This window comes from Gossypium arboreum, chromosome 9, assembly GCF_025698485.1.
Source record: "Gossypium arboreum isolate Shixiya-1 chromosome 9, ASM2569848v2, whole genome shotgun sequence".
Classification (NCBI taxonomy): domain Eukaryota; kingdom Viridiplantae; phylum Streptophyta; class Magnoliopsida; order Malvales; family Malvaceae; genus Gossypium; species Gossypium arboreum.
Window position 1 is genome coordinate 7,804,994 of NC_069078.1, and position 72,089 is coordinate 7,877,082.

At 32.6% G+C, this 72,089-nt stretch overlaps 3 protein-coding genes and 1 long non-coding RNA gene across 7 annotated transcripts; 3 read left to right on the forward strand and 1 right to left on the reverse strand.

Moving 5' to 3' along the window:
• Nucleotides 1-22,436: 22,436 nt before the first annotated feature.
• On the forward strand, nt 22,437-26,555 carry LOC108455627 (uncharacterized). Of its 3 annotated transcripts, none has more exons than XR_008270980.1 (5): nt 22,437-22,585; nt 22,698-22,874; nt 23,744-24,799; nt 25,123-25,240; nt 26,357-26,555. XR_008270980.1 is itself a non-coding variant. In XM_017754168.2 (4 exons), the coding sequence occupies exons 2-4, from the start codon at nt 22,701-22,703 to the stop codon at nt 25,150-25,152; spliced, it is 1,260 nt and encodes a 419-aa protein (XP_017609657.2). In that variant the 5' UTR covers nt 22,437-22,585; nt 22,698-22,700; the 3' UTR covers nt 25,153-25,394. The 3 variants fall into 3 exon arrangements, 1 of the variants encoding a protein (XP_017609657.2); XR_008270979.1 differs by having other exon boundaries at nt 26,372-26,555; XM_017754168.2 differs by lacking the exon at nt 26,357-26,555 and having other exon boundaries at nt 25,123-25,394.
• Nucleotides 26,556-29,873: 3,318 nt separating this feature from the next.
• On the forward strand, nt 29,874-30,648 carry LOC108456195 (uncharacterized). The gene has a single exon (XM_017754793.2). The coding sequence runs from the start codon at nt 30,014-30,016 to the stop codon at nt 30,584-30,586; it is 573 nt and encodes a 190-aa protein (XP_017610282.2). The 5' UTR covers nt 29,874-30,013; the 3' UTR covers nt 30,587-30,648.
• A 6,676-nt stretch (nt 30,649-37,324) lies between these two features.
• LOC108454766 (type IV inositol polyphosphate 5-phosphatase 7-like) lies at nt 37,325-40,366 on the forward strand. Of its 2 annotated transcripts, none has more exons than XM_017753334.2 (7): nt 37,325-37,956; nt 38,031-38,106; nt 38,190-38,300; nt 38,405-39,028; nt 39,260-39,526; nt 39,617-39,806; nt 39,887-40,366. In XM_017753334.2, exons 1-7 carry the CDS (start codon nt 37,848-37,850, stop codon nt 39,995-39,997), a joined length of 1,488 nt encoding a protein of 495 aa, XP_017608823.1. In that variant the 5' UTR covers nt 37,325-37,847; the 3' UTR covers nt 39,998-40,366. The 2 variants fall into 2 exon arrangements, with proteins under 2 accessions (XP_017608823.1, XP_017608824.1); XM_017753335.2 differs by having other exon boundaries at nt 39,902-40,366.
• On the reverse strand, nt 38,041-41,587 carry LOC108454767 (uncharacterized). Its single transcript, XR_001866767.2, has 4 exons — nt 41,391-41,587; nt 40,893-40,953; nt 38,422-38,580; nt 38,041-38,341 (listed from the first exon to the last, which is right to left on the reverse strand). It is a non-coding gene; the product is annotated as an uncharacterized LOC108454767 (long non-coding RNA).
• Between the last annotated feature and the right edge of the window lie 30,502 nt (nt 41,588-72,089).

Genomic DNA, 72,089 nt, shown 5'->3' on the forward strand with positions numbered 1-72,089 from the left:
TGTAACTAAGTGTTTGATCTGTCAACAAGTAAAAGTGAACATCAAGTACCTTGAGGATTACTTCAACCGTAATGGTGCCCGAGTGGAAATGGGACAAGATTACCATGGATTTTGTAACCGGTTTGCCTTTAACTCCTAAAAGAAGGATCTTTGTTTGGGTAGTGGTTGATAGATTAACAAAGTCACCCACTTTATACCGATGACGCACCGATTACTCACTTGATAAATTAGCGAATTATATATTGCTGAAATTGTGAAGTTGCACGAGTACCTATGTCTATAATATCGATAGAGATCCAAGATTTACCTCGAGATTTTGGAAAAAGTTACAAGAAGCTTTGGGTACAAAATTGAACTTTAGTACCGCATTTCATCCACAAACAGATGGTCAAACGGAAAGAGTAATCCAGGTACTCGAAGATATGCTTAGATGCTGTGTTTTAGAATTTGGAGGTAGTTGGGAGAAATATCTATCTTTGATTGAGTTTGCCTACAATAACAGTTATCAATCAAGTATACAAATGGCACCGTACGAAGCCTTATATGGTCGTAAGTGTCGGACTCCTTTATATTGGACCGAGCTTAGTGAGAAACAGATTCACGGAGTTGATCTAGTTAAAGAAACCGAAGAGAAAATAAAAGTAATTCGGGATTGCTTGAAAGCTGCTTCAGATCGACAAAAGTCATATGCAGATTTAAAAAGAAAAGAGATTGAATTTCAAGTGGGTGATAAAGTGTTCTTGAAGGTGTCACCATGGAAAAAGATTTTGAGATTTAGTCGAAAAGGCAAGTTGAGTCCGCGTTTTATTGGGCCGCTGAGATTCTTGAGAGAATTGGACCATGGCATATCGGTTGGCCTTACCGGCAGAGTTAGAAAAGATTCATAACGTGTTTCATGTATCAATGTTGCGACGTTATCGTTCGATCCTTCACATGTGATTTCCCAATGAAATTGAGATTCGATCGGATATGACCTATGAGGAGGAACCAATAAAGATTTTGGCTCGAGAAGTTAAACAGTTAAGAAACAAAAGTATAGCCTTAGTGAAAGTATTGTGGCACAGACATGGGATAGAAGAGGCTACGTGGGAACCTGAGGAAGCTATGAGGAAACAAGACCCAAACCTCTTTACGGTAAGATTTTCGGGACGAAAATCTCTAAAGGGGGAGAATTGTGACAACCCGAATTAGGGCCTAATCGGAATAGTGGTTTCGTGACCACAAATCCGAGATAGAAATAATTGTTTTATAAATATTTTGGGGTTTATGATATGATTGCATGATTGTGTGAAAATTTCGTGATGAAATTCTATGCCTAAAGTGTTTAAATTGAAAGTAGGGACTAAATCGAATAAGTTGCAAAATTTGCATACTAGAAATTTTAGTATGAAATTGTTTTGAAATATTTATTAGGAGGTCTTAAATAGCAATTCTACCAATTTTAAGTTCATGGACAAATTTAGGACATGGAAGGAATTTTGGAAAGTTTAGTAGTAAGGGTATTTTAGTCATTTTGATATTAAATGAAATAAAATGGGAAAAATGACACAAAATAGTCATCTTCCCATTTAGTTGCTGCCGAAACTTCACTCTCTCCATAGCTAGGATTCTTCAACTTTCAAGCTCCATAGTAAGTGATTCTAAGCCCGTTTTAATGTTCTTTACGTTTTGGAATCCGGAAGCTCGATTAAGTTTATGCTAGTAATAATTTAAACTAGGGTTCATATTTGGAAAAATACCCATAGGTGAAATTTGTGTATTTTGATGTTTTATGATAGAATATGAGGTTTTAAATTGTGTTAAATAATTTGTGCTACTCGGTTTTAAGTGAAAACGAGTAAAAGCAGCATAATCGGTAAAAATACCTAATGTTCATAACTATATGATAGAGTGGAATTTGATGTTGTTGTAGAAGAGAAAATGTTCAGCATATCATAAAACATAAGAATAAGGGCTGAAATTAAATTCCGAGCCTAGGGGCAAAATTGTAATTTTGTAAAAGTTAGGGGCAAAATGTAATTTTTCTACAATGTGATTTTTGGATTGAAATAAATAGTATGAGTATTAAATGAGCTAAATGTGTTATTATAGATCAAGAAAGGCTGAACCCGACCTCGAACGGGGAAAGAAAAAGTTTTGGACTAAATTGCAAAATTTCCATATTTTGCACCAAGGTAAGTTGTATGTAAATATTACAATAATTTCATGTACATTCTTATATTTCAGCCTATTATATAAATATACTAGCTGATGTTAAAATATAAATTGACTATGGGAAAAATGGAAATAAATCTGAGAGAGAGATTAGGTTGAACATTCGAGAGATCGAATGAAATAGAGGAGCGTAGCTAGGTCACATGTATGATGCTGAGTGCACATCATGTGTACAAGAAAGCTACGAGACACCCTGTAGTAGCTAGGTCACATGCGTGATACGAGATGTATCCCATGTAGACAAGAGAGCTACGTGAAAGATAAATGTAGCTAGGTCGCATGCGTGATTCCAAGTGAAGGACACCATGTAGACAAGAGAGCTACGTGAAAGATAAATGTAGCTAGGTCGCATGCGTGATTCCAAGTGAAGGACACCATGTAGACAAGAGAGCTACTGAGACAAATCGGCTAGGTCGCATGAGTGGTACTAAGTGTTCCCCATGTGTACAAGAGAGCCGAACTAAATGAAGTATGATGGTGGGGTTGTGTCTTTGAAACCGTTAAATATCGAGGATTGATCCGAATTGTTCAACGGGATGGTTTTGTGGTGACATTGTGGTTTGGACCTACACTTATAGTGAATGAAATGTGGTGAAAATGAATTGTGGCATATACATATATACGATAAAATGAGGTTAGCATAAAGAATGTGTGAAAGAGTGAAATTAGTATTAAAACTGTTTTAGATGGCAGCAGTGACGTGATTTTGAAAAATCACCAAAAATAGGAGGAATATAATTAGAGGTTGAATGAGATGTGAAATTAAAGCTTAATGAGTCTACTTTCATATAAAAGAAGCAGGGCAAGCAAAGGAATTCTATATTTTGAGATATTTACAATTGTAACTGACTTGCTCAGGATGAATACGTGATCCCCTGTTTCCACTTTGAAAAATCATTAAAAATTGTACAAAGCAAACTAAGAAATATAGTTTACATGCCTAAATTCCTTATTGAGACTAGTTTTAAATACAACAGACTTCAGGGTTGTTTGAGTTATGTACTGAGAGAAATTCAATTCGTAGTGGACAGAGGTCAGGCCAGTCGAGCTGTGTAACAGGGGAAACTTTAACTAATAAACTGTACTAATCTGCTGAACCAAAATTATAAAAAAATTTAGCAAGAAGCTTTATGAGTCTAGATTCAGGAAATTTTACGGATATGAATTTCGAGTTTTGTAACTCGAGTTATGATTTATTTAGTGAATATGACACAGCAGAGACAGCTTAATCGAAGTGGAATAAGTAGTGAAGTTAAAGTAGACATACTTGAATTGTTGTGTAAACATGTTAGATTCTTAAATTAGTATTTACATACTACTTACTAAGCTATAAGCTTACTTCGTTTTCTCTCTTTTGTCTTATAGTGTTCTCCAGCTTGCTCAGGAGTCAAGGATCGTGAAGATCTACCCGCACTATCATACTTTGGGGTATTTGAACTAAATGTTTTGAATTATGGCATGTATAGTAGGCAAAAATTATTTTGTTATGTGTCATATTTGTCTAGGTTTAAAATATTAGTTACAAGATTTCGACCAGTTACTTTGTACAAGCCATAAAAGTTGGCTAATATTGTTCAAGATATATGTTATCGATGCATTATCAAATGGGATGACATATTTCTATCTTGGTATATGTTATGTTCGGTAATACCTTGTATCTGTTAAATGACGATAGCAGGTAAGGGTGTTACAAACCGTAATAGTGAAGACCCTCTTAATCCCCCAATCTTGAAGACATTTTTCAATGGCTTGACCTATGCTTTCACCTCTATAAGCGGATATTGGGAAAAAAATTATAATCTTTTTTTGCAACCTCCACTCATCATCCACCCAATGTGCTGTTAAAACCATGTAAGATATCCCCTGCAATAAAGTCCAAGTGTCTGTCGTCAAACAAACTCTACTTATATCTTTTTCAAAACAATTCTTCATTACACGTTTCATAGAGTTAAATAAATCAAGACAATCCTTTCTAATTGTCCAATGAGATGGAAGACTAAACTGTGGGCATGCTATAGAAAGAAAGTATTTGAAACCCTCTCCCACGACAATTTTAAAAGGTAGTTCGTCCACAATTATCATACAAACCAATGCTTTTCTAACAGCAACTTTATCAAACATCCAAGTTGATAAATCCGTTGTTTCTTGGCTAACCTTCACAAATACTAATTCTGATTACTTCGGATCAGAAGTATTACCTTGAGGTCTTTTTAGGCATGTTTTCAAATGGTTATTTAAATTCGTTGTAGAACTCGAAGTTGATTCCACGGTGTAAATAACATCACATGCATTGCACCTTGCTCTCTTCTCCCCCTCTTCAGTCACAAATTTGGTGAAATGGTTCCAACAAGCTGCCCTTAGAGTAATCTTTTTTCAAACATTTTCCTTGGTTGTTGTTTGATCATCTCTACTTGGGGAAGAATTTTGTTAATGATAAAACGTAATTTATACATATTTTTACCCCATGCTTAACACATTTTATAGATGATTTCTCCTTAGATTTGGTGAATTCAATGCTTCTAATCCTTTAATTTCATGTTTTATACTTAGGTGAGCATAGGAGAGCAAAAGGATAGAGAAACGAGCCAAAAACAGAGAAAACGGGCCAACGTGGAAAATCAGCACGGCCTAGAGTTCACCACACGGGTAGACCACACGCCTGTGTAGGTTTAACAGGCTCTAGCACGGTTTGAACCTCTTCACACTGGTTGACTACACAGCCGTGTCCCTTTGGCAAGGTCGAAGCACGATTTACACGTGTAGATCACATGCCCATGCCCATTTAACAGCCTTGACCACGGCCTTAAGTAATTACACACGGGAGTGTCCCTGCCGAGCCTAAGTTTAGTCCAATTTGAAAAAGGTCAATTTTGAGGGCTCTTAGGCATTCCAAAGACTATTTAAACACCTGAGAAGGCACTTAGAAGGGGGACACAGAGGAGGAAGCAGGGAATTGCTCCAGAAAAGCCGATTGATCCATCTCAGAAGCCGGATTCATCATCAAACTGAAGATCTCCCTTCAAATTCTCTCAGGAGTTTTGGGTTTTCTTATGTTTTGTTATCTTTATTCTTTTGAGATGTTTTCTTTCATTAGTATGAACTAAAACCCCTAAATACCTAAGGGGAATGAAACCTAAGACGAATCTTGTTATTATTATCTAAATTTTATGATAAATATTTGACTTGTTCTTAATTATGTGTTCTTAATCCTTGTTTTGATATTCCAGGATATTGATTCAAGTTAAGCTCTTCTTCAGAGGAGGAATAGACCCTGTCTAAGAGTAAATTTGTCATAATTAAGCAGAGTTGATTGCACGCCTAGAGATAGGGTGATAAGATTTTGCCGGATTAGGGTGAAACCTAATAAAAGAATCCATAGATCGAGTTAATGCAATTCTAGGGTGTTAATTAGAAAGAGATTTCAATTATTCAACCTAGGGTTAGACGTTGTTAGTCTTGAAAGAGATAATAATATAACTTAGGGATTCCTACGGATCAAGTCAAATAAATAAATCGTCTGATTTAGAGTCAAATAACAAGTGAAGTCTAGGTGGATTTTTCCTTAGGTATTATCTTAATCAATCGAATTTTTCCAAAAGAATTTTCCTAAATTTTCTTTTTGTGCATTATTCGTTAGTAATTAGTTTAGATAACCAAACCTCTTAATTTTTAGGCTAGATAATAAAAAGGAAGTAAATACTAGTACTCGTAGTTCCTTTGGGTTCGACAATCCGGTCTTGCTGAACTATACTACTGTTCGATAGGTACACTTGCCTTAATCATGATAATAAGTTAGTCTCAAGAACGTTTCATTTATAAATCTTTAAAACCTGTTACAAATATCACGCATCAGTGAACTTTGAGTTGAACCATCTGGCTTTGGATCACTCATCTACAGGTAAACATTTGTTGCAATCACTAACCATGACCAATAATTGATTTAAAATCAAACTTAATAAATCGGTTAAATTAAAAATTAATTAATATAATAGCACAATAGCATAAATTAAACAAAACAAAAAAAAAAGAATAAGATGAAAATTTTAGTTAAAATTGGGTCTTGTTACTTTTAGAAAAGTTTGAATAAAAATACTAAGCTTTTAATTATGCTTTAATTCATTTTCGAAAATATAAAATATAATATTTGTCAGTTTCATTATCAACTTTGACATTAACTGCCAACTTAAATATGAGCATTTAAAAATATTCACTAAATTATATGTGAATAGAAAGAACCATGTTAGATCAAAGTTAAAATTTAATGCCAAAACTAATAGCTATACGATGAAATGACTTGATTGAACCAATAATTTAATTTAAGGATTCAATTGAAATATTTTAAAATTTAAGAACTAAATTAAAATTTAACTCGTGACTTGTAATTAACCCTAAATGAATTTATGCTACATGAAAGGAAAATTGAAGCTTAGTTTTCTTGAGATCTAACCTGCCAAAAAGATTTATTATTAAAAGATTTGGGTGTGTGTATCTATTAAACTACAGTTTAAACTTTAAAAGTTAGTTAACATGGTATTTAAAAAGTTTAGTTGAGAGTTATTTTATTTACAATATTAATTAATATTTTATTTATAATTTAAATATGATAATCTAATATTTTCTTCATCATTTAATGTTATTTTATCGAATTGTATTAGAAAAATTCTTTATTGCTATTACTATTAATATTACATTATTACTATTAAATATGGTAATCCAATATTTTATTCATCATTTTATGCATTTTTTCTCTATTAATATTACATTATTACTAATATTATATGAGGTCGTGCTTATTGCTTAGTTATTAATAATAAAAAAGAATTTTACATCTTCCAAAACAAAAATAATAATTTTTTAATTATTTTTATTATTGGTAAAAAAATCAATTATTTTAACAGTGTAATTAAATGTTTCATTTGACTGGGGAGTGGGGAGGTATCATTTTTAATTATTTTAAAGCCAAAAATGACTTTACCAAGAGATTCCAACAGTTGCACTTAAAAAAGTTAAATTCTTTCATTTTAAAAAAATAACCATATGATGATTGTGCTGTGCCCCATTCTACAATAGCAAACAAGTAAGTGGGGAAGGAAAATGGAGCGAAAATCATTCAATAGAGCGAAACATATGCAAATAGAGCGAAAATCATTCAATAATTCAAAAATGTTTCAAGACAAACCTTAAAGATGCAAAAATTTTGAGCTTAAAATGGAAGAGAACAGAGTGCCTTGGTCAAAAGGAACAACAACTCGATTTGGAGGTAAGGATTTTGAGTTGAAGGTTTGAATGAACTAATAATTAAGAAGAAGAAGAAGAAGAAGAAGAAGAAGAAGAAGGAAGAATGGTTTATTTTAGGATTTTTTGAGAAAAATATATTTTAAGGTTTGAATTGAATGGAAATGGAGAGAACAAAGAAGAAGAAAAATAATTTGGGTTTGGACAATGGAATTTGCTGCCTGTTAGGGCTTGGGGTTTTATTTGAGGAGGAATTGGGATTTGGGAAAATAAATCTTTGGGCTGACCGGCTTGGGGAAATGGGATAAAATAAAATGTTTGGGTTTGGGAGAAATTGGGTTAAAGTAATTAAGTAAAAGCCTAATAATTTAAAAATTTTAAAAAATATAGTTTATATTCGACTTATTCGAATTATTCGAGTTATTCGAATTCGAAAATTCAACTCGACTTGAACTCGAAATTCTAAAAAAATTTCGAGTTGATTCAATTAGCTTGATTAACTCGATTCGAATAATTCAAAATTAGAATTTTTTTTCTATTTTTTTGAATTGAATCGAATTTTACTCACCCCTTATATGACCATAACGAAAGCCCTCGTCGAAACTTTGAGCCAATTGCCACAGCTCTATGGTACCCAGCCATTGTCAGAAAGATGTATTCGTCTAACTTTCCATGTCACTCTCAAGTCGAGTCATCCTTTGCAAGAAAATGTGTGACTCTAACTCGTGCACTGTGTATGTATTAAGAAAATATAAGTTACAGTCTCGCCCTAAAACATTAGGTTATATATTGAAAGGATAAGATTATTCTTTACCCATTCTCACAACTTGTCTCCGCCAGTCTGTATTCTTATAATCTCGGTGAAAGTTAGCTACAATGTGCCGGATGCAGTAAACAGATCTCCATGGCACACCGAAACGCTTAATGGCGGCAATTAATCCTTTCCCTCTATCGGAGATGATGCAAATATTATCATTACTAATAACATACCTTCATAGGTATGCAAGGAAGAATTCTCACGACTCTATGTTCTCCTTATCTACGATGGCAAATGCAACCGGGAGCATGTTCTTGTTGCCGTCTTGAGCAATCACAAGAAGGAAGATCTGTGTATATTTACTGTACAGCCATGTCACATCTACTTGCACAAACGACTTACAGTGGGGAAATGCAAACACGCATGGATCAAACATCCAGAACATCCGTTGGAAAATTATTTTTTTCGATTGTAATTAGCCATCTGGACCGTAATAAGGTCATGTTTGAAACTCAATGATAGTCCTTGGCATGTACTCCCGCATAGCAGCTATCCATCCTTGTAACTAATTGTATGATGCATCAAAATATCTATACAATTGCTATCCATGCCTTCTGGTATGATACTCAATACTGGAATTATTTCTGCATTTTGGCAATCAGTATCAAAACATTGATGGTCGGCATGTCTTTCACTATGGGCATGAGACACGTACAGATAGTTTTGGAATCAAGTTTTTGATAGTCTTCTGTCATACGTGTTGCAGTGTATGTGTGAGACCCAAGAAAATTTCGTATCTCCCACATCTGTGACTTCTGGATAAATGCAACTCGTATCTGCCAATTGTAGCCTTCCACTGACCTCCAACACTCCCCAATATATAATGTCAGTTTAGACACGGTGATTTGTAGTCCACTGATATATTTATGCTATATAGCTTAATAGCAAATAAGCACTTTGTAATACCCCAAACTCGACCAAGATGTTATGCCCGAATATGGAGATGTCACAAGGAATGAGATTCGAAAACGAGTTTATCAAGTTAACCTGTTCTAGTTAATTAGCTTTTATCTTAATTCGAAGTAAAACGCAAGTTCTTCGTTATGTCTAAAATCGCATCTTTTTAGCTGAAGCTTTGGAAAACACTTATTTTAGGAAATCTTTCGATCTTAGTGAAAATCGAGTTTGACCATACCTCGCCGTAATAAAATTGTAAATCAAGTCTTAAAAACCAAAATTTAAAGCCAAACAGTCTAAAGTCCAACAATTACATTAAAACCCCAATTAAGTAATAAAATTTGAAAGTTAACGGAAAGCATTCTAAAATTTATGTGTGGCCACCATCGAGTCTTTTGCTACATTGATCCACCAAGTCTGGGGATTACTTGTACAGATTAAATAAAAAAAGGGTGAGTTTTTTCAAACTCAGTGCGTAACCCCTATAGAAAACATGCACACAGTTAAACATCAGAAATCAATCATATACAGTTTAGGGCTTGAGCCCATTACAAATTCCGTTTGGGCCTAAACCCATTTAGATACAGTCTCAGTTATAAATTAGGGCCCTGGCCCATCTCAGATACAGTATGCAGAAACAAAAATCAAAATCCTACCCACCAGCCTCTACACACTATCTTCGTCCGTCTTTACACACCATGTGGGGTTAAAAACACTCACCCATCCTTACACACCATGCTGTACCAAAATGCGAGACATAATTAGAATATTGTAGCTGATCCGCTAGATAACAGGCTTAAGAGCTTTTCAGAGCACTTCTTCCAAATATCATTATCCCACCCCGATGCAATGCAACATGCAATAAGTGTCATGCTATTATGTAATTAACAGTCCATACATTCGAATAAATAGTTAAGCTCAGTACAGAAATCAGACAGACAGATTACACATATAAGAGTCTAAGTAGTGCTTACCGACCCTACAGTAGGTCCACAGCTGATTTGGGCGACCTGTGCAACCTTAGAGAACTTTTCAGAAAAATGGGCTCACACGCCCGTATGGCCCATGCGGCTCAAATTGGCCTTGGCCATGTAGATCACACGGCGTGGCCCAGAATCCCATACACCCTGTGACTACCCGTGTGGACTCACATACCCTTGTGGCTCACACAACCCAATTCAGTCAAGCTCGTGTGTCGCACACGGCCTATTTGGCCATTACACGGTCGTGTCATGCGCGTACGACCTAGGTCGTTGATCACATGGTCGTGTCCCTCCACACAGCCTACCACACAGGCGACCACACGTCTGTGTGGCATCGACAGAACGTTTTTTCAGCTTTCACTGAATCTCATTTTTCGCGTTATCGAGTACACACATGGTTTCGTTTGAAGCTAAATCAAACTTTGAGCACTCCAGAACCTAAATATTGTCCATTCCAACACTACAATCAATCTTATTTTGTGATTAATCAAAATCCCGAAACCACATTACTCAACCATAAAGCGATGAACATTTACAGCAAAGCTTCGGATCGATTTGCTATGAAATAGTACGAAGAGAGCCTTAAACCTCACGATTTGCTGCTGTCAAAACCCGAAAATTAGTCCAACAAAAAAGATGACAACATCTAAAAATAATTCCAACGTTATTTCCCTTACGTCACATGTGACTTACGTTACATAGGAATGGACGAGGCAAACACAAAAACGAAAGAAGGAGAAAAAAAGAACCAAAAGAGAATCAAAATCAAATTCGACAGAAAAAGGAGAAAGGGACGTCAAAAGCTGAAGAGAATAGTTCTCTTTTCTTTTATTCCAAAAAGGAAAATATGATCAGATTTTGGATATATCCCCCAACATTCCCTAAAGCGCTCCTAAAATCTCTTCACTTGACTCCCCACTATACACCACTACTCAGACTCCTTGTTATCTTAAATTCTTACCCAAAGCTGGCAGCAAAATTAATTCCCTCACTCACGCAAGGACTCAAACACAGAACCTCCAACACTTCAACACTCTACTTAACCATTGACCAGCAAGCCCATTTTGATAATATTTTACAAACAATTAAATAAAAGTCTGCTGACCAAAGATAGGACTTTATTCATTTTAAAAAAAAAAGACAAAATTTTACCCAAGATAAGGCTTGAACTTGAGACCTCTCATTCACACCAAAAACACTTAACCACTGAAGTAGATACACAATTTGTGTCCCAATTTCACAAAACCAAAATAATAATATTGGGGCGTTACGCACTCTTCCTTTCTTTCGAATCTCTAGCCCATGAACAACTCTTCAGGATCGAAATCTACAGCCAGCCGGTGAGCAGGTAGTATTTCAGGGTCCTCCGAGAATTCGACTGCATGTACCGCATCGGGGGTCTATCCGAGACATGTGTGCCCCAGGATTATTATGTATCATAATACAATGAATCTGGTTCCCAACTAAAGACGCGTTAACGTTTCCATCATCATTCATGCATTTATCGTCAATATCATCTGGGACCTCATCCACGTCGGGATCACTATCACTATCGACCTCGTGATTAGAAGGATCACTACTATGTATATATCATCACCAACCACATCAGTCTCGGGTGCAACATTAAGATCAATGTCAATCCCATGTATAGGTGATTGACTATCAATGTACGATATCGAAACCACCATACACAGCTCTTGAACTCCATGTCTTGAGCTCCATGTTCTTCACCTAATGGAGTGGGGTCTTCAGTTGGCTTCACACCAGCTAACTCAGCAAACAACTAAATCGGTGCATTTTGGTTGCTTCGAGTCCCACAATAAAGAGCAACCATTGTCTCTACATCTTCATCATCTACAAGTTCCATTTCTGTGAATTTTATGGGATCCGTCGAAACTGGAAACTTGTAGAAAAGTTTCGAGATCCTTTTCCCACAACGTTTATAATTTTTTCACTAATTCTTTCTTTCATATCATCAAACAAGATATTTCTATTAAATATTATTGCTACTTGTTTGCGACATTCAAATATACATCCCATGGTTGTTGTCAAAATTTCTCCATCGAAATAAACGTATACGAAAAACTGATTCTCCATCTTCAATACTAGATCTGTTAAAAAAAATTCAAAATTCTCAAAACATTTTCGAATAGCAAAAAAGTTACATAAAGTTTTTAATGTAAATTTTTTCATTCAGGAGCTAACAAAATTAATAACCTAACAAAATAACTTTCAAATAATAAAATTACTAACAAACTCTACATTCTATTTAAAAAGAAATAAACTAAAATATCTTATCCTTCTTTTTGTTTTCCTTTTTTTTTTCTTCTCCCTATCTTCTTACTTTTGTTTTACTAAATTTTGTGTATATCTTTTGCCCATTTCATTTTCGGGGGAGTATATATAGGGGAAAAATTAAGCACCAGTGGTGCCTATCAGATAGGCGTAACCAGTGGCGCCTACTAGATAGACTCCACTAGTTGCGCCTACCAGATAGGCACTACCTACCCCATACCGGGAAAAAAATACAAGCTGTGGCGCCTATGAGAAAGGCGCCACCAATAAAATAATATTTTAAAAAACAAAAAAATATTTTAATATAAAAAAAAGTGGTTGCGCCTGTCAGACAAGCGTGATCCAAAAAAACATACCAATTTTGTATATAATCCAGCTGACAACCTATTTCCGTATTTAATTTTTTTAATTATTTAGGTAAATTAACCATTTTCATATGATAATGGAGCTATTGTGACATTACCAATACTATGTGTCATGATCTTATAGTGTCACTTATCCTAAACTTAACACTTTTCCAAAATTAACTTTTAATGTCACGTGTGTTGCACATGATTTTATACATTTTTAATTCATTAAATAATATATTTTTAATTTCAAATATATATTTGTGCTAATTAAATGATGATTAGTTTAATTTATACTAAATGTCAATTAGTTTTGAAAAATAATTGAGAGAATAAAATAATGTTTTTAAAATAATGAAACTATTATAAAATAAAGAGAGATGGAGAGAATAAAGAACAAAAAAATATGAAACCAACAGAGAATGTACTTTATTGATTTTATTGATCAAAAGGAGTGATTACAATGCTTTATCAAAGTCTTTATTTATAGGCATAAAAAGTATAAAAGAAGTCCAGATCTAATTCTAATAACTATTAGAATTTAAAGTATATTAAAATTTTATCTTGATAATGATGGACATCCATTTAATAAGATATTCATAACACTCCCCATTGGATGTCCATTGGTAGATAATGTGCCTCATTAAAACCTTATTAGAAAAAACCCTGTAGGATAAAAACCTAATGAATAAAAATAGTACACAATTTATAATACACATAATATGCTGCCTCATTAAAAACCTTATCAGGAAAATCCAATGGGATAAAACTTCGGTTAAGGGAAAAAGAATGCAACGCGTATTTACTCCCCCTCATGTTCTACGTATTCAATCTTGAATACTAGTTTTTCAAATGACTATTTGAATGTATTTGATAAGCATTTATATTATCATTCTTTTAAAAGTCATGAGTGAGAGAAATTTGGGGGAAATATATTTTGATCTCTTCAGGAGATTCAATAATAATCATAACAAACTTTAATTATGATTCTTTTATAAAAACACAAATAGGTATTTTGGATAATATTATAATCCTCCTTCAACTACTATTCACTAAGTCAAATTTACCACATATGTTCAAATTATTTCAATTCATATAAATGAAAATTTCTCGAGAATTTCAATATGCTTCTAGCATCCTAAATCCTTCAAGGATTTTAATATAAATATTACTATATAGTGATTCATAAAAGGTTGTAACAATAACCATTAGACGTAAGTTAAATCTTTTATAAATTGTCAATTTAATAATATATCTAAAGGTTATTACATCCACCATAAAAGAATATTATATCTTTTCACAATAAATGCCAAGACTTAGAGAAAAACTTCAATTTTTTATTCCGCTTTTGTAAAACTACTTCAATTGCATGTCACTGGCTTTATACCTTTAGATATTTAGACTACTAGTCCAAAAACTCCACGAATTTAATTGTACTTGAGTTACGTCTTTCTATTTTGATAAATTATTCCATATCTATATTTCTCAATAGATTTATTCAAGATCTTTTATTTCATTATTTCAATAATAATATTGCATGCAAAATCATTGTCGACCACTTATTATTAGATTTTACATTTTCTTGAATTGACATAACTTATCGAGATCTCTTATTTTCATTATTTTAAAATTCAGTTTCAGGTACTTGAATCTCTTCTAGAGTTTTACATATTAGTTATGTCTTGGGTCTCTTCTAGAGCACCTGCCTCCACTATATGACCATTTAGAAGAATTTTCATTTTTGGAACCAATCAATCTATTATTTATTCTAATTGATTATCCTACTAGGACTTTGATTCAAATTAAAATATTAGATGGCATATAACAGTTGGTTATTCTCATTAAGTTTGTAAATACATCTAACAGTTAACTTATAATGAATTATTCTTATTGAACTTCTGGTTCAAATTACTCTCCCCCTAACTCATTACAAGTTATTATTTCTCCTCCCTAATGTCGAGAAAACTATGGAATCAAAATTGTAATCACAAATCATGTCATAATTGAATCTCAAATACATTCAAAACATCTAATAACATAAAGAAACTTGTAATTAATATATATTCTCAACTTTTTTTGAGGATTCACTCATCATTGTGCGTTGTGGTAGAGCAATTGAAACATATACGCATATAAAAAAAATTTTAAGATGAGAAATATTTAGCTTTTGATCAAAAACCAATTGTAATGGGGAGTATTTATAACTTATTGATTTGATGCATAAAACACGTAAATCAACATAATCTCATGTTGAAATAGGAAGTTCAGTGCTCATAAGTAATGGTTTAGATATTAATCAGAGGTGTTCAATCAATAATTTCTTTAAACCATTATGCGCAAACTTTTACAAAAGTTTTTCAAACTCAATCAATAAAAGATTGAAATATAAACTCATTAGTATTAGCAAGATGAATTGTCTTAATTGCATGATTTGGAATTAATTATTTAAACAAACAATCTTGCAAACGACAGGTTGCAAATTGATAAAACATATGTGATTATTTAATAGATGCATCTACCAAAATCGCATAATATCAAAACCATCCACATGGTGGATGAATGGGGCCCATATTCGTTTAAGAAATGCAAGATATTAAATCTTAACTTTAGTTAGTGAGTTTCTAATAATCAATTTTCATTGAGAACAAGCAACATATGAGAATTCTTTTAAATTAAAGAATCTCCTGGTTCTTTAATGAATGTCCATATGAATTCTTAGTTAATTTTCACATCATATATGATCCAGGATGGTCTAATTAGTTACGCCAAGCAGTAAATGCATTTGTATCAATAAACTTCTAGTTTACTTTAACATGTGTTTCAATTGTACTAAATTGTAACAAATTAATAATTTTACTATTATTCTTTTAATTTGTATCAACATATGTGCTATTGTGACATTTACTACTGAAAAACTTTTAATAATGCCACTAAGTCAACAAAATAAATATAATTTTCAAACAATTATATGCAATATTCGCTTCAAGGAATATGCCAAAATCTTCAAATATCTAAAATTTTTTTTGCAACTTCAGGTGCATCCAACCATAATGAGCTTTAGATAGAATTTTCATATTTTATTACTCATAAATAGATCTTTTACAATCAAATATTTTCCTTCCAACCCTTAATGGGGATGATGACAAAAGATCACAAAAGTTTATAAAATAAATATAAATTAATAACCCAATCCTTTCTTTTCATTCTTTCAAAATAAATATTTATAGCAATAGTGATTCGTATGAAATATAATATTTTCCTCATTCACAATCTTAATATAAGATCCATTATAAATATTTTTAAAACCAATGGATTAATGATCACAATATATTAATATATTAGCTATTCGAGAGCTTTTAACTAAGTTTGTACTATCAAATATTGGAATAATATTTGTTTTTTAATAAATAAGATAAATATTTTCTATCTATAATGATAGAATTTATTACTACATTCTCATATCCTTCCTCAAAGAATATTAACAAAAACAAAATATTTGGGCATATGCAACATGTGGCCAATAATCTTTCATATCACATTGATAACATAAGTTATATTTACCCTTTAAATTGTTATTTTGAAAACTCTCATTGTTCTCTTATTTATTACTATGTTCTCACTTTTAGTGGTCCATGATTATATCTTTTATTTTCTTTATGTTTGCATTCACTTCAGGGAATGCAATAAATCTAGTAGGATAGACTTCTAAATGCCTCTATTGATTATTTATTTCATCATTACCATCGCAAAACATGCATGGATTTCAAATCAAAATCTATCTATTCATGTTGCCATGATTAGTCTCCAATCACATCCTCAATTACAACAACAATCATGATCTCTATATTTTCATTTTTCATAATTGTTATATACTGCTACATTCACTTCAGGGAATGAAGCAAAACTAATGGAAATAATTTCATAGTTTGTCATTAGTAACTTATTATTTTGCTTAGCCACTAAAAGGTATGAGATCGTTCGAAAATATTGTTAAAGTCATTTTCACAATATTGCTACTACAGGAGCACATTAAATATTTCAATCATATAGTGTAATGTATTCATTCGAGAATATATATAATACAAATACATGAGTATCTCATGTTATTTATATATATGGTTTTAATGTAAATTCAACATATATCTTCTTGATATGAAAACAATATTATATTTTACAAAATTTTACATTACAAGGAGCTAAAATATAAGCTCTTAAAGAGCTTTTACAGTTTGATGCAATATTAACTTTTTAGGAGCATATAATCATTTAAGTATAACCTTAATGAATACTTAATTTATTTTAAATAAAATTTTATTTATTCATATAAAAAATGAATAGGTATAAATAAAACATATATTAAACGCAACAAATAATAAATTCACATCACTAATAAATCATTGTGGTTAGATAATATATATTTTTATATATCATACCACAACAACATACAGAATATTATAATGTCAAATTAAAATAATTTTACAACTATAAAAGTTTAAACATAAACATTTTCTAACCTCCACCTCTTATGACATAATTTCATCTCAAATTCTACAATGATATGAAATTATCACGACATGATGAATATCCCAAAGTTCATGACGGTAAATATCTTTACTCACATTCCGCAATAATCATATATCTTTATAAAAATCAAAATTAAACCAATCAATTCTATTAAAAATGAAAAATATTTATCTTCACATAAAAATCTCAATAACTAAATGCGTGAAGGGTTTTATAAATACATAGAGATATGAATAGTAAATTATATAAATTGAACTTTTTAATAGAAATCAAATCAATTTTCAAAAGAAGTTGATTAGATTGACTTATGTTACCATGGATGAGAAGTAGTGATTATAAACATTCTTTGTAATGAAGATAAACAAATCATCCCCAAGCAAATATAAAAAAGCAAACTTTGAGAGTGAATTTTACTTCTCGATTTCATATAGATAACGGTATCAAATCTTTCACCATCTTTAAGAAAAAAAAGTAAAATAAGTTAATCAAAACAATGATAACGTGTAATGAAAGAAGAATGAAAAATAATAATCAAATATGGAACATTAAAAAAAAAAAGAAACTTCTTGTAAAAACATTGCATCTTGCCATCAAAGATATTGAAAATCATGAAGGATAAATTTGATCATCGATAAAAGGAGCTATCACTTTGAGCAAGATCATGCTGATAACGTGTTATAAAATAAGGAGAGATGGAGAGAATAAAGAACAAAGAAAATATGAAAGCAATAGAGAATGTACTTTATTGATCAAAATCGGTGATTACAATGCTTCATCAGAGTCTCTATTTATAGGCATAAAAAGTATAAAAGAAGTAGAGATCTAATTCTAATAACTATTAGAATTTAAAGTATATTAAAACTTTATCTTGATCATGATGAACATCCACTTAATAAGATATTCATAATGAAATTAAATTTACATTTTAAAATAATTATAATTTAATAGAAGTTGTGATAATTGTTACACATTTAAAATATTAGTTAAAAATATGTTAATTTTAAAATAGAGTTATTACTTGAATAGAACTGTAAACATAAAATATAGGAAAAGTTGCGATAATTATAATTTAAATTACAATTATAATTTAAATTACAATTATTAGTGAAAAAAAGTTTGATGTAAAATATGATTTGATATTGCTTCATCAAAGAACCATTGCTTTAATGCTTCTTTCTTTTCTATATAACCCTAACATATTATTGCTAATAATCTTCATTTTTTACCAGTATTTTTTCTTAGATACTACTTGATTAAATATACCTAACTACTAAATGCCATTTATAAAACTAAAGTTAAATTTTAATTGGTATATAACTCTAGTAACACCCTTTACCCGACCCAATCATCAAGTTCGAGTTACAAGATGCTACATTCATTGTCGAAACATTTATAGACAATCATACATCATTCGATCATTTAAACATATAAAAAAGATTTAATCACATTCATAACATATCACATAATCATTTCTGGGTCTCATACAAGCTTACAAAAGCTCTTTTGCTAACCCAAACATGAATCAGGACCAAAATGTAAAGTTTTTTTAAAAGTCTTAGGTTGATGTTGCGACGTCACCAACTCAATGAGACACCTTGTGATGACATGTATATCCATGTCATGACATTGCAACGTCAGAGACTCATGGTCGCGATGTTGACCCTCTATTTGGCAAAATAAATATCTGGTACCTAATTCAATTAACTTTAAATCATTTCCAAATTATTTCATTCAACCTTTCACAAGAATGAAACCATTTAACCAAGCCAATGACAACCATTTCAAGTATATAACCATTCTATACCATACAATCTATCGTTCAACATTTAGGTACAATTATATCCATTCTATCTATCCAAGCCAAAATGTTGTCATCACCAACTCAAGCATGTTGATATTACACCAATTGAAAACTACTCATTCAAGAGAATGACATGAATTAATTAAAACACATACTAAGTTATATGTCATGCTTAACATTTACCTCACCGTTCCCAAATTATTAATCAATTTAACTAACTCAAATAGTCTAATTGATAGCTTTAACATGCCAAACCATTCAAAAGAAAAATCATCATTCAATAACATCAAACTTAACCAAAATATGCATGATTAGGTTCCATACCAAAGTTATATTCAAAATCAATGATTACCACCATTAACATAAAACTACCAATTCGCAAAATAGTAATTTACACACTAGGAACCCTTAAGTACATGCCACATGGTCTAAACTCAAAATGAACATATAACTAATGTCTTATGATAGTGTGTGCTCTTCCGCTGATCCGATTCAGCAGTTCCGTAATGTGAAAATCTACAGGAAAGGAAAAACAACCAGAGTAAGCATTAAGAATACTTAGTAAGTTCAAATGGAATTACTAAACTTACCTTGACCATTAAAGGCATAATTTAAACTAATCAATTTGGCATTCACAAAGCTATTTTTTGGCACATGATGGTATACCTAAACATATAACAACATTGCCAATCAAATAGGTTAGTCATATTCCCAAGTCATAAATAATATCAATTCTTTAATGGAATCACATAACAATTCACATATCTAACATCAACAAAGATCATTTCATTTCCAATTCACATTTATGTTTTCATTTCCAATCAATTGAATATTGCTCGATAGAACTATAGTAAAATAGACTTGGATACACGGGAATAAGTTTCTCACACAAGTTGACATTATATCGAGGTTACCTGTCTAGGCTAAACCTATAACTAGTATAACTCGAGAATCTGAAATAAATGCTAGACCTCGTAATAACATGTAAATCCCATGCCTAATCAAATACGTATATAACCCTAATGGCATGCCATATGTATCCTAACATTTTACTATGTTCACATGGGCACCATTTCTGTATACATATATTATTACCAATATATGAACATGATTTCATATTTATAACACCCTTAAACCCGACCCGATCGTCAGGTCTAAGCTACAGAGTGTGACATTCATTGCTGGAGCAATTATATTCACAACTATTAGTTTAATACAAAATACAACTAAATTCAAATAATTACAAGCATTAAAAACAACATTTAATAGTTACCAAATCTTATACGAGCTTACGAAAGCTCAAAAACCAACCCGAGAATGAATAAGGATCAAAATGTGAGGGTTTCAACTTGCAGGACCGACGTTGCGATGTGAGGGTGTCTCTTGTCGCAACATGACAATCTGTTTAGCCTCGTCGTGATGACGGGGTTCCTCGTCACAACGTGACAAACAGTCCAACCTTATTCCAGTGAAAACTTTACGACGTCGCGACGTCACCCACTATTTTTGCAAAAAAAAAAAGAAAAATCAAAACCTACCATTTCATACCAACCAATGTCAACAACAATACAACCTTAAAAATGACCAAATAAACTGTTTTTATGCAATTGCAACATGTCCAAACATATCTATAACACCTTCTAAAAATCAATTCCATAACTTTGACTAATATACATAACATCATACATTACATATTAATAAACTATAGACATTATAACTTGACTATGCTTATTTTACCTATACATATCACAAACATATACATAATATACCCAAAGTGACTTTACCTACCAACACCATTAGTTGACATCTTTTGCCAAACAAAACCCTTACAAGACACATTAGGTACATGCCAAACCTAACTAGAATAAGAGGCACAAACTCTATAGAGTTAGAAATCTTGACATGATGCTGAAATGGGTTCCAAGAACATGGATTTGAACCTATCCTGTACACGGGAAATAAAGTTGTATGATGGTATATCACTCAGTAGTATTCCTATAAGTCAGAAACATTATAAAGAGATGGTATAATTCGCAATACATAGAATCGTCATCTAAAAATTTGGTTACTTATAACTCAAGCATGAAACATCATTCTATATACATTTCTAATTCGTAAAATCTCAAACCATGTTACCCTTCAGTCAATATTCCAAGTTCACGTGCTCATGTTTAACTTACTTTAGTCTGTCATCCCGGATTTGCCTGGCAACGGTGAGCTGCCACACCGAATTGCTTAGCGACGTTGGCCTACCACCTCGGATTGGCCAACAACGATGGTTTATAGTTATAGAACTATTATCCTAGATTGCTCGGCAACGATGACCTACCACCTCAGATTGTCTGACGATGATGGCTTACCACACCAAATTGCCTAGAAACTATGGTTTATCAATATAGTACTGTCAACCCGAATTGCTTAGTAACGATGGCTTATAAATTCAAATCTATCATTTGTCCTTTCCTTCGTTTCATATGAATCAGTTTATAATTCATAAAACAAAGTTCATCAATTAACAAATGCTTCAATAAGCTTCAACTAATTTCTTATACAGATTATTGATTTCAAATTATAACTACAATTTCTACTTTATTCACTTTAGTCATTGTATCAACATTTAACCTCAATGTACCTCAATATAATTAACTTTATCCTCGATTGTTCATTAAGACAATCTACGATGTAAAGTAACACAAAGATACAAGTTTTAAATAAGCATTAGACTATAGAAATACATACCAAAACTCCAAGCTATTCAAATAATATTAATTTTAGACATGATATTGTAAAGTAAAAATATGTATTCAAATAATGTTCAAATTAGTTAATATTATGATATTTTAGTAAAAATATAAAAATAATTTATTGTAACTCATTAATAATATTTTAATATATGAAATATAAATTTTAAATATTTGTAAGTAAATAATATTAATTATTTATAAAATTTAATTTGAATATATAATCTATATTTTAAATTTCATTAAAATATAACCATTATAATTTAGATATATAATGTTATATATTTAAAGTAAATTTTAATAAAAATAATTATATACCTAGTATAAATAATATATTAAATTACGAATAAAGGTTAAAATATCATGTTGGCTCCAAAAGTACTTTATTGATTTTATTTTTGGATTAAAAAAAGACTTTTTCCAGCCACTTTAATTACAATACAAAACGCACCGTTTTAGTCCTTTCATCTCGTTCTCAAAAAATTCAAAATGTGGGGTCCACGTTCCCTAACGAGCAACAACCCAATCTATTATTACGCGCCTTGGCAGAAAGTTCTTTTTCTTTTTCCTTTTTTCGTAATTCAAATTCAAAGCTAAGGTCAATACCGTCCTATTGAATTCCCTTTCAATTAACTTCTTTCAGCCCCGTAAAACGCCCGCCCAAACGAGCAATCTCAAATCTGGGAACTACGAAGGGCATCAGCTCTCAAATCGCAAGGGGAGCTTTAGATGTACGTTACGAAACTACACTTTCATTCCGATTTTCTTTTTCTTTTCTTCTGTTATTGTACCTTTCTTTTTGTTTTTTTGGAATGTGATTTTGTTGTTTTTGTTTTGGTGTAGAAAATGGCCGCATTGAAGGCGGCGTATGCAGAGGTAATACTGAACACGGCAAAGGAAGCAGCGGCGAGAGTGATAATTTCGGAGAAAAGAGCAGCGTTGTTTCAGCAGCAACTGGATTGTTCCAACAAGGAGTCGCTTCGTTTGCTTCTTCAGTTGAAACACATGATCGACGACAAGGTACATTTAGAAAGAACAGAGAATGAAATCAAAACAATTAGCTTTTGGAAAGAACTTTGAATTCCTTTAATTACATAGTTTTAGCCCACAAAAACATTTATAATATTACTCCACTTTTTGAAAAAAGAGCTTATCCTCAAGCTCGAACTTGAGATAATTTTGGCGAAAAGTATCTTCTTCAAGAATATTTGGCATGTTTCCTGTGTTTACACATCCATCAATCATCATTGTAATTGAATCATAGGCAATTATATTAGATTAACCGACGACTATCATACCATTACTCCTCACTATAGCTGGGAAAATAGTTCCGAACTCAACAATTGAATCGTATTAAATTCGAGTTTGAATATGAAAATTAAAAAAAAAAAAGTCTAAAAGAGTCTGAGCCTAAAATATTTTAATTCGTAACATATCTAAACTCAAAAAAATTCAAACTCGAAAAAACTAAATTCAAAAAAATTCAAACTTAAACTGATCCGAGTTAAAAGGAAATCTAATCCAAATCCACCTGAACCCGCCTATTTGTCAGCTCTATTTCTCATTACTAATAGTTGAAACCAATATTGTCATGGACCTTCAACTTTTTTCTCATTTATGAGCACCATCAAATAATTAGGAAAGAGCCATAAATAATATAGTAAAAAGGATTAATAAAATAATTTCTCCTAACTCAAACAAATCTAATAGTTTATTACTTTCTGTTCAATTAAGCTTTAAAAAAGCCAAAAAAAAATACAAACCTTAATTGGAGTAATGGTCTTTCCTAAGTTGGGCCCAGAAAGCAATCATAATAGCTTTTCTCCCTTTTTGTTTTTTTCTAATTTGTTTTGGCAATAAATATAGCAGTCTCAAATTCTTCCTCACAGACGATTGAAGCAGAGACAACATCCTTGAACCAAAAGAGAAAGATTGATGAGCTAGAAGCGCAGCTGCATGAAGCAGAGGATATTATAACAGATCTTAGAGTGGAATTAAATTGTCTACGGGATAAGCTTAAAATTGCAAAGAAAACTCAAGCGAAGCCTTTTAGTGGAGAAATCATTAGTGGGGATGCAACAGCTTCTTTAAAATATCCAATAACTAAGCCCACTGTACAATCTCCGTTGAATTCAGGATATGTGACTGTTGCAGAATCTGACATGAGGGAGAATGTATTCAATCATGGATATCTTCATAGATGCTGCAATGCTACAAAGCAAACTGGTCAACCTAATGTGTCTCATGTTGAGAGTTATTATCATCATAGCTCTGACTTGACCACCATATTTATGGCAAGCAAGAAGCAAGTGCTGTATACACAGAGAACTTGTGCTCCTCAGAGAAACTTGGAGATGAAACACACAATCAATGGAAATGTTAAACCATATGAAGATTCTCACACTGTATCCTCCATCAGGGTTGGTAATGTTGATCGAACAGAAAGCTATACAAAATCAGAAGAAGAATTCCAGCATAAAAGCAGCAGTCATGAAGATATTATGACCGTCTATAATGGAAAAGTGAACATATACAATCAGCTCACTGAGCCTTATCAGTCATCATTAGTTCCTAGCTCTTCTGCAGTCTGCTTTAATGTTGATTCAAATGAAAGTGACTTGAAAACAGGTGAAACCGAGATCAAGATGAAGCCGTTGACCCGTTTGGGTCCTGGACCAACACTTATTAAATGTAAAGTGGATCCTGCATCAAACGCAACTGATGAGTCTTCGGCTATGGTGGATAGAACCAACGACAGCATCCACATCAGGAAGCGCAAGAAGGAATCCCTTGGGAACACAGATGAAAAGACTTGTAAAGGGAGAAGTTTAAAAAGGAGGGCTGGGGCTGGGGAGAAAGAGAACAGTTTACAAGAAATTTCCAAGTCTAAATTGGTTAATGAATGCTCTAAGGAGAGTCGACGACTGGCTCAGGTTGCTCACCAGGTTGGTTTCCTTTTCTCCATCTAACTCTCTTATTCATTGTGTTGCTGCTGTGATTTATGTTAATTGGAGTTATGCATAAGTGTTGGATACATGGTTTAATTTTATTTAAGTTTCTTTATGTATTTTTGTGGTTTTCTGAAAGATTATATCCTTATACATATATCCATATTTAAATATACATAGAATATAAGTACTTAAATAATGCAAAGTCCAAATAACATATACTATATTTTCGTAAGTGTTAAATGGCTTTGAGACTGTGTCAAAGAATTCCATATGCTATTATACAGCCCTGATGATCACCTTTCACTTATTTGCTGCAGCTCATTTCTTTATCAGGCAAAAGATGGTAATTGGTGGATTAGTTTAACATTAATCTAACCAAACAAAGGAATGTTTGAAACTGTAGGTGTTTCCTGAGGAATTCCTTTTCAATGAAAGGTGAGTAAATGCTTGATATATTATATTCCATAGTTTGTCTATTTGGCCAAAACTTTTATTCATACTTGATTTGTTTCTTTCGATTTCTCAAATACTATTTGAAATCTGAATTTTTGTTTTGAGTTTGTTGTATAGTCAATTAAATTAGATAAAACAGGACCCCAAATATGTGAGCTTTTGTTTAATCTTTTAACATTAGTATACAATAATTTGAAAAAGATTATATAGATATAAAATTATATTGTTAAATAACATTTTAATAGTTATACATATAAAATGGGATAAATATTAAAAATATACATTAACTTTGATATAATTTATAATGTAATAAATCAATTTTAATTTAGTACATTTGTATTTATCAAATTTTAATTTTTGTTTTATTTTCACATTTTGCTAACCCCATTATTTATGTGGTACAATTTTTCATTAAGCCATGTGAAAAGTGTTGACATAGTATTTTATAAGGTTAAAAACAAACAAATAAATTTAAATTCTTTCCACTTAGATTAAAAGAAAAAACAAATCTAAAAGGGTTTCTTATTTCCTCCAAGAAATCTATATTTTTAATATAGGTGGAAATAATTTAAATTTTTTGTTTGTTTTTAATATCATAAAATGTCATGTCAATAATTTTGATAACTTAACCAAAAATGACGTGCTACATAGATAACAAGTTAGTAAAATACATCAAATTAATATTATACAAAATTCATATTCAATTTTGATATTTATCCTTATAAAAATCAAACTTTTAAAATTTTAGCCTTTTAGACTTAATTGAATAAGTGTTTATTTGAGTAATTACCATATATATGCAAGAGACTTTTGTGGTTTTGCAAAACACATTAATATGGCATTTAGTGATTGTTATATATAATTTTTAAAAGTTAATTAATTCCAACATGGAATTTATAAAATTAAAACAGATAAAAGAAAGTTGATTTAAACAAAACGAAATTTTAAACAAAAATATAATATCTTCATGTATATAAAGTGTGATGTTGAGAATTCTTTTACTCATTATATTTACAAGTGCTAGTTTTGTTTAAGTTTATTTTATATTTGCAAAACAAAAATCGAATGCGTATAATTTGATATCAAATGACTCGATAGAGTGGGATGACGCAGGAGGTGTTTGTTGTTCTTGCAATGAAAAAACACCAAGGTGGACTTCTTGGACAAAAGCAAATCCAGGAGAATGTTTATGTGTGTCCAATATACCAGATAAAATTTATATGTTCTAATAAAACTGTATTTTAAAACATATGTTGTTAATAAAATTGAATGCTTATCAGATTATGATTTTTTTATATTGTTCATGTTTTTTTTACAGTACATATATAGGATTCATGGTTGTTCTTCTTAACAATGTCATCTTCAATATTTGAACTTACATTTTCTCTTGTACAATGTATCTTATCATTACACCCAATAGTTATTAATATAAAATGATTTTAATATAGTGTAACACTTCATTTATTTGTGGGATTAAATATGTGGATTTTATGCATGGCAGAAATTATTTTGGAGTTGAAAATATGATAAATTTAATAAGTTAAGTAACAAGGTATCGTATTTGAAAGATAATGCGTTGTTTGATGTTAAAGCTGAAATTATTGAAGAAAATGTTCAATTAAAGAATAAAGTTTCTAAATTACTGTTAAAATTGAAGAAAGCGAATGACTCCAATGGTGGATATATTTGTAGTACTTGGAAATGAAATGTCATTGTTGCTAGCTTTTATTATACTGATGTTGTATATATCTTTTGCAATGGTGTGAAAAATGCAACGCCTAATTATCCCTATCATATAAAGAATGTCACAGTCATCATCGAATTGATTCAAATGATCAATTATACAATTAAAACTTATTTAAATACAAGATAATATCATGCAATTAACCATTACATGCATTAATGGATCATTATTAACATAAATTTAGCTTGAACAGGTTTTAAAATATCGAATGAGGGCTCAAAATACGAAATTTGGAACTAAATTTTGATACCTAGGCCAATGTATCAATACAAGGACCCATGTCTTGATACTCTCGAGACACAAAGGTCATGTCTCAAGACTTGCCTCCCTTAAAAGCAAACTTTAGCTATTAATTTCAAATGTCTCGAGACTTAACCCACTATGTCTCGATACATACATGCTATGTCTTGAAGCATGCACTTAGAAATGCATGCTCAGTGCAATTCATTCGTCCTATTTTGAGATATATTTGTTTTGTCTCAAGACACAAACTCAAAAATGCAATTTGAAACTAAAGTCTCAAAGTCAAAATAATAATCAGAAAACCATTACATCCAAAGTTTAACTCAAATAATAAGTTAAGGCGACGATGATCAAAATATTATAGAATCTCAGTTGAATATAAGTATAAAAATGAGTAATTGGTTAAAAATCTAATTTTAATTTTAATTTATTTTATAAATAATGCAATTTCAACATTAAATTTTGTTCCAAAGGCTGATTATTTTTTAATATTTGTATATAAATTTTGTCATTTTAGAAAATGATAGGAGGAGGAGGATTCAAGAATGCGAACGTTCAGGCCTAATATATATGAAAACAAGTGACAACTTTTTGAGTTTTCCTTTTCAATAACCTCCTTTTCTTACCAAACATTCTTTTCGTTTATTACATAAAAACAAACAAAAGGTATGTTTGAATAAGGAATATGTTGCTTTTTGCATTTAAAATACAATCATGGAGAAATGGGAGATGTAGGGTCATTTTCCTATGATGGTGCGGTCTTACAAAGCAAGGCGTGCTATCAACCTTCACGTTTCCGATCATTCGTTGCTGTCATAAACCTGAAAAAATCTGATCCTCTCTCTCTGTTTTTGGTTTTAAAAAGGCATGTGAGTTTAATCTCTGATTTTTTGTTTACCATTTGTTGTGAGAATGTATAATTAGAATTACAAATAATGTACATTCCATTAGAATAAATTGAATAGTAAGTGGAGTAGAAAAAAAAAATTGTATTTCTGATATTAATTCTGAGTTGAATTTCTTAATACCCTTATCCAGTTCTATCCCTTATAAAAAATATTTATTATAAAACACAAAATAATGAGATTTTAACAAAAAGAAAATCAAAAGAGAATCCACATTGGGGCTCAGCCCTCCTTAAAGTGGAAAAATTTTCATTTAGAATCTTTTATAGTTTATAAAGTTTTAAATTAGTAATGGTAAATTACACTTTAGCTTCTAAAATAAAAAAAATTAATTTAATCATTTAAAATTATAAAATATAAGCTATTAAAATGATAAAATTACATTTTTACTATTGTAAAAATATATAATTTAATTCGACCCTAAAAAATTTTATAACTTCACCTCTATAATTATTCAAGATAAGATTCGAACTTGAAATCTTAAGTATACCAAAACATTAACCTTATCCACATTAACCAAAAGTTTATATAATCCAATTTCAATATAACATATAAAATGAGTAATTGATTAAAAAATATATTTTTAAAAACTATTTTTTTATTTTAATTCAGTTTTATAAATAATGCAATTTCAACCTTTGATGATTAAGTAAGACGTTTATTTAATATGTAAACTTTTCAATAAATCGATATGATGATAAAAGAAATAAAATAGAATAGACTTTTCCTTGAAGCATTCCATCTTTGCCATTCATACATTACAACACTTTTACATGTTTTCTACCTATCAACCATTATGCTATGTTTCCCATTTCATTACTAACATAATATGATGGTAAAAAATGCACGATGAAAGAGAAAAGAATAATGATAATGTTATTCAACATGTTCTGTTTGTCATTTTATTTCTTAAATAATGTGCTACTAAATGTTGTACATGTGCAATTGAAATATATACTCATACGCTATTCGATAAAAGTAAATTAGAAGTCTTTATATTAAGAGTTAAATTGCATTTTACTTTTTCTACTTAAAATGAATAAATTAGTCCCTCTATATTAGATTAAAGAACAAATTAATACTTTTGTTAAAACTTTCATCCATTTATGCCGTTAACCGTTAGCATGAGTTACACATAGCATGTCACATGTCACTGTCTAGTTATTCCGTCAGTTATGTAAGATTTTAACAATACAAATAGATGAAATTTTTAATAGAAAGGATTAATTTACTCTTTAATTTAATGTATAGAGAATAGTTTACCTATTTTTTAAATAGAATGGACAAAATATAATTCGACTCCTAATACAAGAACTTTCAAAATATTTTTACCGATGTCATTCAAACTTAAAATACAATGTGAAATAAATATAGAATGTTAGAATATAAATGTACATCTTTGATTCAATAAAATATCACATAAGCTTTATATCTATTTAAGAAAACAAACAGATTTGAAACATAGGATAGTGGAATGTTTCGCAACTCCATTGATATGCTCAAAAACCGAAAGACCAAAAAGCTGTTGGAAACATGATTTTAGGCCCACTGGTCAGCACGCCAAGCCCTAACACACACATACTTACATGACTAAAAATTAAAATGCAGCAATCATAAGGTAACTTTATTGTTACTGAAAAGTTTATATCTATGTTTTCTTGTCTCCCTTTCCCTTCCCATGCCATGTTTTGTCTCTGATTTTCACAGCTGGTGGTGCCAGATGATTCCCATGGCTTCCCATTTTAACCCTAGTTTCAAGGTAAAATTGTAATCTCCCATTTTATATATATATCGTCAATTTGATCATCTCCAACATGTAAAAAGAAAAAAGAAAACCCAAGAAATTTTCAAGAGAGAAAAAGTATGGAGGAGAAGAAAGAAAATGTGAATACAGCTTTGTTTACAGCAGGAATAGCTGTTTTACTGGTATGTTTGAAACGTGCTCTACTGTTGTCTCTAGTTCAACAATGGCGAGCTTGGGTGTTTCTTGTGTTAAACCTTGTGCTTTTGGCTATTTTTTTCACTTCCATGACCCCAAATTCAAGTCAAATTAGTCAGCAAGAAATGAATAAAAATGAGGAAGAAATGAAGAAGAAAAGAGGAAATTTCAATGAAGCTGAAGCATGTGCAGAAGACCATCAGGTCAGCAATTCAAAGCAAATAAGCAAAAGTAAAGAAGTTGAAGATCTAGTAGAGAAAGAAGTGGTGGTTGAAGAAGAAGAAGAAGAAGAAGAAGAAGAAGAAGAAAATATTGAGACATTAAAGCTGTCAAAGGAGGAATTGAATGAGAGAGTTGAAGCATTCATTGCCATGTTTAGACAGCAGTTAGCTTTAGATGCAAGAAAAGGAAGAAAACAAGCTGATTTCAGCAAGAAGAAACACACCAACCTTTCATCTGATAGAGTAAATCGTTTCGTTTTGAAAGTTGAGGGATAATTGAATTTGGGTCTAACTTAATTGATTTATTCAATCAATTTTAAGAGGTATTAGTCAGTGAATTTTTGGATTCCAATTTTAATATATATATATACACACTCAATTCTCTCCTTATAACCTCTTTTTGCATAAAAATAAAAAATAAAAAATCTTCATGCTTACTTTAATTCCATGTTAAAATTTAAATTGTTGCTTGATTTACAAGGAACAAGAAGCTTATATGATGGCCAAAATACTACTAATGAACTCATCAAAATTTGCAATTTTTTCTTACATTCTTTTCAAGGAAAAAGTAAAATCAAATTTACAATATCAAGATAAAACAATTGATAACAAATACTTCACAAATTTAATTTATATTATTTTCCCTCTTTTCCATTAAATTGTGAAATAGCCACTCCTAAAATCTTAGTAACTTTGAGATGAATACATATTTTGGTACTACATTTTAAATTCCAAAATGCTTTTGGATATAGGATGAGAAGACTGGTGGGCTATTTGGAGAAGGTTGGGGTCGATTCTTTTTTAGTTTTCTTACCCTTTAATTAGCCCACCAATAAACCCAAGGCTGATTTTTGGAATTAGTAAATTAACTAAGAAAGGCAAGCCCAAACTTTGACAAAAATAAAATAAAATACTCCACTTTGATGAGAAGTATTCAAATTTTGGTTAAAACTAAATTAACCGATCAAACCAATCTAATTTAATTAATCAATCAGTTATCTGATCTAATTTGGTCGGAGGACGGTTAATAACTTTTTGGAAGTTTAGTTATCGATTAATTCAATTCGAAATCAGGTAATTAATTAAACTTAACAATTAATAATACAAATTACATATAATTTCAATTCAGATAATTCGGTCAAATGAACATTATTACAATTTTTTTATTTTTTTTATACTTGTTTTAACCAAAAAAACAAAAACATATAAATTTCAGTTAACCGACTGAATTAGCAAAAATATTTCGATTTGGTTTTTTTTTTGAAAAAATTTCAGTTCGATTAACGGTTAAAAGATCAAAAAGCTTAATTAATTTGATTAATACTAGTTCAATTCGGTTTGCTGAATGGTTAATTGTTTGAACACCCTTAACTTCAATTGGTGAAAGTTAGTCTTATAGAACCCAGTTTGTCTTCGAAAGAAAATTTTGGTAGAATAAATTGCTTTTGTTCATGGAGTTTAAAAATTTCACCAATAGATTACTATAGTTTAGAGAAACTTTTCAGGATATTTTTTTAATTTAGTTTGACGATTCAAGTTCAGGATTTATGATTACTCATTTCAACAATATTATCTTTAAAATTAAAATCTATATTTTTCATTGAAAGTGCAATGTATCTTACTATTATAACCAACACTTGTTGATCTTTCCATAATTTTTCCCCTTATAGTGAGTCTTGAAAATTATATTTATATATAAATTAAGTTTTTTTACAATAAAATTATATCTTAATTATTTTAACATTTTGTATTAATAATTTTATCAATCTAATAAAATGATAAAGGAAGGAATCCATTTACACCACTTTAATTTTATACCTTTTCATATATTTTTGTATAATTAATATTTTTATGATCTAACCGTCATATTTTAAATTTCATTCATTAAAATTATGCATGTTAAATTCAACGTAAATTATAAATTTCTAACTATTTACTTTATCTTTAAAACTTTCAACTGTTCAAATATTAATTGGACAAAATATATTAAATACAAGTAGATTTCTCTACAAAAATAAATTTATTGATATAATAGATATGTAATAATATAAAATACATTTAGTTTGTTCACTGCTAGTGGACTTAAAAGGATGTAAAATGTTAGTTTTAATTATTTTATTATTTTAATACAAAAAATTGTACCATTTTAAACTCATTTAAAGAAATTTTTATAGAAAGTAATTATTCTAATATTAAACTTAAAATGTAAATTGAGTTTTAGTTTAGTTAGCATTAACATTGTTGCTAGTACAAGAGGATTTTGAGTGTACAAAAGCACTGTATCCTCTTATTTAAAGGTTGGAAAAAAGCTATGGATAGTTCTAAACATTGTATCAAAAAACAAACACTAAGAATCGTGATACTACACTCATATAATATATATAAAAAAACTTAAAAATGTTTTACATACACCTAAATAATGAGGGTTCAAAAAAATTCTTAATTCCAAATCAATCTAATTCTAATTTCATCCTTAGTCTCTTTTTTCACACTAAAAGAAGATTATTTTGTCATCCCTAGATTGGTCCCAATGAATAAGGACAGGTAAAGACTCATCCATCAAAATAATTAAAATGAGAAAGACATATATCTACAAAGAGCAGAATATATCATTTTCATCTTGTTAGAATGTAAGCACCTCATTAATGCCTCTTTGTCTCATCTCAATGGACAATATCCCTTCCCCTTCTCAATATTAATAAGTAGTAAAAGAAATAAAAAAAACATAATCTATAAAAATTTTCATCAATCCATAAAAAAACAAACTCTATGTAACAAAATACTATATATGTCATATTTTCTATTTTGAATATCAGTTTTTCTTTTTATTTTTGGTGGGTCTTTGTGAAATTTCATATGGATGGCATTGAATCCTAATAAGCAAAACAAAGTAAGATTGTTAGGTGAATTTCGAATTACACACACAAAAAAAAAAATAGTCTCATAAACTTTATTGGTTTATTTTAAAATTTAGACTTAGTGTTATATTATTAATTATTATCAATTCACTGACCCGCTAATCCGTTAAGTTTTGATTCATATTTTGTATAGATTTACAGATGCGTAGTGCTCGCACATTTGTAGTATGAGCGAGCCTAATATGAGGATGTGTAATATATAAAATGAATTCACTTACACGTGGTGTAAAAATTGTGTATGCAAATCCACTTTGAGTATACACGTATTAACCTTATAATAGAGTACGTGTCATCGTGCATGAAAACCTATTTAACATATCACATATATAAATAGTGACCGTATTATATTAATACACAAAATTAATTCATATGAAAGGACATACAACAGAAAAACTCTCAACAACTTAAAACTTATATATTAAAATATAGGCATTTAAGTAAAACATCTCAACGTCAAAGAAATTAACTAGAAAAGTAGCTAAAAATATGAAAGATTAATGTAAATAATTTCCAATGAAATATTTGATGGTTTTGTTGCTTGAATCTTTTTTGCAAAATATTTTTGATAAATATTTGTTTTTTTTATATTTGAATTTAGATATAAAATATATTTTTCCAAAAACATGAATTATTTAAAATAATAATTTTATCTAGAATGCTGACATCAAATTTATAGTTGTATCTAACCTTTCAGACCTTAATCGAAAACTGAACTTGATGGATACTAGCTATAAATTAAATTGAGTGAAAAGACTATTATCCAAAAAAGTAAATTACATTAGTGGTGGCCCAATTATGTTCAATTTTTTAATTATCTAATAAAAAAATTTAAAATGGTTAATTAAATTTTTTAGTCCTTTATCGGTTAAGTGTGGTTAAATTTTTAAAAGTAAGGTCATAGATAAAGAATTGGTATAATAATAAATTTAATTTTTAATTTTTAAATGTTATATTAATTTAGTTATAATTTTAAAAAATTAACCTTTAACATTATCATATTATCTCTTTCCAATTCTAAAAGAATTTAAAAAAATATAGAAAATATAATTATTTTCTGAAAATCTAAATATATAAAATTAAAAAAATAATCTACTCTTAAACCCCCAAAAATCTAAGTTCTAATAATTATATTCTTCTTATTCATCTTGTTATTTTTGTTTCTTTAATTTAATTCTAATAAATTCTAAACCCCAAAACCTTCACCTTGACTAGTTTACTTAACCCAACCCTCCACCCATCGTCACAACTCTCAAAAATAGATTTGGATTTTTCTAAAATGAATAAAAAAAACCCACAAAATTTTAAACTCAAAAATTGATTTAGAAATTTCTCTTTTTTCTTCTTCTAAGAATGTGAGTTTTCTTATTAGAACTTTGTTTGCCCCTCTTTCCCTCACCAAAGGTGACATTCGTGTTGATTTTGGACCCATCATCCTTGATCTCATCGATCAAGAGTCTAACCCGGAGCCTAAATCCAAGGGGCAAATTTCTTCCCAGAAACGGTCAATTTTTGATAAAGTTGATGAATTGACTGAAAATCATGGTTTTTTAATTGAAAATGCAAATGGATTTTCAAAGTCGAAAGTGAAAAGTAAAGATTCAAATGGGTTATCGAGTTTAGGGAAGAAAAAAGAAATCGAGAATAATTTCGATGGGGGGAGACAAAAGGATGGAGTGTGACAAGATATTGAGATTTTGAAGAAACAAATGGTGAAAAACTTGGTAAAGAAATCGAGTCAATTAGAATAGCTTCGACTTTTAAAAGGAAATATAAAACGAAAAGTGATAAAGAAAAGCAAAAGAATTGGGTGAGAAAAAACTAGATGATGCCAATTCATATGCCAAAGTTTTTTTTTTTTTGTTTTTGAAAAACAGGAAACTAGGGATATGAGAGTCAATCAGGAATTTTTTTGGGGTTTAGAACTAAATTAGATTTCTAAAAAGTTTTATATTTTTTGTTTTTATATTTACAGATTTTAATTTTTTAAAATATATGTATGTTTTATATTTTAAAATTTTAAAATTAGGATCAAATTGAAATAATATGTAAATATTAAAAGTTAATTTTAAAATAATAATTAAATTAAGAACATATGTAAAAGTGACCTTATCCTCCCGTTAGAAACATATCTGTACTTAAGAAAAACAAACCCAATTAAAATGAGTGAATGAACATTTTAAATTTTTTTATAATTAAGTTAAAAAATCCAGAAAAAAAAAAGATGACAAAGTATAACCATATGTACAAAAAAAGAAAAAAAAGAGAGCCGTAACCATGATTTTTATTTTTGTTGACAAGATGGTGATATGATATCCAAAACAAACCACACAAGTGGAAGGTGTAGTCATAACTGATATGGGCCAATGCTGCTCTTTTGGACTGATTGTGATTGAGACTCGATTTTTGGTAGATTCAATAATCTATATAGGTACGTATATGCATATTTTGTATTTTTTCCATATTAATTCTATAAATATAAGTACGACTCAATTTGTTAGATAGGCTTTTATCGTTTTCAGGAAAGATAGATTAAAATCTTAAATTCAAATATAATATAAAAATATTTTTTGATACATTAAAGGTAATATTTTTTAAATCTATAAGTGAGATTAAGAAATTGACATGTCTTATTTATTTAATTTTTATTCATCTCTAATATAATATAATATGATATAATATTTTTATTTATTGTCATAGCGAGAATCATGATGTTTAATTTGTGGTTGGAGTCGGGAACTGCAAAATGTTCCCATATATTGACCATTGTAAAACCAAGATACCTAGAAACAAATAAATACATTCATTTATGGCAATCAATTGTTGAATTTATATATATTCAGCTATAGTTTAGTCATAAGAATAATTGGTCTGCACGAAAAGGAATGAATCTGATGAGAAATAGAAAAAATATCTGAGAGAGAATATATAATGTTTAAGTTGAATAAATAAATGTAATGAGAATCAACTCAGTTTAATCAAAGTCAATTATAAGAGTTGATGAAACATCATGCCATCTTTTTTATGCTTTTTTTTTTCTTGAATTCATGGGGGTCAATCTTAAAAAATGAATAGCTAAGGGAAAACCAAGTTAAAAGAAGTTAAAGTCCTTCAAGATTACATTGCTTATGTCAATCATCATTCTATAAAGCATTTGCTCATCAGGAAGTTGATATCGGTCCAGTTGATAAGTTCTTTTACAAGTTTTTATTTATGTTAATACTAAATACAATTATTTAATTTTAACATGATATGATACTTTTGTTTTAACATGAAAACTAAACAATTTGATGTATTTTAAATTTAAGATTGTTGATATCAAGAAATGGTGTGGAAGAGATCATGATGACTATGGGAGACAGTTTATCCTACTCGCGGAAAGTCTTACTCTATCAATGATGAGAGGTTGAGGTTTGAAGGAACGAAGGAGGTGATGAGAGAGACAGGAGTTAAATGTGTTAAGTAAGAGAAAGAGTATTTCTACCCTTCCACAGGTGAGAGAGGGCTTATATAGTTGGATATGATAAGCCAATTGTCCCTTTCCAAAATCTTTGTTAAGTGGAACTATAACATCACTTAAGTTATAAGGTATGTTAGTAACAAGTGATAGTCATTTTCTTTAAACGATTTATATATCACAAAAATGATTAACTTATATGTTTCTGAAACTTTAACATAATAAAATTCGTACTCTAACATGGACTAACGGAGCCAATGCCTAATAAAATGACGGAAGTAGTACAGTCAATAACTGAACCCCTATTTAAAAAAAAAAATATCAAAAGGTTAGTTTAAATAATTTATTCATGGCAAACATCAATAAAACTAAAAATGACTTGAGAAAGAATAATGTGCATTGAGTACTTAGTTCCATTTTAGTAAAATCTTTACGAAACCAGGTTTCGTTTTTCTTGAGATTTTGAAAATGTTTAAAGAAAATACTACATTAAGATAAATTAATATAATTCGACATGAATATATCAACAAATCATATATATAATATGAGTACCCCTTAAACATAATTATAAAAAAGAAACCAACCAAATATATTAATAATATAAAATTTGAGTTGGACATGAAATAAACTTGTCACGTTACAAATACACAAGACATACGTGACCAGCACTACCACCTAACAGCTCTAATAATCAAACAAAAAAATTTTCTTGATAGAACATTGTGAGGTCCCATTTTTTTCATTTCATTTTATTTTATTTTTTTTGGTTCCTTGAGATTTAGGAAATTCAATCATATGCCCAAGATATACGATGAAGGTTCTCATCATCCTTCAAAGCCTTGACTTTTCATTGTAACTGTTTTTCCCAGTCTCGCTCTCTCATATACTTCAATCTCTTGGGATTATCAAATAAAATTATATGCCTAAACTTCGGGGGTTTGTCTCATTGTTTTAAACTGTTTTTTTCAAGCTTATCTATTAGGTTTACCAGGCGATGAACACTAAGACATTCAACAGGGAAAACTATATTTCTTTGGTTTTATCATAGATTGAGATCGGTGAAATCAGGAAGAAAGCAACAGAAGTTGGACTAAGTTTATTACAGTCCTCCTTGTTTTATGGAAGAAGAAATTTGGTATGGACTTGTTTTTCATTAGGAGTTACAATGAATGACAAGAACCCAAAGTCAAGCTCTGGGAAATTTAGGAAATGGTTCAAAAGGAAGCACAAAAAGAAACAACCTGATCCTTATTACTTGCAGGATGAACTTTCAGGTTACTTTTATGCTTGTTTTAGTTTTTTTTTTTTTGAGGTTTTTTTTTTTCACTATTGGATATGTTTCTTGCAGATGGAGATGATTTCATGGAAGACATTTATGTTAGTTCGTTAGAGATAGATCCATGCACTTCAACTAATGAGTTAAGGTGAGTTTTACAGGCTTAAACAATAAAGGAAAAAAAAAGGGGGGGTTAAAGTTCAATTTAGCTAACTTTCCTCCATGGCTCAGGATTTTTGTAGGAACTTGGAATGTTGCTGGAAGAGCTCCTGTAGGAAGTTTAGCTGTTGATTTAGAAGAATGGCTGAAACCCCAGGATGCTGTTGATATCTATGTTCTCGGGTATGAAATAATTCCAAAAATTATGTAATGCTGTTTAATCTCTGCAATCATGCAATGAACAGAATAAATCGTTGAACTGACATTACAAAAGTTTCAACCTGTAGATTTCAAGAGATTGTACCTTTGAAAACTCGAACGGTGATAGGGGCAGAAGATCCAAGAAAAGCAACAAATTGGAACCTGCTAATAGGAAAAGCACTAAACGAAAGTTCTGGTTGCCCTTGGTTGACTCCCATGTTGAATCCAATCTCAAGTGACAGCTACCATTATGTAAGAAATCCTGGTTTAGAAAAAAGAGCTAGTTTTAGTGCAATTTGTGACAATACGCGGATGAGAGGTAAGCCAATAACTCAACATCGACATCATCAGCAAGCAGTCATTGGAGGCAGCAAATACAAGCTAATGGCAAGCAAGAAAATGGTTGGTGTTTTCATAAGTGTATGGATGAAGGAGGAGTTGGTGACGAAATACAGTGTTTCAAATGTGAAAGTTAGTTCAGTGGCTTGTGGGATCATGGGTTATTTGGGAAACAAAGGTTCAGTTTCAGTTAGTATGTCAATTGAAAGGACCAGCTTCTGCTTCATTGCTGCTCATTTGGCTTCTGGAGAGAAACAAGGCGATGAAGGCCGAAGGAATCATCAAGTTTCAGAGATTTTTAAGCGAACAAGCTTTCCTCGATCAGCCAAAGATGAACATAATCTTCATCCTCTCACCATCTTAGGACATGAGTAAGTAATTCCTCTTCAAAATTGACATATTTGTAGGCAGAATATAAAATCTAAACCCTCCAGCACTCACAACTACCTTGAATTCCAAACAAAAAAGCATTATCCAGTCGCAACAATTGAACATTAATGTTTGAAGTATCATTAGGATAGGAATAACCGAAATCTATGCAAATTAGTTGTATTAACAATCCAAATTCATGAAATAAAACCTTCATCATTTTTATGGAACAGTCGGATATTCTGGTTTGGGGATCTCAACTATAGGTTATACAACTTGGAAGACAATTTAGCTAGGCATTTGATACAGAAGAAAGACTGGAAAGCACTGCAAGAGTTCGATCAGCTTCGAAGGGAACAAGAAGATGGAGGAGTGTTCCAAGGTTGGAGAGAGGGTAACATTGAATTTGCACCAACTTATAAATACTCTTCATCAAATTTTAATCGATACTCAGGTGGCGTTCCCAGCAGATCAGGAGAGAAACAAAGGACTCCAGCATGGTATATTGTGCAACCAATTAACTTTCACAGAATCAAACTCCTTAAACACAGATCTGATTCTATGAACATGATGCATGTGTCTTGTCACAGGTGTGATAGAATTCTGTGGTATGGAAAAGGAGTGAAACTTTTATCCTACTTGCGAAGTGAAATTAAGTTTTCCGATCATCGGCCGGTCTCTGCCCTATTCTCAACACAGATAGAAGTCAACAAGTCTAGCAATCCAAGAATTTTTTCCAAGGATACCATTGTTCCAAACATTATGCCTCCAGAACAGATTGTAAGTTCGCTTATTGTAATTACTATAGCCTAACTTTAGCATGTTTTTCCTAAAGTCTGTATATAAGCATATGATGATAGATCTTTCCATTACAGGGGACAAGCGGAAACTATGAAGAGGGTAAAGCTACGTTGCTATCTTTGATTGTAAAGGATACAGAAGCATCTTCAATACACACGAAAAAGCTGTAGATAAACCTTATGAAAATGGATTCAGCTAATTTATTTAACAGCGGGGCCGTCTGTAAGAAGGCATTATTATTTTACAATCTTCTTTCTTCTCCTTTCCCTCTTGTTTCTTTGGACAGAGTTCCATGACTGGTTATGGGTTAGATCCACAGATGAAAACTAGTTTCTATAATTCAATAAGTGTAAGTAATATTTATCAAGACTATAACAGTGAGCAAGAACAGAGATACATAAAACCTCTTATACAGTATGGTAAGAGATTTGTAAAAGAGAGCAGTAAAGGCTCGAGCATTAGAAATCATTTCAATTTTTTTCAATAAGAAGCTATATATATATATATATATATATATATATGAAATTTTGCTGTAAAAATCCATTCAGATAATGACACATTCTTTTGCACGTTGAGCATTAATGAACAAAGATACTAGGTATTTATATATACCTTATCTTTAGGGCACTAATTATGGCCATACCATAGAATCAACTTTCATAAATGTATAGCCCCAAAAGTTTTCATGCAAGTTATATTTAAGGACGTCAATACCATTACAGAAATGTTAGTACGTAAAAGACTTGCAAAAGATGACTTCCCATAATCCATTCATCAAGAAATTAGACCATAACTATTTCAATTTAGATAACGCTCTCTCTAAAACACCAAGGATTGAAGAATTTACAACAAGCCTAATCTTAAAATTGAACTCAACCATTTGGCAAATAAACTAATCTCTGCATAAATTAAAAAGACATAGGTGGTGTTTTTATCTTATTTTTGCTTCTTTAATCGTCAAATAATCCATGCAAAAGTTTTAAATATATGTTTAATTACAAAAACAAAAAGTAATTCTTGATTCATTCAGATACGCAAATAATAGAACCAGTGCCATTTTAGTACCTTAAACTCCTTCATCAGATCCAGCAGTGGATGTTTCATCTTGAATCAGAGCAATTCTGGCCTGCGAACAATAGAACAATTATTAAAAATATATGCAAAAAAAAAAAAGATTTAATTTTAAAACAAATTAGTGAAAATTTTAAAATAAATCTCCCTTTGTTTTCTACAGAGAATAAATGTAGAGAAGCAAAAAAAGGAAGATGGAAAAACTGCTTCGCTGAAATTCTAATCCAGTTCTCTTTCATGTTAACAGGATTTAAAAAAAAAATTCAAAAAAATACTGATATTTCTGTATTTAAAAATATTTAAAAAATTTATTTAACTTTCGCTATTATTGTTTTATCTTTTTTGTTAATTATATTTTAAATTTCTTCTTTTGATCTTATATAAGTTTCTATCCATAAATCAATGAGCTATTTCGTAAGTTTCCTATCACTTCAATTACAACATTTTCTCAAGAAAAAAAAAAGATATATGCAACTGTAAAGAGATTATTACCTTCTCTGGATTTATCTGAAGCAAGCCGATGTAAAAGAAAAGGGAGATTTTGTGGTAGACCTGTTCCCGCCATCTTTGCTTTCACTTCCTGTTTCTTACTAAAGAAAATTCAAATTTGAACAAACGAAACGAAGGCTTTTTGAAAATTAAGATCGTGGTGTGCATCTCTTACGCCTAAGTTGGGAGAAAATTACACTTAGCCCACTGTAGAAGGTTGGGCCTAAGCCTTAAATCTATTGTATTCTGTTAGGAAAAATCCGTTGTATACTTTAATACAGAAATGTTTACGGGTCGAAATAAGATTAAAAAAATTTTTAAGTTGAAGTTCTATTTTTAAGTCGGTATTGGTTTTATTATTTAAAAATTCAAAAAATATTTAAAATATATTTTTACATATATTATATAGTTTTATTATTTAAATTAAATTCAGAATGTGCAATTTATTTTTATCTAAACTCAGCTTAAATCATGTCGATCCTACCAAGCCGAGTAGACTTCTTGGTTTTTGAATATATCTACTCAGTTGCAACTAGTGGATGCCATTGCTGTAAGTGTCTATGTAAGGTCAAATTTCAGCTTGAATAAACATTTTTTTTCTATCAAAACCTATTTATTTTGTAAAATGTATTAAAAATAAATTATATTTTTATAATTAAATTTAAGTAATAATTCACCTCATATTAATAAAAAATTATAAAATTTTAGTTTTTTAACTTTAAGTTAATTTATCCAACTTAAATTTAAATTAAAAATAAAAATTATTTAAATCTAATTATAAAATATTATTATAAAAATATTTTAATATTTTATAATATATGTAAAATAATTATTTGCTAAATTGGTGATGGAAAGTTTAAACTTCACAACTAAGATTGAAATTTTGTCATGTGTCCTTAATTTGTATTAATATATATAAAGGGAGAATATTTGATACATTTGCAAGTAGAGTTTTTAGACTCTACAAGCAGAGTTAGGATTGACAAGTGTCCTATAGAGGTATAGTAAAATATTAAAAAATATATATATTTAAAAATAAAAGACACATACAATCTTTTGAAGCTGTCCGTGGAATAAAAAAAAGTACATTATCAATGTACAAAATTTTAACCTACAAATAAAATATATGATAAAATTTCAATCTCGCTTGTGGAATAAAAACTTTACACACTTATATACCAAATAATTACCGATATATAAATAATTAAAATGGATCAACAATCTAAGCCAAGTCAAATTCAAATATAAGCTTAATTGTTTTCAAAAAAAGGTAAATTACATTCAAAGTTACTAATCTATCAATAAGCTTATATTTTGGTCAGTCAACTTCAGAAAGTTACAATATGATCACTGAACTATTCGAAACTTTTTATTTAAGTCACTGGGCTGTTAAAATCATTATTGTATGACTTTCTATGTTCACATCGCCTACACTAATAAAAAACACTCATTCCTTTTCTCAGCTACAATTTAATTTTTGTTAGGAAACAACTTTGAATATTACAAATCTGCGAACCAAGATCCAAACAACTTTCTTCTCCAATCTCTAACACTGACCATCAGATCGACTTGGATCTGAAATATGTTCTTCTACTTGTTGATGGGTACTAGTCCATCATATCGATTGTCAAATCGTCCAAGTGTCTTAAATAAAAATTTTCGAATAATTCAATGACCATTTTATAAATTTTTAAAATTATATGATCAAAATTTAAATCTACTAATGGTTTAGTGACCTAGAATGTAATTTACCTTTTTTAAAAACCAAACACTGATTCCAACTTTAAAATCAAACAATGATTCAACTTATGAATAAGGGTAACTAAATTGAATAATTTATGATTGGCATCAAGTTGACTGAGTTATACCATACCTAAGACATGCGTGAAAATAAATCTTATGTGAAAAAATTATATAAAATAACAATAAAGCTTTGGTTAAAATCATAAAGTTAAGAATTTGAGATGCTTCATTCTTTAGGTTCAAACTTTGTTATTTTATATTTATTCGGGATTTGAAAAAATTTTATTATAAAATTTATATAAATGTATGAAAAACAAAAACACCTTACAATATTTATTAATTGTTTAAAATATGAAATTTTTACTTTTATAATCATATTCGTATTAAGTTGACTTAATGAAGTACTCTACTCTGAACTAGTGGCTAAGCCACAATGTAGATAACTCTAAATTTGGCGCTTTGACACATTTGGAATTGGCAACCAAGTTGAGACTCTGTAAACGTGTCAAATAGACACTATATGGTGTGTAGGGTTGGATGGGCATTGAACTCCATTAATAGTGTGTTGGAATGGCTGAAGATGGTGTGTAGAGGTTGGGGGTAGGAAAACTTGCATATGAAACTGATTTGCTCTGTAAATAAAACTGAACTGCTTCTGCTTTTATAACAAAACTGCTTTATATCTGAACTGGACTGACTTGTGTTGCTTATTTGAATCTCGGGATTCGAGAATAATCTTTCAATTGTATTTCATTTGATTGAATTTATTTTATGCAATGAGTTCATAACTCACTCTGTTATTGATTGGATTCCAGGTGGTTATCAGACTTGAACAGGTCAGCATTGCGGGAGCTCGGTCAAGCTTTTATCATTTTTCTAAATACTACTATTAGGAAATTTCATTTTCTAAGATATTATGAAGTTTGGAAAGATTTTATATTTAGTTCATTGCTGAAATTGGATGTCATGTAGTAAATGGCTCATTTTGACTGCGTTATAAATGTGGTGTTCTTAATATCATTGATGTAATTCTCTGGACTTGGTCTGGACATCTAGGCCAAGTTTGGAGTGTTATGTAACTGCCCAGTTTTAGCTAAATCAGAATAGTAGTTTCGAAACCACAAATCTGAGGTCAAAAAATTATTTTAATATTATTTTTGGTATTTACAGCATGATAGTAAGTATGTGTGGAATTTTCGTGAGTTAATTTTATCGTTTGAATAGTCAATTTGAGAAAAAAGACTAAATCGCGTAAAATGCAAAAGTTATATTCTACTTGTAAAAGGAGTTAAATAGCCATGTTTATTAAAATTAAGGTCCTTAAATAGAAAATATACCATCATTAAGTTAGTGGATGTTAATGGTTTGGCACAAATGAAAATTTGAATTAATTTTAAGGTTAAAATGGTAAATGGTTAATAAATGATATATGAAATAAAACAAAACATAAAACCATTTTGATTATCATCATTTTTGGCTGAATGAAGCTTGAAGAAAAGCTAAAATAGGGTTTCACATTTGGCTAGGAAAATTAAAGCAATTAAGGTACGATTTTTGATTGGTTTTTAATGATTTCTATGTTTTTATAATCGTTGTTTCGTATTCTAGCTAGCCCGTACCTTAGATTTTGAAACTGTTAAAGATTTTAAGAGTTTCCATTGATGAGTTTATGTGTTCTTTGGTGTTTGAAGATGAAATATGAAAGCTTGATGATAGATTTTAATGTTTTGTAAAGTGATTTTTGACAAAAATGTCAAATAGGGATTATATTGTGAAATGTGTAAATTGAGGGATTGAAATGTGAAATAAATGAAATTTTTGGGCTGCTAGGGACCTATATGTAATTCGCCCAAGCTTGGGTTTAATGAAATTATGTGAATTTTGTGTATTTTTGAAATAAGGACTAAATTATAAAAATGTGAAAGTTTCGGGGCTAATATTTAAATATGCCCAAATGTGTATTTTTGGACTAAATTGAAAGAATATGTAATTGAATAAGTCAATTTTGAATTCATATAGATCAAGAAAGAAAGAATTCGAATTTAGATCGAGGGAAAAGCAAGGTTATCGAATAGTTGACCCGGTACGACAATTTCGAATACGAGGTAAGCTCGTATAATTGAACTTAATTGTGTATACATTTATTGGGTGGATGAAATTGAGATAGTATTTATCATATTGGATAGATGTTGAGATATTACATGAAATGTACGAGTTTAGTAAGGCAAGTTGCCAAATAAGACCATAGTCGGGCTATGGAAATCAAATAATAAGACCATAACTGGGTTATGGCATGTGAATGAAAGACCACGGTAGGGCCTTGGCAATGTGTAAGTAAGACCACAGTTGGACTATGGCATCAGAATATCGATGAATTTGTATTGTAAGCACTTATAAACCGGAGAGGTTTGATAAGAGTATTGATGAGAAATAGAAATGCATCGGTACAAGTATGTACGAAAAACTATTCAAGTATCGAGTTAGATGAAGTTGAGAACTCATGAATGATGATATGAATAAATTTGACGTTAGCTCATGAATTGATGCTTTAAATGTTAATGGTATTATCTATTTTGCTTTGCTAATGAATGTTGTGATTATTTTATGTTCACATACGAACTTACTAAGCTTTATAGCTTACTTTGTTTAATTTTTGATGTTTTATAGTTCTACGAAGCTAGCTCAGATCCGAGAATATTTAGAGACTTCATCACACTATCGATCATCTATTTGGTACTTTTGAAGCTATGTATATATGGTATATGGCATGTATAGGCTTGAGTTATTTTGATATGTTTGATGGATATGTATTTTGGCCATTTGAGTTGGCATAAAATGATGAACTTGTTGATGTTTATGAATGTGCAAATAGTTCTACTTTTAATGTTTGGTAAAAGACCTATAATGAAATAATGGAATTGAAGTGGTTATGTATGTTTGGATTGGTTTAGTTGGATGAATTATATATATGAATTATGCTTAGTAAAGCAAGATAAATTGATTGGTATTTAAATAGGTAAATGTTATGGATTTGAGTATTAAATTTAGTTGAAATGGATATAGTATGATTATGTATTGGTTGATGAACTTTGGCTACATATTTGTGACTTAAAAGGTACCAATTGAGTTTACTTAGGTATGTGCAAAAAGGGTGGCAAATTGACTTTGCAAATGACCTATTTTTGTCCATACGGGCAGAGACACGGACGTGTGTCTAAGCCTTGTGTGACACACGGTTAGGTTACACGGTCGTGTGTCCCTTGGTGTTGAAATTGAATTAAAGTCAGTATGCTCCACACGATCTCACACACGGACGTGTGACTGGCTGTGTGGTATAAGTCAGTATACATTCCTAAATGGCATACGGCCTAGCACACGGGCGAGTGTGGCCATTTTGAAGGGCACACAGGCTAGACACACGAACGTGTCGTCGGCCGTGTGACCCAAGCAGTATACTCTCCAGTTTTCACACGGACTGGCACACGGGCGTGTCCTCGGCTGTGTGATTCAAGTCAGTATGTATGCCCTGTTTCCACGCGGCCTAAGACACAGGCTTGCCTACTGGCCGTGTGAGGCACACGACCTTTTCAAATGGGTGTGTGACCCTTGTATGATTGAAAAATTTCTAAGTTCTTTGAAATTTTTGTATGTTATCGGTGTAGTCCCGAACCACTTCTAAAGCATATTTAAGGCCTCGTAGGCCCTTATAAGGGACATTGTGATTGTTTTGAATGATATATGAGAATAAATGCTTGAGGTTAATAAATGAATGCTATATGTTGTGTTTTGATCAGTAATACGTCATAACCCTATTCTGGCAACGAATACGGGTTAGGGGTGTTATATTTTACATTTAGGGAGAGCAACAAAAAAAAAGGGAAAAGGAAATGGAAGAGAACGTGAAACTGAAAAAACCTCATCTTTCAATTTTTCAAAGTAAATCTTTAAAAATTAAAAAGCAAAACCAAAATAAATTAATTCCTCAAAACATACATGATGACTCGAACCCAGAACCCAAAGGTAAATTGACACACTTACCACCACTGAACTAGCAGGCTTATTCTGACATTAAAACGCGAAAACTCACTCAATTGCTCAACCTATTCAATGACCCTAACCACAACCTCAAAACTTCTAACCTCAAATTCTAAGGTATTACAAATCACCCCTCCTTAAAAAAATTTCATCCCCGAGGTTTCCAACTAACAGATCAACCGTTTAAACAAAAAAATCACCACTACGCTCCCGCTGTGCACTCTGACCTCAAAACACTACCATATCATACTAAACCTTAAAATTTCGCATACATACCCAGAACATTTAACTACTGAAGCAGATCAATTTACTTTTCTATTATACATACAAACACAATACCATATTTAGAAAGTCAAATCATTCACAAATAATAGCACACAATGTCAACAATATCACACAACCATACCTGACTTAGTGTCACTGAGGACAGTCCCTAGTCTGATGCCTTGTGGACCTGTATCTGAGACACGCTCCCTACTTTTTCTAACAATCGCTTTGATGACGCTTCTTACAATGCCCACAAACTGACACACTCGTGCCACTACTAGAACCTCCCACATTACTGTTACTGACATCTCGCCAAGACCTAACTTGCTTCATAGATCGAGGCTCTAACCTCGAAGGACTACTGTCTCTTTTCTTCCATAATTCGCCCACTTACCTTGAACCATCTCTCTAGTTCTCTCTAAACTAGCCTTGAAGACTTTCTCTAACACTCCTCTTACAACCCAAGTTAACGCCTCAGTGCCAATCTCCAGGTCATCACTACCTGAAGCTGGCGGAACTTTATTAACTTCTGACTCCTAAACAGACACATGTCCCAGAGAAGCTAATAACTCCTTGAAAGACTCACCAGATTGACCCTCACGATCTTGCTTACCACCAGAATCCATATCGAACTTCGAACTAATCTCAAGAATCTACAATACCAAAACCAAAAATAAAAATAATTGTCTAAACATTACAGTTTTAATCTTATAGAACTAATTTGACAAGTTCAGAGTTTCACACGGACTAGCATCAAAGTCTCAGACATTTTATTTTTTCAAAAACTTTTTCGAACCATTGTCATACAATTTTTCAGATTTTTTTTTAAAACACACATGTGCGCACACAGATACGTAAAAACACAAGCCGAATTTTTGTAAACCTAACTCTGATACCACTAAATGTAACACCCCAAAACCCAGCCTAAAAGTTTAGATCGAATCACGGAGGTTACATTGGCCACCAAAAGTGGCGAAAACAAAAAATTTAATTCAAACCAAGAAAACCTTTTTGTTCATTATGTCTGAAACAATATTAAACCGACGTCAAACATTCAAAAATAAAATCTACAGTTTCTAAAGTTCAGTCCAAATAACACCTTACGAAAGTCGAACATAAAAACTTATACCACACTTTATATAATTGTTTTACAAACCGACTTAAAATTAACCGTATAAAACTTGTGAGATTTTACTTAAACTGAATCAAACCATCTCTTTTTGAGACTTCCGGTGTGCCAAGTCCAACTCCAAAACACGGAATGTACCTGAAAGGATAAACACTACAGAGATGAGCTACGCGAGCTCAGTGTGAGCTGAAACATGAACAGATGACAAAAGACGGAGTGACACAATAAATACTTCAGACAAGCATATATATAAAAATATCACTTACGAAAGTCTCAATCAGTATGTCAAATACAATATCAAACCAGAAAAATGATATTCCAATCATACACAATAATTAGAACATATTACATGACATTAACTATATTGTCAATGACCAAAAGTTCATGCAAACAGACAAAATGTTCTGACAAACAAACGTATATTCAGATGCGAACAGATGCACAAGTCAAAATCCCACACAACCCACCAAACACCACTTCGTCCATCCAGCACACCACATAAGGGCTATGGTAGGCCCGTCCACTATGCACACCACATAGAACTATAATAGGTTCATCCACCCTACACACCACAACGTGGAACTATGCCACTTGAGTAACTGTTTACAGCTGAGCTGATATACGTATAGGATAGTGCGGTAAATCGCTATACAAAAGTATCGCAGTTAAAACTGCTAATTCTGTCTTCCTTTTCTTCATAGACAGATCCGAAAATTTTCATGCTATGTAACAATGCACACGTTATGCAGACAACATACAGAAACAAACATTAACATTTCTAGTTGAACAGATTCAGATTTGATTACATTTGTATTCTAATATTCAGTTATAATAACAATAATAAACTCATACTTATTTATCACATAAATGAGCAATAAAATTAAAGCCCATAAATGCACATATATACACGAACCAAACTAAATTAGTCCTAAACACACTTACCGAGGCTTGACCGAGGGTTGGATTACACCAAAATATAAAACAGACAGTTTATGAGTCAAAATAAAAATTCTACAAAATAGGGCCACATTGTCGTGTGCCCCAACTGTGTGGAAGTGTTTAGGCCGTGTGAAGGCCTACACACTTATGTGAAAGCTACACATGCCCGTGTGGAGGGGACACACGCCGGTGTGAGTGGCCCATGTAACTCACTGTCCAAAAGTGAAAAATAAAGAGCAAAGCAGACACAGCCGTGTGGAGATCTCACACACTCGTGTGGGGACACATGTCCGTGTGGCCAGGCCGTGTGGTACCAAAAATCATTGACAATACTAAATTTCCAATTGCACATTGCCGTGTGGACCGCCCGTGTACAGCATACGTCCGTGTGACCACCTGTGTGGTCACGAAACCATACCGAAACAACCTAAAGATCATGTTTTTCATGTAAAAATGATCCCCAACACTTGGTAACCTGGAATTATGCCAAAACATACAAAATTTCATTCAATTCAGTAACAATATGATACTTCAAATAACCAATTTCAGAAATACATAAGACATTATTGAATTCCACTGCAACTCGATACCGAAGTTAACCCGTTTCAGAACACACACTTTAGAACCCGATATCAAACACAAAAGACCAATCGATTCACTCTCACCAAACTATTTGAAAACCTCAGTTTCACACATAAACTTAAATTATAAGAATTTGAATTAAAAAATAATAGAAACAGAAGCAATTCTATCATAAACTCTCATGAACAAAACCTACCCGCTTCACTTTCGATAAAACGAAATACACAAGGATGATCAGTCTTGACAGACAACACGTAACGTGAGTGTAAAATGAAAGAAACAAGAAATAAAAAAAAACAAAATTTAGGGAAAGAACAGAAAAATAACAGAGGGAGCAATAACAAATTAGTTTCATATACAAGTTTTCCTATCGCCAACCTTTACACTCCATCTTCAGCTATCCCAACACACTATTAAGGGTGTTCAATGCCCATCCAGCTCTACACACTATATAGTGTTTGTCTGACACATTTACAGAGTTGTAGCTTCGCTGTCAATTCAGAATGCATCAAAGCGTCAGATTCAGAGTTATCCACATTGTGGCTTAGCTACTAGTTTAGAGTAGAGAACTTCTTTCTTCAAAATATCCCAACGCATATATATGCAGTATACAATATTCATATTTACAGAGTGCAGTTCAATATCAAAAATAGCTATCACAGTACAGATACGGTTGTGCTATACATATGTCAATCATAGAGAATTAGAGAGCCCTAATACAATCGAATTCAGATCATTCATACTTTGAGAAGGTCAAAATCAATGTCGGCCACACACATGGCCTTAGAGGAATGAGATTCAGACCCAATTTATATGCTACATGGCTTAGACACACGCCCATGTCCTTGCCTGTATGGTTTACACGGCCTGGACACATGCTAGTGTCCTTTGTTTGTGTGGTTCCAGAACATAAATAGTGAGTTACACAGCTTGGAAACACGCCCATGTCCTTGCCTGTGTGCCTCACACGGCCTGGGCACACGTCCATGTCTTTGGTCGTGTGGTCCTAAATCACAACAGAGAGTTACATAGCCTGGACACATGCCCGTGTGGCACCAAGACAATGAACAGTGAGTTACACGGCCTAGACACATGCCTCTGTTCGTTGCTCGTGTGAACCTGCACTAATATGGCCACACACGGCTTGGACACATGCCCGTGTGCTTTGCCCATGTGGCATCAATTTGATGAACAGTGAGTTACACGGCCACCCACATGGCTTGTCACAGGGCAATGTGGCTCATACAGCCGAGACACACGCCCGTGTGCCGGGCCGTGTGGCGTCAACAATAATATTTTTTGGCGACCGAAATTAACGAAAAATGAGGTTTTCAGCATGCACCGGAAGAGATTTTGAAGTAGAGATAACACAGAGAGATCTTGAAACCTAATTTAACCATTCCACAACCAATTAACAACTATACCCTTGAATCAACATACATTAACACTCAAGCACACATGTTGAAACTTCGACGTTAACTTTCAAAGACGAGCGCTTACAGATAATTTGGTAATAGTAAATTTGCAGCACTCGCGAATGATCACTTCCTTCCGTACTCACGTCTAATGAAGTAAAACAACTAATTATCAAAGAGTTTACGAAGAACAAATCAGAAATCCCCAATTGGCAATGCAAAAGAAACTAACAAAACTTTGTAGAGATTGAAGGATTTTGACAGAACTTACACATAAATCTTCCAATCAATTAAGGTTGTTACTAATTCCACTATTCACTTGCCAAACACAATCAATAAGAGGAATTGAAGAAGCACAAAGAAACAAAAATGAAAAGGAAAAATAAATGAAAGAAGAGGGAGAAGAGCATGTCATGAAATCCAAAGAATAAACGTTTAAGTTTTTGTCTTAACCACCATCCAGTTTTCCGGCAACAAGCAAAAATTTCTCCTAAAGCGTACAATGGGATTCGAACTCAGAACTAGACAGAATACAGATAAATGCTTTAATAGTGAATCAGTAGGCTCATTATTGACACAGATTTACACAAAATTGCACATAACTACGTAACACATGGATAAGGGTTGTTTAAAAAAAACAAAACTTTTAATAATGCAACTCGAACTTCAGACCCTGAACAAAAAAGTAGAGCACAAAACCAAAGATATAGAAATTGAATTACTGTAAATTCTCAGAATTAAATTCTAAAATTTTGGGGCATTACATGTGACACTAATACAATCAAACACTTAAATAATAGTATAGACATTATTATGTGAACTTTATTGTCACATTTTTGGTTGGATACCATTAGAGTAAATGTTGCACATTCGTTTGGAATTGCATTATCCATCGTTGGTTGGGCAGGATTAGAATAGATGCTTTGTTAAAGAATGTTAGAATGATGCACAATGATTCTTTTAGGATCAATTTATTACTTTCAAACTATTACAACTCTGATAAATTAAAATAAAGTGACAGAGATTAAGATGTAGATCAAGTTATTCTCTAGAGACAATATACGTTTTCTTAATTGTAATAACTAGTGCAAAAGGATTTTGTTGCATATCGTCTCCCATGATTCAACAGATCAATCACCTGTTGTATATATTATTAACCCGTGCAAGTTATAAAATATAAATTCCACAGAAACAAACACTTTTTTACTTAAATAGTTAGATTTATTAAAAGATTTAGGGCTTGTTTGGAAAACATAAAGTAATTGGATGAAAGTGTAATTACTAGACTTTCCTGGAATTATCAAGAATTGTAATTCCCTAGATGTATTTGGTTGATAGAGTGTAATCATATTGTAATTCCCTATGTCATGTTTGATAGTACAAATTGTAATTACATAGTTACATAATTTACACTTTTTTAAAAAGTATTATTATGATAAATGTAACACCCCAAACTTGGCTTAGACATTATAGACGAATTTGGTGATGTCACATGATAGTGTGTTCGAAAACTAAATTATTACATTAAAATCATTTCCATGTTATTACCTATCTTTATATCTTATTAGCTCTAAAGGGAATTGTTTTACTTATTTAAAACATTGCTTTAAAATGTTTCTCGTTGCGGAAGCTTTTAAAACAAAGAAGTTTAAGGAATCGTGAATTTAAAAAATACGTTAGCTTTTTGAAAATCGAACTTCCTACGACTAGCAGTTATAATTCCATAAAAAATAAATAAAAACCCGAGTATAGCTTGGGACAATGCGTAGTCCTTAGCCATGCGATCTTGAGACCTAGTCTTAGTAGCGGGCGACACTGGCATCTCACTCGTATCCAAATTTGGCCGGCTGCTTGATGATGAGGACTCAGCTCGAGCCCCTTTACGGCCTCTGCCTCGGCCTTTAGTACCCTATCGTGGATATCTCGTGTACTCATATCTAATCGCATTTATTTGTATTAAAAGTTTTATAAATCAGTTATAGTTCCAGTGTTTATTAACAAATATTTTATGTAAAACAGTACTAGAAGTTCAGAGTTTGTTTTCGTTTGTCGCAGTCTCTAGTAGTTTACTATAGTTTCAAACTACAGTTTTTAGTATATACTAACTAGAGTATTTTCACAATATACTACCTATAGTAGTTTCAGAATAGCATATCATTTTCAATTAAAGCATATATCAGTTTCGAAATACTTACAGGATCGGTACCGGAGACTCGGTGTGCCACATACTCAATAGAAACATTTCAAACCATTTGAAAACCAATTCTTCAAAAACCAAATTTAAAACCCATAATCCACAGCCGAGTTTTGCAACCTGACTCTGATATCACTAAATATAACACCCCAAACCCGGCCTAGAGGTTATAGCTGAATTTGGCGATGTCACATGATATTATGTTTGAAAACTAAATTATTACATTAAAATCATTTCTATGTTGTTACCTATCTTTATATCTTATTAGTCCTAAAGGAAATCGTTTTACTTATTTAAAATATTTACTTTAAAACGTTTCTCGTTGTGGAAGCTTTTAAAACAAAGCAGTTTAAGTAATCATGAGTTTATAAAATACATTAGCTTTTGAAAACTGAACTTTCTACGACTAGTAGTTATAATTCCACAATAAATAAAAATCAAATTTAAGAAAAAGTCCCAAGAGTCCTCAAATTACATCCTAATAATAATAAAACCATAAAACAAAAATTAAAAAAAAAACGTAAAGTCTAAAAATTTTGGTCACCGTCGAGTCCTCTGCCAAACCGATCCGTCTAGGTCTGGGGATTACCTGTGCACATTAAACAGAGAGGGGTGAGTTTACTTAAACTCAGTGTGTAATCCCACAGAAAACAAACAATAGTAGACACAGTGCATAGTCAAATACAGTTTTGGGCCTAAGCCCCTTTTAGTATCAGTAACGGTTTGGGCCTTAGCCCATTTTAATATAGTATTAATATGCATTAGGGCCTTAGCCCATCACAGTATCAGTAGCAGTCATGCAGTATTCAGTAACAAAGTCTTACCTAACCAGCCTTTACACACTATCTCCGTCCAACCCTACACTCCATGTGAGGATTAAATCAACCCATACATTTCTACACTCCAGGTAGTACCGAATGCAGCACAAAATAGTAATTTGCAGCTGAACTGCCAGTATATTAGGCTTGAGAGCCTTTCAGTACACTTCCTCCAAATATAATCAACCCAACCCCAAAGAATGTAACATACAAATCATGACATGCTATCTCATGATAACACTACATATAACCAGTTCAATATACATGCATACTATCATCATGCTTAATATTTATATAAATCAAACAGTCAGTTCACACAATTAGGGGTCTAAGTGAAGCTTACCGACCTTACGATAGGTTCACATTTGACTTGGGTGACCCGTGCAACCTTAGAATCAATTCAGTGAAAATAGGCTCACACGCCCATTTGGCCTACCCGTGTGGCCCGCACAACCCAATTTGGCCTTGGCCATCACATGGCCATGTCTTGCGCGCACGGCCTGGGCTCGTCAATCGTACGACTGTGTGGTCGTACACGGCCTACCATACGGGCAACCACACACCCATGTGACGTCAACATGGGGTTTTCGCCTTTCGCCAAAACCCCATTTTCTATGTTTCGAGTACACTCCTGTATCATTTTTGATGTAAAAGCAACTCTAAACAATCTCAAACCCCTAACGCTTCAAATCACTTTATTTACGAAGTAGTACCAAAAGAGTCTCGATCCTAGCAAAATAATATAAAGTTGTCCATGAAATGCCAAAATAAGGAAAAAAAAGTACGATTGCAGTCAATATAGGAGCAAAATTGAAAGAAAATGGAAAGAGAAAGGTTGGTTTCGACAAAAGAGAGAGGAAATCCCAATGGAAAAATTGACAGAGTTTTTGGAGAGAAACAAACGTAAAAAAGATGAGTACTTATCGAACGATTGCAGTTAATTGTAGAACAACACGAGACCGAGTGGAAAGAAGTTGAGGAGAAAAAGGATGGGAGAGCACAAGAATTTCGATAGCATGGAAAAATAATGGAAAAGAAAAACAACAGCAAAAAGGAAGAAGAGGAGAAGAGAAAATTAAAAATTTTATTTTTTGAGAAAAAAGAAAAAATATAAACAGAATAATTCGATAAGAATCCCGATAACCCCAAAATCCCTTAATTCACCCCTAAATTCTCTCCATCAAACTTCCACTACTCAGATTTCCAATACAACTCAAACTCTCAGCCACGAAACTAAGTAAAAACAATCTCCTTTACTCACACAAGGATTCGAACATAGGACCATTAGCAAGCCAACATACTGCTTAACCACCAGACCAGCAGACCCATTCTAATATAAGCTTATCAAAAATTAAATAAAAGCCTATTGACCAAAGATTGGGCTTTATTCATAAAAATACCAAAATTTTCCCAAGTCATGACTTGAACTTGGGACCTCCCACATACACCTAGAACACTTAACCACTGAAGTAGATACTCAATTGTGTCAAACATTTTCAAAAACAAAAATTTAAATTTTGGGGCGTTACAACTCTACCCCTTAAAAGAAGATTTCGTCCTCGAAATTTACCTGGTCAGAATGGATAAGGATACTGCTAAAACATTGCATTCTCAGGCTCCCATGTGGCCTCCTCAGTGCTATGATTACGCCATAGAACCATCACCAAAGAGATAAACTTCCTCCTCAGAACCTTTACGTCACGATCCAAAATCTGGACAGGCTCCTCCTCAAAGGTTAAGTCTGGGCTACCCTCAATCTCCTTAACAGGGAAAATATGAGTAGGATTAGAATGGTAACGCTTTAACATAGAGATGTGGAACACGTCATAAATACGATCTAACTTTGGAGATAGCTCCAACTGATAAGCAACCAGTCCGACTCGTTTCAGAATACGGTAAGGTCCAATAAATCTAGGGCTCAACTTGCCCTTATAACCAGACCTCAAAACCTTCTTCCCTAGCGAGACCTTGAGAAATACAAAGTCCCCCATAGAATACTCAATCTCACGTCTCTTCAGGTCCGCATAAGACTTATGTCTATCAGAAGTTGCTTCCAAATGATCTCGAATCAATATAACCTTATCCTCTATCTCAGAAACCAATTCAGGACCCAGAACACGTCGCTCGTCCAACTTAGTCAAACATAAGGAAGTACAATACTTACGACCATATAGTGCCTCGTAAGGTGCCACCTGGATGCCGGACTGGTAACTATTATTATAGACAAACTCCGCTAACGGCAGATTATCCTCCCAATTGCCTCGGAAATCAATAACACAGCTCCTCAACATGTCCTTCGGTATCTAAATCACCCTCTCAAACTGACCATCGGTCTGAGGATGGAACATAGAGCGTCATGCAACTTTCTCCAAAACTGATACGTGAAATGAGGATCCTTATCAGAGATGATCGAAATCGGTACCTTATGCACTCTCACTATCTCAGAAATATAAAGCTTCACCAGCTTCTACAAGGACTAATCAGCATGAACTGGTATAAAGTGAGCAGACTTGGTCAACCGATCCACAATGACCCATACTGAATCCTTCTTAGTAGGTGTTAGAGGCAACCCACTAACGAAATCCATAGTTACAGGCTCTCACTTCCATAGAGGAATCTTAACCGACTGTAGCAAACTCGAAGGTAACTGATGCTCAGCCTTAACCTGCTAGCACATCAGACATCTAGCCAGAAAATCAGTAACCTCACGTTTCAACCCTGGCCATCAATATAACTCATGAAGGTCTCGGTACATCTTATTTTCGCTAGGATGCATAGTATAAACGCTTCTATGTGCCTCTCTCAGTATAGACTGCCTCAAATCAGTATTATTTGGCACATAGATTTTCTTACGGAAGTAGAGTACCTCATCACTATTTAGCCTAAAATCCGTATTGCTACCACTCTCAACCTTTCGGAACCGAAGACCCAAAGACTCATCCTCCAACTTCTTACCCTTAATCTGCTCAATCCATGTCGATTTAACCTGAAGCTCGGCTAACAGACTACTATCATCAAATAAACTAAAGTGAGCAAACATCGCCCTCAGATCAGTCATAGCCCTCTGGCTCAAAACATCAGCTACCACATTGGCCTTGCTAGGATGGTACTCAATGGTGCGGTCGTAGTCCTTAAGCAGCTCGATCCATCTAAGCTTTTGTGATCAGTGTAGATAATACACTTCTAACTGTACAGATAATGCCTCCAGATTTTTAGTGGAAATACTACGGTGGCCAGCTCCAAATCATGCGTTGGATAGTTTGCCTCATGTGTTTTAAGCTGACAATACGCATATGCTACAACCTTACCATCCTGCATCAACACACATCCCAAACCGACATGTGATGCATCACTATAAACTGTAAACTTCTTTCCAGATTCAGGCTGTATCAGAACAGGAGCCTTAGTCAGTATAGTCTTGAGCTTCTCAAAACTCTCTTGCTGCATATTAGTCCAGTTAAGCGGTACCCCCTTATGTAGCAGCTTAGTTAAGGTGCTGCAATCAATGAGAAGCGTTCTACAAACCACCGATAATAACCCGCAAGCCCCAGAAAACTGTAGATCTCAGACACATTCCTAGGCTACTTCTAATCCAACATAGCCTCAATCTTTCGAGGCTCAGTAGAAACCACATGAAATGTTACTTCACACAACTAGAACTCACACTTGCTAAATTTAGCATAGAGCTGTTTTTCCCTCAACGTTTGAAGAACAACTTTAAGATGCTTGTCATGCTCATCCTCAGTCCTCTAATAAACCAGTATGCCATCAATCAACGCCAGCACAAACCGATCCAGATGAGGCTAAAATACTCGATTCATTAGATCCATGAAAGCTACCGGTGCATTCATCAGTCCAAATGGCATCACTAGGAACTCGTATTGTCCATAACGAGTCCTAAATGCCGTCTTAAATACATCAGCTTCCTAAATCCTCAGCTGATGATATCCAGAACGTAGATCAATCTTGGAAAATCCAGACGCCTCTCGAAATTGGTTAAACAAATCATCTATCCTTGAAAGTGGATACTTGTTCTTAATGGTCAACTTGTTCAGCTAACGGTAGTCGATGCATATCCTCATGGATCCATCTTTCTTCTTAACAAACAGTACCAGTGCTCCTTACGGAGACACACTAAGGTGGATGAACCCACGGTCTAACAACTCCTGAATCTAAGCCTTAAGCTCTGTAAGCTCTTTTGGTACCATTCGATAGGGAACGATGGACATCAGAGCTATACCAGGAAGGAGCTTTATTCCAAACTCCACTTTACGATCTGGAGGTAAACTCGGTAGCTTCTCAAGAAAGATGTCCGGAAAATCTTTTACCGTTCTGATATCTTTAACTGTAGAATCTCTAGAATCTAAGACACTTATATTGGCCAAGTACGCCTCACATCCCTTACGAACCAGTTTTTTAGCCACCAGTGCAGAGATTACGTTACCCAAATAATTTCGGTGTTCTCCTATCATGACCACCTCATTATCCTCCTCAGTTCTCAATACGACCCTCTTGGTCACACAATCCAAACTGACATGGTGCTTAACCAACCAATCCATTCCCAATATTAATTCGAACTCCCCAAACAGAAGCTCCATCAGATCAACCAAAAAGGTTGCCCATTGAGCCTCTAAAGGGACGTCTTTAAATAACTTGTTAACCCTTATAGACTGCCCCAACGGACTCAGTACAGTAACTTCACTCGTAGTGCTCTCAAACAATATCCGCAAGTTTTCAGACACAGTACAGGTTATATAGGAGTGAGTGGATCCTATATCTATCAATGCAATATAAGGTACATCATGAATAAGGAACATAACCGTGATGACGTCCGGAGCATCTCTATCTTCTCGGTGACGTGTAGTATATACTAGAGTCAGCTACCTCTCCTTAGTCTGTGTAGCACCTCTGTCCGGTGCTCTCTGCCAACGACCCATGCCATTACTACCTCTAGCTTGACTACGGCCTCTCGGTGGCTGTTGTACTACCCTCTGTGGCTGTGCATTACCAGTACCCTGAGCTTGCATTTAATCAGCCCTCAGTAGACACTCCCTGATACGGTGATCCAATAATCCACACCTTAGATACGCCCCAGTCCTCCTCAAACACTCACCCTAGTGGTGTCTACCATAATCAACACACGGCTGCTGTCCAGTAGCAGTAACAGGGGGCCCAGTTCTAAGTAGCCCATCAGCTCTGGCCTTTTTCATAGGCCTCTGTACAGAATCCGAGGGCTCCGAATCCCTCTTGTTCCTATCTCTCTCTCTATCGCGGTTTTGACGCTCAATGCGATTGACTTCATCGGCAATCTTCGCATTTTCGACTAAGGCAGAAAAATCTCACTCCTTCTGCAGAGCTATCAGAACCCTCAAGTTATCTTTGAGGCCATCCTCAAAGTGGACACATAGCTCATAGTCAGATGCTACCATACCTCGCGTATAGCGGCTCAGCATCAGAAACTTGGCCTCACACTCGGCAACTGTTTGATCTGTAACATCCCTTACCCGTATCTGTCGCCGGAACAGGGTACGAGGTATTAACAAATTATAGTATATACTATTAAACAAAACCCAACAAAAATATGGCGTGCAATTTGATCATTATAACATATGCCATTAACAATACAAACCAACTTCAAAGGCTTCGTACAAAATGATTAGTTTGATACTATAAGTAGTAATTTGAACCTAGACAATTATGACACATAACAAAATAACTAAGTCTACTATACATGCCATATTTCAAAATGTTGAGTTCAGATACCAAGAGTATTGATAGTGCGGGCGGATCTTCTACGATCTCGACTCTGTGCTAATGGACGACACTATAAGACAAAGGAGAGAAAAGAAAGTAAGCTTATAGCTTAGTAAGTAAGTATATAAATAACAAATAAGAAATCTAATATGTTTACAACATAACTCAATTATATCATATTTTTAATTTTTTGTTTACTCCAATTTGATCAAGTTGTCCCTCCTGCGTCATGATCACTAAATAAATCATAACTCGAGTTACAAAACTCGAAATTCAAATCCGTAAAATTTTCCTGAATCTAGACTCATAAAAATTCTTAATAATTTTTTTCTAGAATTTTTTGGTTTAGCCAATTAGTACAGTTTATTAGTTAAAGTTTCCCCTGTTACACAGCTCAACTGATCTGACCTCTGTTCATTACAAATTAAATTTCTCTCAGTACAAAATTCAAATAACCATGAAACCTATTTCATTTAAAACTAGACTCAATAAGGAATTTAGGCATATAAACTATATTTCTTAATTTTGTTTTTACAATTTTTAATGATTTTTCAAAGTTGAAACAGGGGATTTCATAGTCATCCTGAGCAAGTCTCACACAATTGTAAATATCTCAAAATATAGAATTCCTTTGCTTGATCTGTTTCTTTTATATGAAAATAGACTCATTAAGCTTTAATTTAACATCTCATTAAACCTCTAATTAAATTCCTTCTATTTTTGGTGAATTTTCAAAATCACGTCACTACTACTGTCCAAAACAGTTTTAATGCTAATTTCATTCTTTCACACATTCTTTATACTAACCTCATTTTAACTTACATATATATATATACTACAAATCATTTTCATCACATTTCATACATCACAAGTGTAGGTCTATGACTACAATGTCACCACAAAACCATCCCGTTGAACAATTCGGAATAATCCTCGATACTTGATAGTTTCAGCACACAGCCCCACCATCATATCTCATTTAATTCGGCTCTCTTGTACACATGGTGAACACTTAGTACCACTCATGCGACCTAGCTGATTTATCTCGTAGCTCTCTTGTCTACATGGTGTCCTTCACTTGGAATCACTCATGCGACCTAGCTACATTTATCTCTCACGTAGCTCTCTTGTCTACATGGGATACATCCCGTATCACACATGTGACCTAGCTACTATATAGTATCTCGTAGCCTTCTTGTACACATGATGTGCACTCGGCACCATACATGTGACCTAGCTACGCTCCCTCTATTTTATTCAATTTTTCTGAATGTTCGACCGGGATCTCTCTCTCTATTATTTATTTCCATTCTTTCAATAGTCGATTTATACTTCAACATCAGCCAATATATATATAATAGGCTGAAATATAAAAATGTAAATGAAATTAATGTATTATTTACATACAAACTTACCTCGGTGCAAAATATGGGAATTTTGCAATTTAGTCCAAAACTTTCTCCTTTCCCCGTTCGAGGTCGATTCCACGCCTTTCTTGATCTATAACAACATATTTAGCTCATTTAACACTCAAACTATTTATTTTAATCCAAAAATCACATTATACAAAAATTACATTTTTGCCCCCTAACTTTTACAAAATTACGATTTTGCCCCAAGGCTCGGAAATTTAATTTCAGCCCTTATTCTTATGTTTAATGACCTACTGATCATTTTGTACGAAGCCTTTGAAGTTGGTTTGTATTGTTAATGGCATTTGTTATAATGATCAAATTGTACGCTATATTTTTGTTGGGTTTTGTTTAATAGTATATACTATAATTTGTTAATACCTCGTACCCTGTTCCGGCGACGGATACGGGTATGGGGTGTTACATGATCTCCCTGTGTCAGATTTAGAAATTCCTTCTACGGGCATCCACATTACTGGCTCTCACATATTTCCCCTAGAAGGCGGTATTAAAGAACTCCCAGGTCAGACGTTGGGCTGAGTGCCCTCCTTAACAGTAAGCCACCACAGATAAGCCTCATCCCTCAACAGTGAGACTTCAACCTTAAATTTTTGCTCGGGGGTGAAATCCAGGTCATCCATGATCCTCTCTGTGGCTTCAATCCAATACTCGGCTACATTAGGGGCAACTCTAGTGACACTCCTGAATAACTCAGCTCTATTGGACCGGAGTCACTCTATAACCGACCCTCAGCCCCTAGATCTAGTATTGGGCCCAGCGACCCTCTCCAAAATCCTGAGCATAGCCTGAGACAATGCGTCGTCCCCAGTCATGCGATCTTGAGACCCAGTCTCAGTAGTAGGCGACACTGGCGTCTCACTCGTATCCAAATTTGGCAGGCTGCTCGATGACGAGGACTCAGCTTGAGCCCCTCTACGGCCTCTACCTCGACCTCTAGTACCCCATCGCGGATACCTCGTGTACTCATATCTAATCAAATTTATTTGTATTAAAAGTTTTATGAATCAGTTACAGTTCCAGTTTTTATTAACAAATATTTTATGTAAAACAATACTAGAAGTTCAGAGTTTGTTTTCGTTTGTTACAGTCTCTAGTAGTTTACTATAGTTTCAGTTTAACTACAGTTTTCAGTATATACTAACTAGAGTATTTTCACAGTATACTACCTATAGTAGTTTCAGAATAGCATATCATTTTCAATTAAAGCATATATCAGTTTTGGAATACTTACAGGGTTGGTGCTAGAGACTCGGTGTGCCACATACTCAGTAGAAACATTTCAAACCATTTGAAAACTAATTCTTCAAAGACCAAATTTAAAACCCATAATCCACAACCGAGTTTTGTAACCTGGCTCTGATACCACTAAATGTAACACCCCAATCCCGGCCTAGACGTTATAGCCGAATTTGGTGATGTCACATGATAGTATGTTTGAAAACTAAATTATTACATTAAAATCATTTCCATGTTATTACCTATCTTTATCTCTTATTTGTTTCAGAGGGAATCATTTTACTTATTTAAAACATTTACTTTAAAACATTTCTTGTTGTGGAAGCTTTTAAAATAAAGCAGTTTAAGTAATCGTGAGTTAAGAAAATATGTTAGCTTTTTGAAAATCGAACTTCTTATGACTAGCAGTTATAATTCCACAAAAAATAAATAAAAACCAAATTTAAGAAAAAGTCCTAAGAGTCCTCAAATTACATCCCAATAATAATAAAACCATAAAACTTAAATTAAAAAAAAACATAAAGTCTAAAAACTGTAGTCACCGTCGAGTCCTCCACCGCACCGATCCGTCTAGGTCTGGGGATTAGCTATGCACATTAAATAGAGAGGGGTGAGTTTACGTAAACTCAATATGTAATACCACAGAAAACAGACAATAGTAGACACAGTGCACAGTCAAATACAGTTTTGGACCTAAGCCCCTTTCAGTATCAGTAACGGTTTGGGTCTTAGCCCATCTTAGTATAGTATCAATATGCATTAGGGCCTTAGCCCATCACAGTATCAGTAGTAGTCATGCAGTATTCAGTAACAAAGTCCTACCCAACCAGCCTCTACACACTATCTCTGTCCAACCCTATACTCTATATGGGGATTAAATCAACCCATCCATCCCTACACTCAAGGTAGTATCGAATGCGGCACAAAACAGTAATTTGCAGCTGAGCTACCAGTATATTAGGCTTAAGAACCTTTCAGTACACTTCCTCCAAATATAATCAACCCAACCCCATGCAATGCAACATACAAATCATGACATGCTATCTCATATCAGTACATATAACCAGTTCAGTATACATGCATACTATTATCATGCTCAATATATATAAATTAACTAGCCAATTCACACAATTAGGGGTCTAAGTGATGCTTACCGACCTTACAGTAGGTTCACAGTCAACTTGGGCGACCTGTGCAACCTTAGCAATCAATTCAGTGAAAATGGGCTCACACGCCCATGTGGCCTGCCTGTGTGGGCCTACACGCCTGTGTGGCCAGTACGGCCCCATTTGGCCTTGGCCGTCACATGGCCATGTCTTGCGCGCACGGCCTAGCCTCATTAATCGCATGACCGTGTGGTCGCACACGGCCTACCACGCGGGCAACCACACGCCCGTATGGCGTCGATAGTGGGGTTTTTGGCTTTCGCCAAAACCCTATTTTCTACGTTTCGGGTACACACCTGTATCATTTTTAACGTAAAAGAAACTCCAAGCAATCCCGAACCCCCAACGCTTCAAATCGATTTACTTACAAAGTAGTATCAGAAGAGTCTCAATCTTAGCAAAATGATGCGAAGTTGTCCACGAAACGCCAAAATAAGGAACAAAAGTGCGATTGCAGTCAAGATGGGAGCAAAATCAAAAGAAAATGGAAAGAGAATGGTAGGTTTCGACAAAAAGAGAGAGGAAATCCTAATGGAAAAATCAATAGAGTTTTTGGAGAGAAACAAATGTAAAAAAGATGAGTACTTATCAAACGATCGCAGTTAATTGTGGAACAACATGAGACCGAGTGGAAAGAACTTGAGGAGAAAAAGAATGAGAGAGCACAAGAATTTTGGCAGTAAGGAAAAACAATGGAAAAGGAAAACGACAGCAAAAAGGGAGAAGAGGAGAAGAGAAAACCAAAAATTTTATTTTTTGGGAAAAAAATATGAATAGAATAATTCGATAAGAATCTCGATAACCCCAAAACCCCTTAATTCACTCCATCAAACTTCCACTACCAAAATTTGCCTATTGACCAAAGATTGAGATTTATTCATAAAAATATCAAAATTTGCGCAAGTCATGGCTTGAACTTAGGACCTCCCACATACAACTAGAACACTTAACCACTGAAGCAGATACTCAATTGTGTTACATATTCGCAAAAACAAAAATTTAAATTTTGGGGCGTTACAATAAAAATAATTTCTAAACAAGTAGCAAAAGTTAAAATCAAATCATCATATGGATTATGTTAGTCTAAAAAAGTAGTTTATAATACGATTAATAATAAAAATAGCAAGAAAAATAAACATCATTTGCAATTTTATCTAATTGTTCTAGTGCATATTTGTTGGATTAGCCACTTTTTAATATTTAGCATATACTTAGTATCACCCACTGTTGGTTCTTTACTGAGATAATCATTATCATCTAAATTTGAATTTGCATTATCAAAACTATCAAGATCTCCTTCTTCCATGTACTCTACAAAGTATGGATCATCTCAATTCTATCTATGATTAAAGTTATGAAATAGGTAACATGCTAGTACAATCCAACCTTGTTTTTCTTATGCTATACTAAGGTGATGTTGTTAATTATAAGAAATATTTTTTTAGAATAATAAATGTCTTCTCAACTACATTTCGAAGTCTTGAATGTCTCAAATTAAAGAATCTACAAGCTGGCTACGGTGTTTGTGTTTGGCACTATTCTCTCAAATGGTATCATGCCCCACGATATGGTGTAAGAAAACATTTCCTATTTACATAATTAGTATCGACTTTCTAATATTTGAATTCACAGTCCAAATAATCTATAACTTTAAGTATAAAACTTATATAAATTTATTTTGAAAAAATTAATAAATTTATACTAGGTTATATCCCTTTTAATAATAGTTAAATTAAGTCAAAATCAATATAAAATTTATAATACATAACCTTTATAAGAAAATGTTTTGTAAATTGTCCAAAATTTTCATAACATTTCTTATAAATATTACATTTTTGTCATAACTTTAAAAATTATTTTTATAAATAACTTATGATAAAAAAACTATAAATTTTTATGAATAAGTATATTATTTTTATAATATATAGTATAGACACATATATAAATTATGTTCATACCTAGCCATAACTTTTTATAAATAAATATATTATAACACTTTTATAACATGCAAATGATTTTCTAATAAATTTTATGGCTATAACTTTAGAAATTTTTAATATTTAAATAATCTATTTTTATAGCTTTATAAAATAAAAAATTCTTTTTAAAACTTAACTTTTAGGATTTATAATACAAAAATTTCTTCTCATGAGTGTTCTTGCTTATAATCTAATTTTTATAATTTGTATAAAAATAATTTTTTAAAAAATTAGATTTGAATGTAATTACCTGCGTAATTACTTCAATTCTCACTCTCCCCCTAAGAATTGGAAAGTGTAGTTGGAGTGCTTCAATTGACCCCATTTAGACCTGATCATGGGCAGAGACGGTACAAAATTTTAAACCCATTTTCTAGGTCCGAGGCCTAACCCAAAAAATGAGCCTAAAATTTTGCCAAAACCTGACCAATATTAAAAATGTTAAACCCGAGCCTGACTTGGCCCGCCTGTATTAATTTTTTTAGATTTTATATAAAAATAAATTTAAAAATATAATACATCAAATATATTAAAAACATTAAAATAAATGTTTCCCTACAAATTAAAATTACATAAAAAAATGTCTTTATACTTAAATAATACTAAGATAGTTGCAACTTAGCAAGAAAATGCCGAGCAAATTTCCCAAAAATGCTGTTTTTGAAAAAAAATTACTGGATTAGGCTGTATTTTCTAAAAATTATAGGACTAGGCCAAAATAACGAACACACTTCCACTTGGAAGAATTTTTAGCAAATTAGCAAAAAACATTTCCAGCTGGAAGCTCTTTTACCACATTAACTGAAAAAGCTTCCACTTGGAAGCTCTTTCTGCCACATCAGTTGAAAAAGCTTTCAGTTGGAGGCATTTTCTGTTGATGTGGTAGAAAGTGCTTCCAGCTAAAAGCATTTTTCTGTCAATACATTGAAAATGCTTCCAGGTAGAAGCGTTTTTGTTATTTCGACCTAGTCTCGTAATTTTTCAAAAATAAATCTACTCCAGTAATTTTAAAAAAATGGCATTTTTCATAAATTCACCCAACAAATGCCTCTTAAATTGTAGCAAAATTAATAATAGAGCAAGAGTTATATAATATCCAAATAATAACAACAAAATAGTAGCAATATAATAGCGAAATGGTAGCAAAACAACTTATTCGGGTTGGGCCAGACCCATGCAAAAAAAGCTTATCCAAGGCACGACCCATCTAGAAAATGAACCTTTTTTTTGTCCAAACTCATATCTCGAGTACCTATTTTTGCCCAAATCCTCCCACTTTTCAGGCAGGTCTTCAGGCCTGAGCGAGTAGCCCGACCCATGGTCAGGTCTACACCCAATTCAGTGGGACCCACTAATTACAATAGTTACCTAACCATACCACACTTGTCTAATTACAAACAATTTACACTCAAATTCAATTACTAGATAACTTTCCAAATACTACCTTAATAAATTCATTTAACCGTATAATGAGGGAAGTTTAGAGAAATTATTTTCTTTTTAATTATTGATGTCTTGAAAGTAAAACGAGAATTTTTTTGGTGTCAAATTAAAAGTAAAATAGAAGGAACTTTACTCTAACATTTTATATTAATAAATTAGATAAAATATAATTTTATAGCACCTTTCCATTGCATTAATTCCTTGGTTATTTCTTTTAAGAAAAATTGCTTGGTTAAAAGCTTGGAATTGGTTAAAATCATGATCTCACTATATGCTTACTCTAGTGGCCAGGGAATACATCATCGTCCATGGTTAGAAGGGTGATAAAGAAAGTTCACTTAAGAGAAGCATACCTACACGATGATAGGGATATTATCCTGGATCCACCATCTAATAAGGACATTTCTTTTAAGGAAACTTTATTGTGGGCAATGGAGGGGGTTTAGGAATCAAACAAGACTTTTGTTGCAATATGATCATTTGTGTAAAGTTGGCGAACACTTAAACTGTAGTGAACTAAAAAATATGAACATAATTTAAAGAGAATGCTTGCAAGTCAAGTTAAACAAAATATATTTTCTTTCTAAAAGATTTAGTATTTATTAGTATAATATATTTAGCATTTATATTTGACATTTATTAGTATAAAAATATTTGTTATTTCTTTCCATATTTAGGAGTTTTTCTTGTTATAAATACCCTTGTTACATTGTTCAAAATAGATGAGTGAAAAATAATAAAAAACTTAGCAGACAATTTTGTCGCTAAATTTTTTATTTTTTCTTTGCAATTCTTTCTTTCTTAATATCAAAATTCCAACAACTGTTATCAAAGCTATCTTCTTACAGGTCATTACTATTCTTTCTGAGTTATGCATGGCTTCCACAAGCTTCTTACCACCTCTACCGTTCGTTTTCAATGGAGAAAACTATCATATATGGGTTGTTAAGATGAAGACCTACCTACAAGCTTGTAGCACCCCAAACCCGGCCTAGAAGTTATGGCCGGATCCGGCATGCCACATCAAAAACGTTAAAAAAAAATTCCATTCTAAGCCCAGAAAATCGTACTTGATGTTCAAAAGATTAATTCATTAAGGATTAAAGTGAATGGAAGCCGTGCACCAGGTAGGAAACCGGAAAAGAGGTGGTGAGTCCATCGGACTGCTTAAGTACCAAGCTCCCTTTGGATCCAATCCTAGACATGCATACCGCCATTGCCACACCTTAACGTCATGGATATTTCTAGGAAACCGATTTGATTAAGTCATTTTTAGGAAAAGTGATTAATTTTGGAAAATACTTTCATTGCGGAAGCTTTGTTTGTTGTCGTGTTATTTTGAAATCAATTGTTGTTTTTGAAAACGCGCCCTAAAGCTATCCAATTTCAACAGTTAAAATAAGTAATACCTATCTTAGTAATACATATTAAAACCATCAAAAATAATTAAGCGGCCTTATTACATTTAAAACCCAAAACTTCAAACGTAAATAAAAGGATGTCCAGCTCACCGAAGAAAATCAAACTTTCGAGCGGTGGCCACTCAATTGCCTCACGACTCCAAGCCCACTATGGTTAGGGATTACTGCGTGGATGAAAATAAAAGGGTGAGTTTGGGGAAACTCGATGTGTAAATTAACCCAACCATAGCCTATATCAGCTCAAACCACGAAATAGAATAAGTTGGCCTTAGCCTGAGCAATTGAGAATAAAGCCCATAGGCCCATAGCGATCTAAGCAGATATTACATGTTTATGCGAAACCCAACCATATCCAACCGTATACACCCCATACCAACCTTACACCGTGTGGGAGACAACTTGACCCACCCAACCGCTACACACCACGTAATTTGCAGCATGGCTGCGAATGAATAATATGACAGAGTCACCAGATCTGAGATAATCGTGGCAGAGCCACCAGAACAGATATATGTGGCAGAGCCACCAGATCAGATATTTGTGGCAGAGCCACCAGATAGATATTTGTGGCATAGCCACTAGAACGCTTCCTCCATAATATAACCCATGTCCCCATGCAATGGATATATAATCATGGCATACATCATACGTAATCGGATCGCTATGCTTTGGTCAAAATTAACCCTACGGGTATAACGGTAATTTTGCACCTAGGGGTATAACAGTAATTTTCCATACATAGGGGTATTATAGTAATTTAGCTACTTTCAGGGTTTTCATGCATATCCTAACTATTTACGTACTATCAGAACACTTACCGCGCATACTTACCGAATTGGGCCCGTTGGCCCATGAACCCGATCTTTGGCCCATTAAGCCCAAATTATCAAAATGTACGAAATCGCGCGTACTGCAGTTTATTACTTTAGATTACCAAATATACAAACCCAACTATCTTACGAGCATTCGCACACTCGAAAATTCCCAAAATACCGACTTTTCGGCATTTCGGCTTTTGCCAATCTAGTCTATGAGAGGTGTCGAGTTACACACATTTATGACGATATCTTGTGAGATCCACACACGAACCACCTACAATTGGATTACTAACACGTTAATCTAACTATTCAAATACAAACTACGTATTAATCCCTTACAATATTCGGCCAACCACACCTACAGATCATAGTAAGCTTATAAGAAATCAATAAGCAACTCATTAACAAATTTTTGTCAATGTTTACCACATAATCATAATTTCACTGCAAGCTGTCTTCCTGAGCAACAGTCACTAAATTATTTATAACTGGAGCTACGAAACTCCAAATCAAGTGCCGTTAATTTTCGCTGAAAATAGACTCATATATATTTTATCCATAAAATTTTTAGAATTTTTGGTATGGCCAATCAATACCAGATTTTTCTTAAAGTTTCCCATGTTTCACTGTTTGGCTAATCTGACCACTCTTCATTACGAATCAAATTTCTCATTGTACAGAATTCAAAATATGTTCTTGTTTATTTCATTAGAAACTAGACTCAATAAGCTTTTATTACATAATTTATTCAGCTTCTAATTCATCTCCCACAATTTATGGTGATTTTCCAAAGTCACGTTACTGCTGCTGTCCCAAGCAGATTTATTACCAAATCACTCTTTCATACACCTATCTTGCATGCATGTTATTTAAACATGTATATCACCAATCAATCATCACATATCTATGATTTTTACTTAAGCATAATCTCCATTTCATCATTTTAAAGCACAACATGTTAGCCAATTTTTCCCTTTAGCATCTAAGGCACATGCATTCTCATTTGTTTGGCTCAACTTCACATATCTTCCATTTTTCATCAAAAGAACATGAAACAACAACCATTTCCTTCATTTTAATTCATGACCAAATGCTCACAACACAACTAAAAATCAAAATATACTTCAAGAGTTAAGGTAGAATCAAGAAGAACTCATGAACATCAAGACAGAAGCTAGGTTCCAAGAACTTACCTTCAATTTTCCTCCTCCTAATGACCAAATACTCAAGAGCTTTCTCCTCTCCTTTCTCTTCTCTAACTTTCAGCTATGATGAACAAAGATGGACAAAACTTTGTTCTTTTCACCCCTTTTTCTTTTAATAAAACTTCATATTTCATCCATTTAATTCTTTAATACAAGAGACATGAAATTCTTATCATGAAACATTTACCTAACCCATTATCATGGAACATTTACCTAACCCATTATCATGGAACATTTACCTAACCTATTATCATTGAACATTTACCTAACATATTATCAATTTGTATCAATTTGTACCATAAATTATGGATATCAAGTGTACATTTTGTCTACAACAACATGATGGCTGGCCACTTCATGTAAAATGGGAGGTTTGTCATGCAAATCCTCCTATTTTGCACTCCTATTTATTTGGCCACTTCAATTTAGCCTATAGCATTTTCAAACATTTTCACATAGGTCCTATTTCATAATTTCACCCCCTTTTTCTTATGGAACAAAAATTGACTAAAATTGTTGGGTTCTATCTTAAGTTTGGGCTTTCTAGAGGCCCACTAACATAATTAAACCTATGCCAACATTCACAGAATTCCCGAAAATTGGGGCGTTACAAAGCTTATGACTTATGGGAGGTTGTGAATACTATTGTCGACCTAGCACCATTGAGGGACAATGCTATAGTTGCTCATATCAAACACCATAGTGACGAGTGAGCTAAAACATACAAGGCAACATCCTATATTCAGAATGGCATCTTAGATGTCATATTCACCGTATTATGGCCTGTAAAACCTCAAAAAAAGCTTGGGATAAGCTAAAGAAAGAGTTTTAAGGTTCAGACAAGACTAGACAACAACAACTCATTAATCTTAGAAGAGATTTTGAGAATTTAAAGATGAAGGAGGCTGAAACAGTAAAGCAATATGCAGATAGAATTATGGCGGTAGTGAATAACATTAGGAAACTTAGGGAATAGTTCACAGATAGCAGGTTCATTGAAAAGGTCATAGCAACACTTCCTGAGAGGTATGAATCTAATATTTCCTCACTCGAAGACTCAAGAGACCTCTTGGCGATATCCTTTTTAGAATTAATAAATGCTCTGTATGCTCAAGAGCAAAGAAG

Excerpts from the sequence above, each read along its gene's own strand:
- LOC108456195 (XM_017754793.2), top strand. The coding sequence starts at position 30,014 with ATGGAGGAGAAGAAAGAAAATGTGAATACAGCTTTGTTTACAGCAGGA.
- LOC108455627 (XM_017754168.2), top strand. The coding sequence starts at position 22,701 with ATGGCCGCATTGAAGGCGGCGTATGCAGAGGTAATACTGAACACGGCA. Across the intron at positions 22,875-23,743 it reads AACACATGATCGACGACAAG|ACGATTGAAGCAGAGACAAC; the intron begins GTACATTTAGAA and ends TCTTCCTCACAG. Across the intron at positions 24,800-25,122 it reads TGGCTCAGGTTGCTCACCAG|CTCATTTCTTTATCAGGCAA; the intron begins GTTGGTTTCCTT and ends TATTTGCTGCAG.
- LOC108454766 (XM_017753334.2), top strand. The coding sequence starts at position 37,848 with ATGAATGACAAGAACCCAAAGTCAAGCTCTGGGAAATTTAGGAAATGG. Across the intron at positions 39,029-39,259 it reads CTCACCATCTTAGGACATGA|TCGGATATTCTGGTTTGGGG; the intron begins GTAAGTAATTCC and ends TTTATGGAACAG. Across the intron at positions 39,807-39,886 it reads TTATGCCTCCAGAACAGATT|ATCTTTCCATTACAGGGGAC; the intron begins GTAAGTTCGCTT and ends ATATGATGATAG.